The following is a 64,328-nucleotide window of genomic DNA, read 5'->3' as shown; positions in this document are numbered from 1 at the left end:
AGAAAGTAAACAAAGAGAAACTGTCACTTGCTTATACGCCCTATTGAAAAATAAACCGAGATATATGGTTGAAGTTTTAATTCGCCAAGTTGCAATTACTGAGCATAAAATTTTATCACAGATAACAGATATAAAGGTTCGAACAAAAATTTTCAAAAACCTGTGTAAATTTTAAATTTTCTATACGTTGGAAACAAGGAGCTCAGTATTGCTACCTATTCGACTATTCGCCTCGATCTTTCAAGATGTTTCTTTATAGGCCTTTTTATGGTTTCCAGCAAATTTCAATAGTTTATGCTGGAAATCTAGGAAGAAATGGTTTATATATTCCAAAAACTTGAAGGTTTAGATCCAAAAACGTGAAAAGGTATGTGAATATTTTCCACTCTACTGTCCATGTGGTTTTAATAGACTTGTATTTAGTAGCCTTTCAATGCGCAATCCCGTAATATTTACGTATTTCATAAATTTAATGACGTAGCTGTTCATATTACATTTACCTTCTAGTAAAGACATCGTATTGACAAGATATCCAGATTTCACATTCCCCGAACATATCATTGACAACATCCTTTTTTGCAAGCATGGCGCCCTCAGACGAGTCCGCATCGAATCTCGTACATATAAACAGGGGAGAGAAGTCTCAAATTCGTGCGCGCCAAAATAGTAACACTGCGCACGTGCGATGGCGTTGCAGAACTGAAGATTGGTTTCGCTCTGTTAAGCTGACTGGGTCTGTTTCTAGATAGACAATTGTTATTTTAAATATGAATAGATGCACATGTAATTGAAATTTATTTCACTTAATATTGCGGTAAAATTTATCTCGTCATGTTACCTTCTTTGATATTTTGTAGAAATTGGCACGAAAGCTTCTTTCAAGGGGGGTAAGGGGAGTTTTTCTCACATTTTCGTTCGATAATAAACTTTTTCCCATGACAAAAAATTTATTTCAAAATCTGAAAAAAAAAAACATCAACACGCATAAATTTGTATCGAATCCATGTCGAATCGTCGAATGTCGAATCCTGACAAACATCAATAGCAGTCGATAAGATCGTGGAAGTTGGTTTCCCTGGCTATCAACTGCTGGATCCTGCAAAGTTGAAAAATTAGGTTAGAACAAAATCACAATTCTTCGCTCTGTTGCCTTTGACTTGATCATGATTTTAGTAAAGATTTTTAAAAAAATGCTTGAGCTGCTTACTCTCTAAGGACTCACAATTCGTCATTTTCGAAACCGAATTTTTCACACTGGAAATTGACGAGATTTTTCACACTGGAAATTGATGAGATTTGCATGAGTGCTCGGTACGCGTCTCCGCAAAATTAATAATTACTCAATTCTAAATTTATTAAATGTCAAATATAGCCGAACTTGTCAGCAGAAATTTTACTGTAAATTCGGCAGAAGCGAGAAGGATTGAATCAAGCAATGGATTTTTCTTTATTATTGTATGTAAAGTATTTCCATAGTTATAGTCACAAAAGCAAAGGCTGGAGAAAGATGGTGTTTTATTATGCTTATTTCAATATAGCATACAAAAAAAGAAACATCACGTCTAAAGTCATTTTTTTCTAGTGCTCCTCAATGCTCCTACCTGGAAATAAGTAGATATTATGAATTATATTTGCGAAGCAGACAATTTTCATATTTCACTCATCTTGTCACGAAATATAAAAAAAATCTGTTTTCTTTTTTCCAATGTTTTTCAGCTCCACAAGCAATGGCGACGTGTTGCTTTGCAAAATCGAAAAGAAACATTAGATGACAAGAGTCTCACCGAGTTTCAGAAAAAAACTATCTTACTGTTCGAAATCTCGGCAAACGGATTTTCTGATTTCGGTATATTTGTTGTTTACTGACAAGTTCAGCATAATAATTTGCCAAATTTCGGCAAAAGTACGCGCTTTACTGAGATATCAGCATATTACTTTAACGAATTTCGGAAAAGAGCCTATGGATTACTGAACCGACGACACGACCAGGCACTTCGAAGAAAAATTGACAATGAAATTGTCCGTTAACGATTCTCCGCCAGTTACCGTAAATATAGCGACCTCTTGATAATGATAAAAATAATCTTCTTGAGCAACACTGTTTATGTTGCTACGAACTAGTTACCAAGGAGGTCCAGAGTAAATAAACAAACAATTTTAAAACGTAAGATATGCGAAAGGTACACATTTTGTACAGATTTTATTCAATATAGTAGAAAATATGGATCTGTTAGCGCTTCGAGCATGGAACCAGTTACTTCTACTATGAAATCCGAAGAAGGTATCAAATCTTTCCATTTTACGCAATTGAATTACTAACCAGTCAACATGTTCTAGCTGCATGCGGTGGTGGACTCTCAAAGACAGGAGTTGCAAAACGTTTCGTAAAAAAATCGAATTCATGATCGAGAAATAAAAACAGTTTATTGGTCGAGCGTTTTTTAATCTTCTAGCAGTAATGATGTAGAATACGGATACAAAAATCAAACAAAAGATTGTTAATGTAGGTAGTAGCTCACAGTCTTATTCAAGATCGCGACCAACATCACATTTCGTCGCTCTAGAATCAAATGAGCTCCGTCGTAAAATTTGTTCCCGACGGTCTGGATAGAATTCTAGAATGTAAATAGGCCAGTCCGTGCCCTGATTCAAACATAGGCGCCCCCATTCTCGTTCGGTAGAATGGCGCACCATTCGTAGATCACATAAAGATGAGAGATAATGGTTCTTGATAGATACAAACAGGATTATTACGCTCGGCTGTGTACTCCAATTTCAGTAATACAATTTTCGGAAGGTCCCGGTACGATGGTTATTCACGGTAGAACGTGTACGATCGCTATTTTTTCCGCATACGAATTTTCTTCGCTTTTCTCGGCGAGCGAGATAAGACCAACGGATTTATTCATACCGAAGTATTTGATCTGCAATGGAGGGTAAAATAGAGTTAAGGTCCATGGTAAAACGATGATTCATAACTAGTACAAGCGAATATGCCCTGCTACTGTTTTCTAATCAATCAGTGCCCGATGGCAATCCGATCGAATGTAATATTTTCTGCCACCCGTTCACCTTGCGCTATGAACATCTAGACAAATAACTGCTATATGTCTGCCTTTTCGGGGTGTTCTGGGCGAAGGTAAATGCTAAGCTGATCCTATTTATTTCAGTTCACAGAAATCCATATTTCTTTTGGTTTACAGATATAACATTTTTTGTTTGTTTTGTGGTTATTTATATATGTTAGTACTTTCCATTAAAAAAACAAACGTAGCCATGGTTCTGTTAACTGTTATCTAAAATCAACAGTTTTCGACTTTTGTTGCCAGTTTCAATAGATTTTCAAGCAACCTGACATTACCAGTTACTGAGGGGTTGTTAGATCTTCGATACAGTTTATATAGACGAGTGGCAGGTCTTGTCGTCGACTGAACAATCAGCAAAATGTCGTGTTGCCGATCTACTTCAGCATTTCAATATGCCGACCTTGAGAATCGGTTTTAAGTGTGTAGATTTTTTATATGTTTGGTTAATTCACGGAAATAGTATGTGATAGTAATGCTCATTTTAAAAGGATGTTCGAATAATATTTGTATTCATCACGTAAAATATTCAATTTGACGTTTAAAACTATTTTACGTGATGTTTCAAGTAACTCGAAAGTGAATATTCATTTGAGATAGACTCATATATACTGTTACAGGAAATTTTTGTTTTCAATTTGAAATACAAATCAGTACGAAATCGTAAAAAATCGGAAAAGAATAGGAGGAAGAAAACGATTTGACGATTCAGTTCGCTCATTATAACTCAATTCCGAAAGATTTCCGAACTAATCGGTTGGACGCAAAATTCATTAGGAATCGGTTGTTGCACTGGAGTCCGCATTGATTCGGAATCCATACTGAAATCCACATGGAATTCTGAATGAAAATTTGTTGCTTACTGGGATCGGCTTCGGATTTCACTCCGAATTGAAAATGTGGGTGGTTGTTGTAGAATTTACAATTCTGTATAAAATGTTCAAAACGTTGTATGTAACAATGAGAGATTCTCTTTGTTTACTTTTTCTTTTGATTATTACGGCACTCTTAGTAATCCTTCTCTCCAATCATTTACCGATAATAATAACTAAAGCTATCATCTTTTAATCTACTCTGGAGAAATTACCGAAAAAAGCAGGAATATTTCGCAATAATCGAAAGAGAAAGTAAACAAAGAGAATCTCTCATTGTTACATACGTCGTTTTGAACATTCTATACATAATTTTGAAATCTCTCCTTTGGATTTCTTACTGGGAAATTTTATTTTAGATCGCTTTCGTAATGTCATTTATAATGACAACTGAATGAAAAATTTCAACAAGAAGAATCGGAAAATCGTTTTCCTTCGATTCGACAGTCAGCCATCACATCAGCTAAGCTAGAGAAGTGGTGTTCTATAAGCGTCGTTAAGTAGGCACAGCAGCAGCAGCAACAACACCTTTATTGGAATTAAAAGTTGTGTAGAGGAAAAAGTGGAAGTGTCGGAAGGAATTTATTTTCATTGCTTAGCCAGAAGCGCTTTCCAAGTTTTGTCCTTTCTGCGTTGAGTGTTGACTGTGAATCACAAGTGTAAGTGAGTGAGATTTGGCGAGGAAAATAGTTGCCGTCAAGCGCTGAAAAAATAAGCGTAAAAAAGTTTCTGCGGTGGAAAGAAGCAGCATTAGCGGAGAAAAGTGCTCTGGTGTGAAATATATTTTTCTCTGCTGCCGAAATTCGAGCTGAGTTGCCAACGAGCGTGAAAGGTCTGCAGAGCGAAGGAAAAACGAAATAAGGAAACAAGTCAACCGGGTAGGAATACAAAAAAAAAACGGAACAGTTTGCCCATCAGTACTAGCGGAAAAGTTCCTCGAAATGGTTATCAAAGTGTATATCAGTGGAATGTCGGGAAGCAAAGAGGTAAGTTATTGCAAACACACACCCCGATTACAGTTATTTGGTCCGTTTACTAAATATGGCAATGAATCTTCCCGAACAACATTGCCGCAATTTGACTTTGATGATTCAACACGTTGTTAACAATATGTTTCATACCTGGAAAAGTTCGTCGACGGCGAACTGAACGGTTCGAGAGTAATGATAGATGATTTTAATTCAATCGAGCTCCGTTGATTAGGAGGGATGGTCCGGATGATGTCATTGATGTGTCAAAAAATTTGTGTTTGGTCGAAGGAAGTGGTTTATGAACGATGGGAAAAAAGAGACGAAATCAAATCAATTTGGCTGTGGGAATGTAAAACGAGAAACGAGGTTCTATTTTTGAGATACTTTGTATCGAAAACGAAGTACATACATAAATAGAAAGATAAAACTTTGTCGTTGCCTGGCGATAACCACCAGCCAATGTTTGCGATAAGCAAGTTGTAGAGATTGATCAAAATGTCGAATCGACAAACAACTGAACATCGAACGTTCAGCCTGGTGGATTGTCAGAGCAGCCGCCTGCAGAATGATTCACTAGAAACGACACCGAAGCTTTTTTCAAGGTCCTTCTTTTTCTTTTAATTACTTTCAATAATCAAATTGATCTTATGCTGTTTCAGGTAGACACAATTATTTCGTTGAGCTTGATTAAGAAGATTCGAACGATATTTTTTAATCAGAAAATCATTCATTCGAGACAACGAAACTGCGCTGCAGTATCTTCAAATAAATATTAATAATCGTCATGCCACAGTTGTGTTGAGATGATTGGAACACCTATATATTGCGGCGTATCGTGCTGCTGAGTGGTAATCATTTCAAAATGCAGAATTGATTAGCATCATAATAACAGTTCCCTTCTGACAGTGGCCTGAGTCAACCATCCGAACCATGCAATTCAATCAATATATAGGTATGGCAGAAAATTGATGATTGCAATTAAACTAACAATTAGATGTGGACTTTCCAGTGATTGTTCATTGAAAAGCGTTGTTTGATGGAAGTAAGGGAGTTACTGAACGTGTTTGCGTTCTTTGAAATTTAGTTCTTCCAGTAATTGTGTTAAAGCTAAACAGAGCCGTTTATTTTTAAATATTATAAGAACAAATATAAACCGAGGCCAGAAAAATAGACATGTAAAAAGTATAAATAAAATCAATGCAATATTTTTGTGCTGAATCTCTTTGATACCCCTTTCCTTGGGGTAAACGCAGTCCGACGACGACAGTTTCTATATCATCCAGCGCGGGCTGCGGTCTATTGGTTCATCTATCGCGCCTTTGTCCATTAACTTGTTGTCACTGTTGTGACAGATGAATCTTGTTGTAACATTTTATTGTTGTCAATCTTTGTTCCAGAATTACTGAAATCGGTACAAAAATCTTTCAATGGTTATCCAAATTTTGTGCTAGGGCACATAACCGTTTTCAATATGTTTACGTTTCGTCTTTGACTCATCAGTGCATAGAAGTTCAAGTTGAAAAACTGTGCATAAACTTCTCGTCTCCTTAGCGGCTCAAAATAAATTGCGGAGCTTTCCATTAAGCAGTTCAATTTGAATTTGAGAGTTGCTTTCGCGTTTTTCACGGATAATTTTCCTGGAATTGGTAGTGGAAACGTAAGATAATGGGTACATTAGTGCGCATGATGTTGTTGCGAATGACAGTTCGCAGGAGCTTTTATTGAAGATTTTAGGTTTTTATTTAAATGCATTTGAATGAACACTGAACACTAAGAAATATATAACAGACACGAAATGGAATATAGATAAGAATACTTACTTATCTATAGCACTTACTACTTTAACCCAACCAACAGAAAATTTAAAAAGAATATCAGTAAAATTGGACCCTGATATTGCACATCCGCTCAAAACCATACTAAAAAGGTTTGGTCTGGATTGGCTATTCAGCAGTAAGAGCTATCAATCAAACACTGTATTAGGATCTATAAAAGACCACTTGAGTTTAAAATTTGAAATTTCAAAAAAATCCGGAATATACGAAATTTCGTGTTCACCTTGTGATAAAAAATACTTTGTGTGTCAACTAAGCAGCATTTGCGGGAAGTTTTAGTTTTCTGTTTTAATTGGAAGCAAAGTGCAGCTGAAGCACATCAAATGTATGTGGATGTTGATGATCCAACTGATAAATCATGTAACGAATGGTTTCGACGTTTCAAGAATAGAAATTTCTGCGTTGAAGACAGTCCTCGCTCTGGACAACAACAAAAAAAAAATCGAAGACTAGCAGTTGGTGGCATTACTCGATGAAGATCCGAGTCAAACGCAAGAAGAGATTGCAGAATCATTGGAAGTTCAAGCAAGCAGTTTCTGTACGATTTAAATTCATGGAAATGACTCAAAACAAATCGGGTAGTCGGGTGCCTCATGAACTAAAACCCAGAAACATTGAAAGATTTTTCACTTGTAGCTGTTTCAAAGAAAAGGGGTTTTCCTATCGTGTTATTACTTGGGATGAAAAATGGATATCCCAAGAAGAAAAAATACTACGCTATGCCGGGTCAATTGCCGCCATCTACCTCAACATCAACACCAAAGCCGAATATTCATGATTCGAAGGTCATGTTGTGCATCTGGTGCGACCAAAAGGAAGGTATATGCATCTGACGAGCTGATGGCAAAGATATGACTAAGTTATTCTCCTGCATGACAACGCTTGGTCTCATGTCGCAAAAGTAGTGATAATATATTTCGAAACGTTCAAGTGGGACATTTTGCTGTACCCGTCGTCTTCTCCTGACATTGCTCCTTATGATTACTGGGTGTTTTGACTGATGCAGCACGATCTGGCATTGTTTTATTTTCTATTCTTATACAGGGTCCGGCACTCGAAGTGTAACCAACTTCAGACCGCTCGCGCAGCTGACGTACGGGCATCAGCTCTCTAGAAATTTGCTAAATGACAGTTCGGAGTTGTATTGTTTACAAGCGCAAGAAAGCATTTTGCCAAAAGTGAACGCGAAAAAAAATCAGTGATGGATTTAAAACGTAATAGTGTGATTGCTTTATATTTAGATGGAAAATCACAACCAGCGATTGTTCGTGAGCTCAAACACCTTAAAGTGAATAAAGTTTTTGTTTATCGCACCATAACTCGTTACAATAATACTGGTAGCATCGCAAAACGTCATGGAGGTGGTCATCATCATAGTTCAATAACTCTTCTAAAGACTGGTCATCAAGACTGCAACGTCACGTGAGATGGTTCAAAAAGTGAAGAAGCGACTTGAACGAAATCCTCGACGAAGTGCCAATCAAATGGCAAAAGAACTGAAAATATCCGACCGTAGCATCCGCCGCATACTGAAAAATGATCTGAAGGCCTTACAAGATCCAAAAGGCGCATGATCTCACACCGAAGCAGCAACAAGTTAGACTTGAGAGAGCGAAGGAGTTGCTTCGTTTGGCCGAAAGCGGTCAATTTCCGAACATTGTATTTTCTGACGAGAAAATTTTTCCAATTGAGCAATTCGTAAACTCTCAAAACGATAGGGTTTACTTGACCGACCGATTATACGAGAATTTGAGTCATCGATTGGCCACCAGGAGGCAGCACCCGCAACAGATAATGGTTTGGGCCGCTGTAACCGCAGATGGGCGCTATCCAATCGTTTTCATCGAGCCTGGCGTCAAGGTAAATTCGACATATTATCGGGAAAGTATTCTGGAGGTTGCTTTGAAGCCGTGGGCAGACAAACATTTCGGTGGCAGACCATGGACGTTTCAGCAGGACTCGGCACCGTCTCACAAAGCTCGAGTGAACCAAGAATGGCTGAAAAACAACGTTCCGAACTTCATCACGTCCACACAATGGCTCTCGAATTCACCAGATGCGAATCCAATGGATTATTCTCTTTGGGCCATTTTGGAGAGCAAAGTCCGAACTAAAAGATACACCAGTCTCGAGGCGCTGAAAAAAGTTATTGTCCGCGAGTGGGCCTAAATACCTGCAAGTCACATTCGGCAGCTTGCGATTCGTTTTTTGACCGTCTCAAGGCCATAGTCAAGGCAAAAGGTGGTCATATCGAGCAAAAGTGAATTGATTCTGAATTTTTACACATTTTGTACTTTGAATTAAGTAAAAGTAATTTTCCAAACTGAATTTATGGCCTTTTTAATTGGTTACACTTCGAGTGCCGGACCCTGTAAAAAAGTACGGGTGCTACTTGGATAACGGGGATCTTGTATCCCACGTTATCATGTTGACATTGTGTAGGGGAGACCGGGGCTGGTTGACTGATTTTCACTTTCGAAATTTCTGTACTCTTTCTGGTTACACTTTTTGAAAAACGGTTTGCCTTTTCGGGCAAATGTGTGATTTTTTTCATTCCTGAATAAAAGTCAGGAAAATAGTTATTGACAATCAAATGCGAAAAAAAATCGGCCAACCAATCCCAGAGCCGGTGTAGGTTGGTCGAGTTTGAAAAAATATGTGAAACACATCAAATGAAGCGATAAAAATTTTCATTAGTAAAAAACGTTAGTATGTATCAGTTTTTATTATGTAGGTACGTGAAAAAGCTCCCTTTTTTGGTTTTTGAGTTCGCACTTACGTTTGGTTTCATTTTTCTACTCCTCCAAAGTTGCTTTTATTGGAGAATTGGTAAAATTTGAAACGATTCACGATTCACAACCTTGACGCTCCTCCGAATCAGTTCGCATACTCGCCTTGGAAAGAGGTCTGACATTTTCAGGATGGCTTACATCTGCAGCATATTCTACACTGACGGACGAGTTTTGTTCGGGGTTTAGTCAATCTGCGACTAATTCCGTCAGGAACTCTAAGTGCTAAAAGTTTTCATGTCATTTGATTTATAAAATATTGAAATCATTTTTTCTTTCGTAAATTTTCAACATTTTATGAGTCCAATCTCTAATTTTTATTTGTCAATAATTTTAATTATTTTCTATTACTTATTTTTCATGTATGTTTTACCTTATAATCATCGATATAAGCATAATATCCAATTCCGTCCGAAAGAAGGGAGATGATTTGATCGATTTCCGAAAAAGGCTCAAATAAAAGTTCCTACAGTCTCATAGTTTGCTGTTTAATTTCATCCAGAACTATAGGGTAAAGTGTGTTTAATCATTTAGTGCGACGATGCAAAATAAAGAAAAATTCTTATCAATTTGACATAACTGTTTACAATTTGAAAAGGTTATGTTAGTTTATACCCAAATAAAAGTTCTCATTTTATTCAAGATTGAAAAAAAAACATTTCTTCACAAAATCTTCTGGTGATATTTTTGAAAATTTAAGTAATATGAGAAAGGTATCATACACCACTAGGTGAATTAAAACAGGTTTCATGTGTTGACAACAGAAAAAAAGTGAAAAAGCACCTACCTACCTACCACGAAAACAAATTTATTTGGTCTGAATAGATAACGATTTCCTATTTCGTGGATAGCAAATGCTGAACCGATAACTTCTACCATATTAACAACAAACATGGTATCAAGTTTTTCTGTAGTTTCATATGCTAAAAAATTGTCGTCATATTCTCTTTATTTCCTATTTCTACATATTGCGTACACTGCGTACATTTTTTTGAAATTGTTCCAGTTCCAAAGGATATATTTGAGTCCTGTGAAAACGAGCAGAATATTTTGAAGCCAACAAATTTTCTTCATCTCCACAGGCTCTATCAATTGTAATTTTGAAAAACAGTGTTTTGCTCGTTTCAGATGGTGCGCTTTCCACAAAGTTTTGAAGCAAAATGTGCTCATTAAAAAGAACGGTGTCTTCGTTTTCCATTTTTGTGGTTTGACTGTTTTTATAAGGAATATTTATGACATTTCCACAAGGTAGACTGTTATAAAAATCATAAGTTGTGTTTTAAGGGCTGCATATGGCATTGATAAGAATTTCATAAGTCATGCTTATGAAATTCATATGTGTGCTTACTGAATGTATAAGTCTTCAGTGAAATAAAAATTGTGCTGGTTCATAAGTCACAACTTATAAAATTATTGAGTTATATATTTTATTTCTGTTAGTAAAACTTCAATTGCATTCACTGTCGGCCTAACACGGGTACGCTTAAAATTATGTGGGCCGCTAGTTATATTTCCAGAACTGGCGACACTAATGTTAATAGCTAAAATCTAGCAACACCAAAATAAAGTAATTATTTAACATAAACGTACTCACTGCGCTTTGTGTTGTTCACAGTGACTTGAAAAAATCAATTTGACTAAAACATGGAAATTTCAAGACAAGCATTTCGTTGAATTATTTTTCACAACTTTCGACGTGGATTATCTCAACAAGAGTATGTCTTTACGACTATGACTTAGTTCTTTGTATGGCGATGAAGCACCATCAAAAACCACTGTATATCGCTGGTATAGTGAATTCAATCATGGTCGTAGTTCGGTCGCCGACGAATTTCGTGAAGGTCGTCCAAAATCAGTTGTTTCGTCAGAAACCATCGATGCTGTGCTTGAACTGATAATGCAAGATCATGCAAGTCATCGTCGTGTCACCGTGAGATAGAGGCATTCTTGGTCATTAGTTCCACACGCGTGCATTTAATATTGCATGACTACCTGGTCGTAAAAAAGGTTTGTTCTCGTTGGAATCCACACAATTTACCAATCACTCAAAAAGAGGCTCGTGTCGAGTGGTGCAAGGAAATGTTAAAAAAATACGATCGCGGTACATCACCCGACGTATATAAGATCGTAACTGGTGACGAATCATGGAAATATACGTATGAGCCGAAAACAAAACAGTAATCGACTGTGTGGGTGTTCCAAGACGAGCCAAATCCAACAAAAGTTGTTCGCGCATGAAGCACTTCGAAGAAAATGGTCGTCTGTTTTTGCCTTTCTCGTACATAAAGGCTATACAATCACTGCATAAACCGACTTTTAAACCGAGGCCCGGAGGGCCGAATGTCATATACCATTCGTATCAGCTCGACGAACTGAACAAATGTCTGTCTGTGTGTGTGTGATCAGATCAGATCAGAACAAATTGACTCAAATGGCACGTTTCCCTTGATATTTGAAGATTTGTGCCTTGCCATCAATTTGTTTTTAGCATCATTTTCCCCGATATATAAGAGGGAAGGATTGAAGGGAAATTGTAAGGTTTGGACTAGGAGGATGGGGAAAATTGACGACACAAAAACACAAAAAAGCAGAAGTAAATTTTGCATCCCTAAGGGATGCTGAACAATCTGCTGGGGATCACATTTAGTAGAAGCAGAAGTAAATTCTGAACATCTACGAGGTCCCGAACAGTCTACTATAAAACCTATTTAGGTTTGTTACTATGTGCGTTCTTTCTGATGAACGATGCACAGTTAATAAAACCTCCAACCCCCGAGAGGATTTAGAGATTTTACAAAAGCGACACCATTCTGCACTCCCGGAAGAATGCAGAACGATTCACAGTATGTACGAGCAGAAGTAAATTCGGTACCCCACAAAGGATGCCAAACAATCTGCTAAACCCTATTTAAAGGGAATACAGAAAGGATTCATTCACTCCAGGAAGAACGATGAACCCTTCTGAGTATAGCTCCTTATCACATTGGGTGAGAAACGAGAGAATATCCTTTTACTGGCATGTTTGGATGCAGCCCAAGAACGAATCTTGTGCTTTATCCAACTAGTTAAAAGTGGTGAAGCTGGTTCCGGACCAACGAAATCATTCGTTGCACCAGCTCTAGCTAACTCATCAGCCCATTCATTTCCAGTAATACCAGAATGACCGGCTACTCATAAGAAGTAAACAGCATTTGAGATGCTAAGGTCTTCAATTTGAGTTCGACATACGATCACCAGATTCGTCCGTGAATCATTCGAACTGAGTGCTTTTAAGGCTGCCTGAATGTCGGAACAAAGATAAATTCGTTACCACACATCCTCTGCTGAAGTGCCGATTGTATTCCACACAGAATCGCGTAGATGTCTGCTTCGAGCACAGTACAGTATCTACCAAGTGAATGAGACTGCTCTAGCCTCATTTCACGGCAGTAGACACCAGCACCAGCACGACCATTCAACAGAGAACCGTCCGTATTACAAACTATGTGTTCATCAAGTTGTCGTTCCTAATAACCAGTCAACCATTCCTTACGAAGAGGATAGCTCACATTGAATGTTTTGAAAGGAAAACTGCATGTGAGAGAGTCCTTTGGAGATGATTTAGCTTTGACTAAACTGTCGCATCTCCTTTCTGCCACAATACAAGACATCCGTATGCTAAAATTGGTCTAACGATAGTTGTGTAGATCCAATGAATGTATCTGGGTTTGAGTCTCCATGACTTTCCAAAAGCTCGTATGCATTGGCCGAAAGCCGTGCAAGCTCTTTTAATCCTGTAGTCAATGTGAGCAGACCAATTCAGTTTTGAATCAAGAATAACCCCGACGTATTTAACTTGATCAACCACAGTGACCTCTGAACCGAAGAACTGTAACGGACGAGCTCTTGTGATTATCCTACGACGAGTGGAAAGCACCATTGACGTTTTGCCCGGATTTACAGATAATCCCACCTGACAACACCATTTCTCAACAGATCGCAGCGCTTTAATCAAAGAGAGTGGTAATGCTTATATCGGTCATCAATATATGATAATCGTCGGAAAAAATCATAAGTCGGAAATCCAAGGTTATTAAGTTTCCTTAACAAACCATTAGCGACTGGGTTCCATAAAAGTGGGAATAGTACACCACCTTGAGGACACCCACAGACGCTTAGCTTTCTAATCTCTGCTTGCGGAAGCGATGAACAAAGAAGTCGATTGCTAAGCATTGCGTGTATTCAGTAAGGGAAAACTCAAGATATTCCGTTCACGACTGCATTGTTTAACCTTCTGCAGCCATTCAGTCCTCGGCACGGAAATACACCTTGACTTAGGCGTTCCATGGAACAGGAAACCAGTGGATCAATTCTTTGTAGAAAATAATTCCGCCGGATGCCACACGGCTTACCTGTTTGGTGGACTTATACCACCGGTACAGGTGGACCGTAGCATTATTCTCAGTCAGTTGGGAAACCGCTACCGACACTACACGGCTATCTAGGCTGCTCAGAAAGGGAAGTTTACATTGATGGACAATTTCCATGGATGGTCTGTGTGTGTGTTTTTTTTTCCTCCCAACCTCCCTCAGCAGAGAAAACCGATTGGAAAAACTCTGCTACACCTATATGCCTCGATCCCCCTGGTACCACTGATGCGACTGCTTCAGGGGGGGGGGGGGCAATGTGCTCCTGCACTCTTCTATTGCTGTGCTCATGCAGTTTTGGTCGCTTCTAATCCGTGCTCATGCACTTATCGTATTGCTCAAACTCTTCAAGCGATCCCAGCTTGCTGGTCGCTCCTCCACTTTCTCTGTAACTCCGTCAGCATTTTTGTAACTGCCCTGCTGATCGCGTTCTACGTCTCCTCAGTGCGGTACATCTCGTCGACAACGTTTTCTACAATTAATGCCGGCATCGATCTTCTTATCGCCTCGAATCTGGGGCAAATGAACACTACGTGCTTCGGTGTCTCCTCCACATTCACGCACTCCGGGCACAAGGGCGAAGCGGCATGGCCAAACCGATGTAGGTACTGCCTGAAGCAGCCATGACCAGACAAAAACTGTGTTAGGTGGAAGTTCACTTCTCCATGCTTCCGGTTCACCCAGGTCGACACATTAGGGATGAGCCGATGAGTCCATCTCCCTTTCTCCGTGGAATCCCATTCCTGTTTCCACTTTGCCATTGAGGCCGTTCGCACTAACGTTCTCACTTGCCTGGTCGTCCTCCGCACGTAGCACTCGATATCCTCCTCCAATGTGATGCAGATTGGGATCATCCCTGCAATCACACAAACTGCCTCCGACGATATCGTTCTATATGCGCTCGCTACTCGCATGGCCATGAGCCGGAACGCACTGTTTAGCTTCGCCCGATTTCGCTTGGTTTTTAGCGCCGCACGCCAGGTTGGAACTTCGTACCGCAGTATCGAAGATGACACACTCGCCAGCAGCCGCCTCTTGCTGCTTCTTTGACCACCGCAGGCGTAGTCGACGTGGCTGTTAAAGTTTAGTCGATCGTCGATCATCACACCCAGATGCTTTAGTTGTCGCTTCGATGCTATTGCGTGTTCTCCGACAGAGATTTCCACTCGCTGCACTGCCTTGCAGTTGCTCACCAATAGCACCTCCGTTTTGTGGTGGGCTATCTTTAGCTTGACTCCATTCATTCAGTTTTCGATGATGCCGATCGATTCTACCTCCTCCGGCGTCTCGCCTGTTACTGATAAAACGATATCGTCCGCGAAACCCACGAGCACGACGCCTGTGGGTAGCTGCAGCGTAAGCACTCCATTGTACATAGCGTTCCACAGCGTTGGTCCGAGGATGGAGCCTTGTGGAACTCCCGCCGACACATTCATCCTCCTCTGTCCAGTTTCAGTGTCGTACACCAAGACTCTGTTCTGCCTCCCAGCTGGCGCTATTGAACGCGTTCTTGACGTCAATTGTGATTACGGCGCAGTGCCGGTTTCCTCTCCTCTTCTGTTTGGACGCTTTCTCGGCCCTCTCTAGGACCGTCCGGATAGCATTCACCGTCGACTTTTCTTCCGAAATCCGAACTGCAACCGTGACAGTCCATTCTCTCCTTCTGTAAACGGCTCCACCCTGTTAAGGATGACCTTCTCCAGCAGCTTCCCAAGTGTGTCCAGCAGGCATATCGGTCTATACGATGCTGGATCCCCCGGCGGTTTTCCTGGCTTTGGCAGTAAAACCAGTTTCTGTACCTTCCAAATGTCTGGGAAGTGGCCTTCTTCCAAACATTTCTGCATCGCCGACCTGAACATATCGGGGTAGGCCAGGGCCGCCGATTTCAACGCCACGTTGGGAACCCGTCCGGACCCGGAGCTTTGTTCACTTTCAGTTTTTTCGCCACTGCTTCTAACTCGGCATTGGAGACCTGCTGAGCTTCCGCACTATCTTCGTCTTCCTCACCATATGGTGTTGGTGGCCACGTCGTTGGGTCGTGCTTCGGAAAGAGACCCTCTACGATTATCTTCAGCTTATCTGGGCACATTTCGGCTGGCGAAGAGGTCCTTGTCGAAGGCCTTCGTCTTCCACTTTCGCTCGCATGTTCTGCTTCCCTGTATGGCCGTGGGGTTCCGTTGGCCAACGCTGTAGCAGACCGCCTGGTGATCACTATGGGTGTACTCTTCGCTTACTCTCCAGTTCATGTTGCGCGCCAGCGATGGGCTGCAGAAGGTAATGTCGATGATCGACTCCCGCCCGTCTTTCCTGAATGTGCTAACGGTGCCAGCGTTGCAGTTGTACCTCGAACTTCGCTAGCGCTTTCAGCAGGCTGTAACCTCTAGCGTTGGTTAGCCTGCTACCCCACTCCACGGCCCACGCATTGAAGTCTCCGCCGATCAGTACCTGACCTGCGTCCAACCAGATGGTCGGTTAACTCCTCCAGCATTCGATCGAATTTCTCCGCTGTCCACCTGTGTGTGTGTGTGTGTGTGTGTGTGTGTGTGTGTGTGTGTGTGTGTGTGTGTGTGTGTGTGTGTGTGTGTGTGTGTGTGTGTGTGTGTGACAAATATTGTCACTCACTTTTCTCAAAAACGGTGTGACCGATTGTGAAAACAAACTTATATTCAAATGAGAGGTCTGATGGTCCCATATAAAGTTCCTGAATTTCATTTGAATCCGACTTCCGGTTGCGGATATACAGGATGGTGTGCAACAAGAATGTGAAAATAATGCTTTAAAATGTGAAAATAATGCATTAAAACGTGAAAATAATATCACTCACTTTTCTCGGAGATGGCTTAACCGATTTTATCAAACTTAGATTCAAATGAAGGTCTCATACAAAGTTCCTGACTATTCTTTAGATCCGAATTCTAATTCCAGAATTACAGGACGATATGCACCAAAAGTGTGAAATTAATGTCACCTAATTTCCTCGAGGATGGTTGAACCGAGTTTCACAAACTTTGATTCAAATTAAAGGCCTCATGGTTCCAAACAAAGTTCCGGAATTTCATTTGTATCCAACTTCCGGTTCCGGAATTACAAGATGATATGCACCAAAAATATGGAAATAGTGCTCGGAGGTGCAAATTCTTAAGATGCCATAAGAATATCCCAATTCCGGAGATAGAGTGCTCAGTAAGAAAATGTCAATTTCAGGAATAGTTTGTTCATAAGCTACCTCTTTATATTGTCTAGTGATTTTCTCTAGTTTGCAGACCATGAGACTTTGTAACTAAATAAACTATTGATAGTCCTATAAATGATTTGCTGAATTTTATCCAAATCCGACTATCGGTACATTTTTTTTCAAAATTCAAATCGTAATAGAGAATCGTAAAAAAACGTGTAGTTCATATTAGTGCCGAAAGTACCGGCAATAATAATCAAATATGATAAAATTTAGCTCACTTCACTTTCTCACATATGATTGAATAGATTTTCACTAATTTAAATTCAAATGTAGTGTATCAATGTAGTAGTACTATGCAACAGAAATCTTCGAAACTATTTTCTGAACTTGTTTAAATTGTAGTATTTTGGAAAATTCCTGCTGTAATATACAGAAGAAAATGAGCATGAGAAAGGCATCATTACACCACTAGGTGGATTAAAACAGTATTTTTTGTTGAAGAACGGGTCATGTGACAACTGTTCCGATGAAGCAACGTAAGCCAATCAATTCGGAATGGTACACAACCATTCGTTTGCTTGAAGTCTTTGGAGAAATTCGCAAAACGAACAAGACAAGACGAATCATCCTCCATCAAGACAATGCGAGATCTCACACATCAGATTAAATCAGCGTCTTTTTGGCCGGCCAAAACGTCTAATCCACCGTACAGCCCTGACTTGGCACCCAATGATTTCTTATTATTTCCGCATATCAAGAAAAAATTACGTTGTCAACGATTTTCGACGCCAGAAGATGTTTTTAAGATATCATCTTCACAGTAACAAAAATGCTTTTCTGATTGGTTCGAACGCATGCAAAAGTGTACCGATGACCATGGAGAATACTTTGAAAAACAATAAAATCATTTTCACTTAAAAATATCTTATTCGCTATTCCCGAAATATAAATAGTGGCCCTCGTAATATTGCCGAAACAGCAACGCCCACGTGTTTTGCTACAGGTACATGACTAAGGCTTACCCACACCAACAGGTAGTTTTATAGAGGTTTTCAAATGTACACCTCAACGGGAATGCAGCCCCGTTTTAATTTTTATCATCGCTGCTTTCTATATCAACTTCAATCGGGCGATGGCAAGCGGTAGTCAATAAATATTCTCGAGAACAACCAATCCGGAAAGCACTGAACAACAGATTGCGGGGCATTGGAAATTTGGCACCATTTGCTCCAATTCCCTTGTTTTCGTGTGCAAATAAGTTTCACTGTTTATGGGCGGCTTCGTTGATTTTCATGAGATATTCTGTCTGTTGGCAAACCCAATTTTGATCAGAGATTTGTCATCTGTGGCACCGTTGTTTTGAACAAAAAACAGAGATTGACTTAGTCTAATCACATGATTGACCAAGAGTCTCAGTCGATTAGATACCAACCAATCAGATTAACTCTTTCGGAAAGGTTAAAATCATTGCCATATACCATATAGCTGCCAGCACTTTGCAATGATTATAAATTTAGATTTATTTTTCCTCATTTTTCGTTCGCTTCTAGCGTTTGGTCAAGCTTAGGCCGTTTAGCCCAAGCAAGCTCAAGTTTACGCAAGTTTATCTCAGTAAATCAGTGGATTTTATTATGTTTTGTTTTTTTTTTGTTTCCTGCAATGATAGACAACCCCAGACTAACGGAAGAGAAGTTGGTCGATCAATGCGATTGGTTTCTTCGCTAATCGGAGTCGTGCGAAGTTTTAAACAAATTGCCATTGGATGTAGGACCTGTCTACTTAAAAACATATGGCCTAACACAAATTCTTTTTTGGCACAATTTCGAGAACATAGTTACTGTTCATTGATGCATGGAATTCTCTCGTTTAGATAGACTGATTCTACCATCCATCATATGCCATCATCATCACCATCATTATCATCATTCATTCGCAATATTACCGAGAAAGATGTACTCGTCTTGATCGTGACCTTCGTCCTTCCTCTCACAAACAAGGGTATGATCGTGGGAGGTGCAATTTGAATTAACTGCTCGCTCTCGTCTCAGAGAACGAACGAGAAGAACTCGGTCGGTCGGGGCGAGGTCGATGGGAATAAAAACTGTTCTCTTTGTTGTCCCGCTTTTTTTCCCGCTTGCGAACCAAGATCTTTGTCAAGGTCACGATAGAATCTGCCATTCATCCGTCCGCTGTTGGGACCGAACCTGCTGTCGTTTGTTTGGCTGTTGGTGCTTGGACAAGACGCTGGTGGGATGAATTATGTTTATTTACACACCTGTTAGTAGGTTTTTTCGGTGGGCTCAGTTTTTGGCGAACATAGCTTCAGACGTGGTTGTACTCATTATCGCGGATTCATTCAAATATTCTGCTCACCTCTTTGAGGTCATTAACTTTAGATCGAACACGACAAACAGACACTCACACTGTTATCTCTGTTTTAATTTCAGTTTCAATTGTGTTTTTTATTGTTATAAAAAAAACGCTAAGATATGCGAACTTTGGCCTTTTTCGTTGTGAAGTAGTTTATTTTATCTTAGAGATGTATAACCGAAAATCAAGACAATCATTCTGTTTTATGCTTTTGCGACAAAACGTTCATTATGGCAAACGAATAAGTACGTTTACTTTTGCTTTTTCCCCCCGAGAATCTGCCCTGTCGGCGATGACAAGATGGTTTAAAGATCATTACGAAAGACAAATTGTGAATTACAATGAATTGTCGGATTGTATAAAAATAAATTTCACTCGTGTTGTCTATGCGCGGGTCGCCGCTCCTGTTCGGTTCATGAACGCCTGTAGTATCTTACCATTTGATTCGGTCTGGTGTAGCAATTCATTTGGGATTCATACCCGTGGAATGGAAGAGTACTGTAATGGTCGAGCTATTTCCGAGAATATTTATTGCCTTCAATCTGATGATTTGTTGTTGTAAAGAAAATAGTAAAGCTGTCATGCGCACGGGTGTTTTCGTTTTCAATTTTACTATCATTTGTTGATGCGGTGCTATCTAAAGGATGATATAAATTGATTCTTGTTACGGGGACGTGTATTGCGTTATGGATAAGCGGATAAGTCTTCCACGCAGCCCGCCTGGGTTCGATTCTCAACCCTGCACATAGGGTCTGAAAGCTTTTCTGGTCCGAAGAGGTTAAAACCTACATCTATAATTGGAACAAAAAAATCTTACTATCAAGCTCGAGAACGTCGTATAAAAAGCTTATATATTCTTAAAAGTTCTATTATATTCAATCGAACGAATTTTACCTCCTCCTCGATTTTAGACACATCCTACGAGGTCTATTTCTAAGCCATCATCAACCACTCCAAAACTCACAATCGTTACTGTCGGTCTTTCTCTCTGGCTTTTGCCCATCATGCACTTAACAACTGTAGTCCGCTGTAATGAGTTGTATTTCTCACCAAGAGTCAAAGGTGGAGAAATGTAAAACCTGATAGTTATCATGAAGTCATGATAAAGCTTGCTTCATCTAGAATTGGAACAAACTTTTGCTCATATTGTGGCGCTCCTGGTGGACGAATTTGTAAGTTCTTGGCGCCCACGTGTCGGGAATTTTGTCAGCTTCACGTATGATTTTTGACATTCGGCAAATCGATTGTACTTTGTGAACAATCAACATGGAAGCAGAAAGAAGGGAAAAAATTGTGCACAGTTATTTTAAAAATCCATTGTGGTCTGCATCTAGGCTAGCTGAATATTGAAGACGATTCGGAAGCCTCAAGCCAATCGTCGGAGTGGAACTGTCGACCGGAAACTGCGTGGTAAGATTTTGAAGACGATTAAGATGAATCCTAATCTGTCGGACCGTGATTTGGCCAGAAAATTCGGTGCTGCCGTGACCGTGAGGAGAACTCGACTCCGGGAAGGAATCAAGTCGTATCGAGCTGGAAAACAGCCAAGTCGGACCATAAAACAGAATAGTGTGGTCAAAATTCGTGTTCGGAAACTATATGACCAGGTGCTGACCAAGTTCGACGGGTGTCCTCTGATGGACGATGAAACCTATGTCAAGGCTGACTTCGGGCAAATCCCAGGTCAAAAATTTTACTTGGCAACGGCTCGGGGGGATGTTCCAGCCAAATTAAAAATGGTTTTTGCGGACAAATTTGCAAGAAAATTTATGATTTGGCAGGGCATTTACAGCTGTGGCAAAAAATACGAAAGTTTTCGTTACAAATAAGACAATGATATCGGAACTACACCAAAAAGAGTGTCTCCAAAAACGAATTTTGCCGTTCATTCGATCCCACGACCATCCCGTAATGTTTTTGGCCAGATTTGGCAAGCTGTCATTACAGCAAAGTCGTTCAAGAATGGTATGCAGAGAAAGGGGTCCAGTTTGTTCCGAAAAACCTTAACCCAACCAACTGCCCCCAGTTTCGCCCTATTGAGAAATACTGGGCAATCATGGAGAAAAGACTCAAGGCAAAGGGAAAGGTTGTCAAAGACATCAATCAGATGACGACCTGGTTGAATAAGATGGCTAAAACGATGGACGAAGAAGGTGTGCGCCGTCTAATGAGCCGTGTTACAGGAAAAATTTGAAAATTCCTTCGAAACCGTGACGAATAGTTTTATCCGTATTTTTTCTTAAAAGTATGAAGAAAACGCTGCATTTGTATAAGAAAAGATCTTGAATTCAATAATAAATAACTGAAATACAGGCAATTGTCTTTGTTCCAATTCTATCTGAAGCAAGCTTTAATTGTTCATCATTTTATAATCAAAATGAGTAATAAGTCTTGTTGCATGAACATTAATTTTGGTCCAAAAATGCGTTACTTGAGTTACTCGTAACTCCAATTTTCTATCCGGATATCACTTTGAACCTTCTGCCTCAAGTGATGTGTTGGATTGCTTCATATGTGGTTAATAGTAAGGCAAAAAGCAGACGTTTCAAATCAAGAACTAATGAGGCATATTCATGTCATAATTTTGTTTTTTTTTTTTTTTTTTTTTTTAAATAACTATTTATTGGAATATGAGTTAAAATTAAATTATTAAGATTTAAATTGGGTGTTCAGCCACAAGTGGTGACTTTTCAGCCCTGTTATATATATATATGATTTGGTTATTACCATGAAGACATCATTTGCTTCCGCAGTTCTGAGATTTTTGTGTAGGGAAAATTCTAAACCTACTTGTATTGTGTAATGGGGAAAAGGAACTTATATACTAACTTACTAACTAATACAGAGAGCGAATCGATTCAATTGAAGATTGCATCGATTTTTGTCGGAATTTGCTTATAATATTATGTGACATTACATCTAATGGTTCTATATTTGTGAGTCTGTGTAACTCATTTGTACTAAACCAGGGAGGACGCTTCAGAATCATTTTCAGAATTTTATTCTGAATCCTTTGAAGCGTTTTCTTCCTGGTGGAACAACAGCTTGACCAAATTGGTACCGCATAAAGCATGGCTGGTCTGAAAATTTGTTTATAAATTAACAATTTGTTTTTTAGACAGAGCTTAGAATTTCTGTTTATAAGAGGATATAAACATTTAATATATTTATTACACTTTGCCTGGATTCCTTCAATGTGATCCTTGAAAGTGAGTTTTTTGTCATACGTTAAACCTAAGTATTTAGCTTGATCAGACCATGTCAATTCCAAGCCATTCAATTTGAGAATGTGATTATTGTTTGGTTTAAGAAAAGAAGCTCTTGGCTTGTGAGGAAAGATAATTAATTGCGTTTTTGCTGCATTTGGTTTAATTTTCCATTTTGACAGATAATCACTGAAAATATTTAAACTTCTTTGTAGGCGACTGCAGATCACTCTTAGATTTCTACCTGTGGCTAACAGACTTGTGTCGTCACAGAATAGCGATTTCTGACAACCACCGGGTAGATTTGGAAGATCAGAAGTGAAAATATTATACAAGATTGGAGCTACACTCGAACCCTGCGGAACACCGGCTCGTACGGGTAGCAATTCAGATTTACAATTCTGATAGCTAACCTGAAGAGTACGATCAGTTAAATAATTTTGAATCATTTTGATCAAATAAATAGGAAACTGGAAATCAGACATTTTTGCTATTAAACCTTTGTGCCAAACACTGTCGAATGCTTTTTCTATGTCTAGAAGAGCAACTCCAGTGGATAACCCAGAAGATTTATTTGATTTTATCATGTTCGTTACTCTGACAAGTTGATGAGTAGTTGAATGTTCATGACGAAATCCAAACTGCTCTGGTAAATAAATTGAATTCTCATTTATATGAGTCATCATTCTTAACAAGATAATTTTTTCAAAAAGTTTACTGATAGAAGAAAGTAAGCTAATTGGGCGATAACTTGATGTTTCTGCTGGGTTTTTATCAGGTTTTAGGATAGGAATTACTTTAGCGTTTTTCCATCTTTTTGGGAAGTAAGCTAATGAAAAACACTTGTTGAAAATTTTAACCAGGAGTCTCAAGGCAACATCGGGAAGATTTTTAATAAGAATATTAAAAATTTCATCATTACCAGGAGCCTTCATGTTTTTAAGTTTTCTAATAATTGATTTAATTTCATCAAAATTCGTCTCAATAATGTCATCGTGTGATAACACTTGGGTTGAAATATGATCATATTTCAGTGAGACTTCATTTTCAATAGGACTCACAACGTTCAAATTAAAATTGTGGACACTCTCGAACTGCTGAGCAAGTTTTTGAGCTTTTTCGCCATTTGTAAGAAGTATTTGATTTCCTTCCTTGAGAGCAGGAATAGGTTTCTGAGGTTTCTTAAGAACCTTAGAAAGTTTCCAGAAAGGTTTAGAATATGGTTTAATTTGTTCAACTTCTTTAGCGAAATTTTCATTTCGCAAAAGAGTAAATCTATGTTTAATTTCTTTTTGTAAATCCTTAACTATGTTTTTCATAGCAGGATCACGAGAACGTTGATATTGTCGTCGACGAACATTCTTCAACCGAATGAGCAGTTGAAGATTGTCATCGATGATAGGAGAATTTAATTTAGTTTGAGCTTTGGGAACTGAAAGATTTCTAGCTTCGATAATATAATGATTCAAATTATCAATTGCTGTGTCGATATCCGCAGAATTTTCTAAAATAGTTTCATGATCCACATGATTTTCAATGTGAGATCTGTAATCCAACCAATTAGCTCTATGATAGTTGAAAATAGAACTAATTGGATTAATTATAGCTTCGTTGGAAAGTCTGAATGTTACAGGAAGATGATCTGAGTCAAAATCAGCATGAGTAATCGGTTCACTACAAATGTGACTTTGATCTGTTAGAATCAGATCAATTGTAGACGGGTTTTTCACGGAAGAGAAACAAGTAGGATTACTGGGATGAAGAACTGTAAAGTAACCAGCTGAGAGTTGATTATGAAGTATTTTACCATTACTGTTATTTTGCCTACAATTCCACTGGACATGCTTAGCATTTAAGTCCCCTATTACGAAAAATTTCGATCGATATCTTGTAAGTTTTTGCAAATCGCCTTTAAAGAAATTTAATTGTTCGCCGGTGCATTGGAATGGCAAATATGCTCCAGCGATGAAATAAATTCCATGAATGGTTTCAACTTCGATTCCCAAGCTTTCAATAACTTTAGTATTGAAAGAAGGTAAAATTCGATGTTTAATTTGCCGTTGGACAAAAATGGCAACTCCACCACCAATTCCAGTAAACCTGTCAAATCGATGAACCACATAATGTGGATTACTTTTCAATTTTACATTTGGTTTAAGAAAAGTTTCTGTCACAATGGCAATATGAATTTTGTGAACTTTGAGAAAATTATAAAATTCATCTTCACTCGATTTCAAAGATCGAGCATTCCAATTTAAAATATTCAAATAATTATTTAACATCACTGTTAAATTTTAAATTCATTATAATATTATTTGCAAATTTCCATCCGATTTGAAATGCTTCAAAAAGTGATGAAGTCGAATTCATTTGGATGATCATTTGAAAAAGTTGATCTTGTAGGTAGATCATTTTATTTTCAGTTATATCGCCTAAATCGACTTCATTTAAAGAAGCGAATGGCATTGAAGGAATATTTGTAGGTAGACTGCCATTAGAAGAAGATAATTTGGCCGGTCTACCTATTAATAAATTGTTTTCGTTAGAAGAAGAACTGCAAGGCGGTCCTGTGTTTTGATTATTTACATTAGAAGAAATAGGAGATAGATTTCTACCTAATATACCAGCATAACTGACATTAGAAGAAGATGATGACGAGGTCGATCTACCTGTCAATAAATTGTTTTCGTTAGAAGACGAATTGGCAGGTGCCTTAGAAGAATTTTCAGGTATGTTCTGTAAATTTAAGGTCGTTGATTTGACTTGTTGTCTAAGCGAACGAGCGTTTAAAATTTTTTCCCTGACAGGACATTTCAAATAATTGGATTTATGATTTCCATTGCAATTTGAACATGAAAATTTATCAGTGGTTTCATTCATTGGACAAACGTCTTTCGAATGCGATTTACCACAATTCAAACACCGTATATCCATATGACAATTTTTGGTTCCATGACCGAAGCCTTGGCAACGACGACATTGCGTTAAGTTTGCAATACGATTATGCCGTTTATAATGTTCCCAATGAATTTTAATGTGGGAAATGAAACGTACTTTTTCTAAAGTTTTCAAATTGTTTACATCACTTCGATTGAAGTGTATTAGGTAAAGTTCATGGGAAATTCCAGAGCGTGGTTTAGAAGTACCATTCGCTCTTTTTTTCATAAGTATTACTTGGGAAGGGGCAAAACCAAGCAATTCTTTTAGTTCATTTTTAATTTCATCAATACTTTGATCATTTGATAATCCTTTCAAGACAGCCTTGAAGGGTCTGTCTGATTTTATATCATATGAATAAAATTTATGAAGTTTTTCGGACAAATATCGAATAAGACGTTCGTAATCTTCCAATCCATCCACCAAGACTCGACATTCTCCTCTTCGTCCGATTTGAAATGAGACTTTTACTTCCGGGAGAAAAGTAGAAAGCTCAGTACGGAATGCTTTGAAGTCGGAAATCATCACCGTCACTGGTGGCATAGATTGATGTTTCTTCCCAGAACGACAAGCGTCCATTTTGGGAATTTTTGAAGAATTTTCTTCTATGTCGCTACAATCGGATTCAGGAAGAATCTCGTAAATATTGTTAGACGGCATAGGATCAACGGAAGGGAAATCCGTCCGTTGTCTTTTATTTTTACATTCAGATTCTATAAGATCGTGAATGTTATTAGAAAAATGTTGAATAACGGATTGTGATTTATTCCGTATTGAATTATTTTTAGCCTTAGGCTTGTTGCCTTTCCGGTTGGACGCAGGCATTTTTGAAATTAATGAAATTTTAAATTAAATTAACTAGGCTAAATTAGTCTTCGATTAGACTCCTAGCTAGCCTTAAAAAAGGCTGATTAATTTCTTAGTCACTCTAATATCACTCTTTGTATCACTTAGTCACTCTAATATCACTCTTTGTATCACTTAGTCACTTAGTTAGTGATTCAGGTAGCCTTGAAAAAGACTGAAGCCTTGAATCAATGAAACTCTAGGTAGCCAGAAAAAAAATTCCAGGAGCCAAGAGCTATACGCGTGCGGTGCGAACGACTGTTCAACACCGACTGGTCATAATTTTGTTGTTTTACCCAACGGCTGACAGAGAATTAACAACGTAAGGATAATGAACAGAAAATTTACATCATAAAAAAAACTAAGCACGACTAGACTTCTCATTTGGCAAACATCAACGTTACGTTTTGTATGAATATATCTGAATGTATTTTTACATATTTGATATGACTTACTGTTGTTCAAATATTATTCCGAGAGCTCAAAACCGGAGCCATGAACGCAAGTGAACACGTTATTTTAGGTGTCGTCGATCTTAAAAAATATAATATTTTAATTTTTAATGATTCAGATTAAAAGAAACTCGCCGTGATTTTCACTGTTTTGCTTTTCAAATGCATATTATTTGAGACAATAGTAAAAGAAATGCATCAAAATTCGTTCATCACACCATTTCATTTAATTCATATCTGAAATCTTCATATTTCAAAACATAACGCCTGAATCTATGCTGCAAAGATCACCATCGTCGCAGAAGCGCGCCTGAAGTTATACCCATCGACGTCTAGTGCGTTACGCCTAAATTTCAGCAAAATCAGTTCAAATGGATCATGATCCGAGAACTTTTAATCATGGTGTATTATCATAACATGAAAATATACTATTTTCCGCAAATCATGACTCGTTTTGCTCATTTCTAGAATCGGAATTTGACTCGTGGAGAGGTAAACTTGGCATAATCCTTTGGAAATGTTTTAATGGTTCTAAAAAGAACCTATTTGCAGAATTTATCAAATGTTTACAACATTCAAGCGCTGCAAAGTTAAACCAGCAGCAACCGAAATTGAAATTTTGCTTAAGGAACAAATGCATTTAAACGTTATTGATGTAAATGGGACTCAATTCAACAAGGCGTCTAACTGTGTGTACATTTAACGTGAAAGAGATGCAGTTGCATTTGCTTCGGTTAATAACGGGGTGCACAGTGTTGATCATGACAATGGTAAATATAAAATCCCTTCTCCCGCAGCCAGCGATGGGTTCGTTCGGGAAAGTATGTCGCAGTACGGTGAAGTTCTTTCCGTCGAAAGGGGAGTATGGCGAAATTTTTTTCCGGGTATCCGGAATGGCGTGCGAGTAGTACGTATGCAACTACGTAAAGCAATTCCATCTTACATCATTTGTGATCAAGACGGGGTACATCCGTGTAAAACGCTGATTACGTATGAAAATCAACTGGTTACATGTCAGTTGTGTGAACAACCTGCACACTACGGCAAACCTTGCACTGAAACTGTGAAAAGGACATCTTCAAACAAAAACAAGGACAACCGCTCAACAACGGAAACTAGTGAGCGCAGTACTCCTGTTTCACCATCAAACCAACCAGAAACTGCAACTAATGTACAACAAGGCGCGTCTACAGCAACTAACAACGAGCCCAAGGCGGCGAATTACAAGGGAAACGAAGAAAAAACGGGAACCAATAAAGATACCACCGATGCGGCAATGGATGACGAGACGAGCCTCGAACAAAGTGCCCCTCAATCATCGTAAGATAAAAATGGAAGCTCCTCTCCCCCTAGAAAAAGGGTGACAACGAGATCCAATGGTAGAAAAATTATTTTATCTAATAAAAACATGGCTCAGTCGGCCACGTAAAGCTTGTACGCAAAATGGCCTGAATAAAAAAAAAATTTTATAAAAAAAATGTTTGCAACTGTTCGCTCTTTTTTGTCATCATTTAATTTAATTTTGGAATACTGGAACTGGATTCAAGAACTAAATTCGAAATCTGTGACAAGTTCAGAATCGAATTGCAAAATCCAGGCTCGGAATCCAAATCAATAGACCAGATCATCAAGTTAGTTGTAGAATTATGGAACTGAATCCATTTGCAGAATCCAGGTTCCGAACCTAGTTCTAGAACTGCATTCTAAACTTGAACACCGAACCGTAATAAACGGATTGAATTCAGTTCCAAACTCCATAATTCATGTTCCAAGTGTAGTTCTAGTATGAAGGTTCTGAATGCTGGGAATGAATTCTGAAACTGAAGTTAGGAATTAAATTCTGAAACTGGATTCAGAAAAAAAAATCTTGGTTGAACATTCCATTCAAAAATTCAGGTTCGGAGTTCAGATCTAACATTTAGTTCCAGAATCCAAATCGAAAATTTGTATCCTCAATTTTGTTCATGAACTCTGAGGTTGAAATCCTAAATCAGCATTCTGGATTCGAATCCGGAACATAAATCAAGGAACTAAAACCTGGTCAAGAAACCAGTTCCTGAATCATAGTTTTTAAACCTAGTAAACCTGTTAATCTGGAACTAAATTCTGAAACTGAAGTGTGAAACTAAAGTCTGAGCTTGAAATTAAGGTCTGAAATCAGGTGTACAAGAATCCGGGTTCAAGTTTCAGAGTTTGAACCAAAATTCAGTTCCCTGCAGCCGCCGTTTGCTGACGGCTGCTCATCTCGACGTCCAAAATACAGGGTGGAAAGTGATCGAGAAAATCGGCAAAAAGTCGGGTATTTCAGTGAAAAACCGGGAGAAATATTACTAGCCCAAATATGAGTAACAATTGCTAACATCATGATTTGTTTATTCAACAAGTAGGAGACAATACCCAATTTCACGTTTGCGCGGAATCTCAGTTAAAGTGTTGAAACAACTTATTGTCACATACAGGTTCTATGTTGAACAATCCATTGGAAATTGGGCCAACACCCTACGTCGCTCGTTCAACGATTTTAAAGATTTTAACAGCAGCTTTAAATAAATCAGAAAGTATCAGAACTTTCTTAGCTGTTAACAAGAACAGCACAACAAAAGTTATTTTGAAAAATAAGCATAAATTGGATGCTTCTGTTGGATTTATTGAGTTGTAGAGTAAGTATTCATCACACTTGGCAAAGTCTCAAGGTAACATTGGAAAATTTTTAATAAAATTATTCAAAATTTTTGAGAGCCTTCATATTTTTCAGTTTGCTAATGATGGTCATCATAAGACAACACTGGTATTATGCTCATATTTGTGTGATATTTCAATCGGATTTACAATATTTGAAAAGTTTTCGACTTTGATCTTATCCACCGCTGGCAGGGAGTGTTAGATTTCCTTCTTTGGTTTCAGAGGACCAGTATAGAATCCTAAAAAGATTTATAACATGGTTTGCTTTGTTCAGTGTATATATGTTTAATTTTCTTTTAAAGGTCCTCAACTATTCCATAGTAGGATCACAAGAACGTTGATATTGATGTAGATGAAGGAGAATTAAATTTAGTTTGAACTTTTGAAACTGATAGACTCCTAACTTCAATAAGGGGACGGGTGCAGCGTAATGGGTAAGTCGATGCCTTTCACGCAGCCCACCTGGGTTCGATTCCCAACCCCGCACATAGGGTCAGAAAGTTTTTCTGGCCCGAAGAGGCGAATGCCCTTAAAGTTAAAACCTCTATAATCAAAACAAAAAAAAAAAAAAAACTTCAATAATGATTTAATGTATGGCCGTAATGATATTTCCAAAACAATTCCATGGTTCACATTCCTTTCGATATGAGATCTGTATCCTAGCCGATTAGTTCTAAGGTGGTAGAATACTAAACTAATCATTGCTAAATTTGAAACCCTGAATGTTATTGGTAGATGACCTGAATCAATGTCAGTTCACTACAAATATATCATTTATCTTCAATTGTAGCAGGATTTCTCATAGACGATAAATTAGTTGGGGCATTTGGAAATAAAACTGGCTAGAAACCTGCGGAGAGTTAGCATTTTGAATCCTATTAGGCAGTGGCGTCTCGTCCTCATGTGCACCTCGTGCACTGATCAACCGGTCGGAATGAAGGAATGAACTGCGTCCTACGTATCTGTATTATAACGTTTGATACACTTTTGTGAAAGTAGTGACTGTGAAAATAGTGACTTTGTGAGAGTGTAATGACGTGACATAGTAGAATTAAACGGTACAACAACAGTACTATTAGTGAGAAAGAATAATTCAGCTCAGCTCTGAGATTGGTTTATTAAAAAAAAATCCCATCCGAAAGTATATCGTTATCTCATTGTATTGAACAACCAAACGAATCTCCATTCCTCAATCTTTAGTTTTCACTTACAACGTACTGTTACAGCTGCTATCATACCCAGAGATGCCAGATATTTTCATAGAAAATCTGTATTCTTTGTATAAAAAATCTGTATTAATCTGTATTCACTAATAAAATGAAATTCTTACAACAAAATGATGCTAAGATATATTATTCCAATAGATTGTGGTTGTAGGATGGTAGATTAAATCAGTCATTGCCGCGCTCACAAGAATATTCAACGACGAAGTTTCATTTTTTTAACCACAACAATTAAATTTCAATCTCATATATTTATCTAGTTAGAAATTTGTGACTTTATTATTTAACATGGAATTTCAACACCCAATATGCAACGTCAAGTCGGTTCATACAACTCTCAGTTTGACAGTAAAGTTTCATGATGCCATTACTTCCTTGAATAAAGTACTGTCTCTGAGGAAAATCTGTACTCTGTATTAAATCTGTATGAGCATATAAAAATCTGTATAATACAGATAAATCTGTAGAAATGGCATCTTTGATCATACCACATAAATAGTGCACAACTAGTCAATTTTGTCACGAGACGACACTGTTATTAGGGCAAAATAGATCGATATCTTGTGCGTTTTGCAGCTATCATTCGATTTATTTGATCATCAACGCATTGGAATCGTATACATGCTGCATTCCAAAAATGTGAGGACATGATGGAAGTACCTATTGTTTATTGACTAACAGACACAAGTTGGTGTTTTAGAAGAGCTAGTCGTGGCAACCGAACTGGCCTCTTATAATGTTTTTGAGCATTTGACATCTGTTCAAAGCTTGAATTGAAGGAATATTGAAAAAATAAACATAGGCGGTTCTAGCGGGAATTTTCATCTCGAAAACCGCGACAATGGGGGAAACCTCGGAAAATTGAAATCGGCAAATCACTTGCCACCCTAGGGTATGCATGCTCGAGGCATTTCACGTGGATTAGTCATACCGTTCTTGTTGAAGGCAACGAAGACTGCGCTTAATTTCTTCACAACGTAGAAGTTTCTCTTTTGGAAATATGGTTCTTGAATCAAAGCTACACAGAAAGAAATAATGAAATTCACACGAGATGTAAATCAATAGTAACATGGAATAGACATGAGTTGAATCGAAATTTTGATTGAAAACCTTCATCAGTGCAAAACTAAATTGGATTGCATTTAGTTTTCAATTAATAACTGTATCTTTCAATTAATGCTTATTTTGCGATTAAATTATATTGAAACGTACAGAATTGTAAAGTAATTTTATGTTTAATTACCTGCTCCAAATATGTGCATGAAAATAGATGTAAATTCACAAAATATTTTTATCTGTGTACCTTCTTGCAGAATCCGGATAGTTGCTGTGCGTTTAGGATTTGTGCTACTCTAACCATTACCAATCAGAGTAATGTACACTCCGACTCCAGCACCTATCATACAGCAACTAGAAGAAACCAAATTTACTGGTTTATATTCGCCTATAGCGAACCATGGAAAGTTTTCGTTGGGATAGTTAAAACATTTAAATCCATTCTTAAGCTGCTGTAGCCGTTCAGTCATCGGCATGAAAAAAAAATCTTGACTTGGGAGCTCCTATGTTTGTGGCCTTTTACGATATGGAACAGGAAAACAAATGAAAATCTTTTGTGATGGGAAATGCCTTTCATTTGTCAAACAAACATTTGCCTATAGTTGAATACAAATACAAAAGATTATTTGGTCTTCCAAATTTAATTTCTTAATTTCCGGTTCCATTAGAAATTTCTTTATTACTACTTTTACTGAATTCACTAATCTTTCAGTCTGCCTATTACTCGATGCATTGTACGGTAGACTATTAAGTTGCTCTTTTTTTCAAGTGTAACACAAAAGATGTACACTGAAAATCTTATAAAACTATAAACTCAACTCAGTGCTGTCATGCGGTACATTGATCTTGTTTGCATTGTTTTTCCTTAATGTGCCGAAAAAATTCAAACGTTCAAGTTAGCAATAAATATAGCATTTTTTATACGAAAGTAAATACATCACATCAGATGGTTATGTCATTATCACCAATAACAGCCCACCCACAGTTCAAAACAATGTCATGTGGTATATATGAAGCACATTTTTTCCAAGTCGTTACTTTCAGGTTCAAAGACGCACTTTGTGAGGTCATTCTGACAAAGAAAACTTCTCTTATATCTTGTTAGAAGTGAGATAATAGAATATCCAAACAATGAAAAGGACGTATTTTGAATGTTTTCCGTGAGACTACTTCCGAGTCTCGCTGAGGAGCAATAATTCACATGTGACAGATCAATGGTGAAATCACACAAGGAAAAAGAAAATTTATCGCGAGTGTAACCCAACGATCGGTATTCAAAGCGTTTGCTACATCGGTGCTCTGTTGCTACGTTGATTACTTGCTATTAGCTATTTTCTAATGAATACAGAAAGAAAGATCATAAAACAACCAGAGATCTTGAATCAACTTCTTTTTCTTTGTCTTTTTCAGGTGAAAAAGCGCCAGCAGCGGGTAACCATGATCCTCGACAGTAAACACATTACGTACAACGTGATCGACATCACCGAACCCGGACAAGAGGCCGAGAAGGACTTTATGCAGAAAAATTCGGAACACAGTGGAGCGACGATCAGTGATCAAACTCCGAGGCATCCCTTACCCCCGCAGCTGTTCAACGAAACCGAATACTGCGGTGACTATGACGATTTCGATTTGGCCAACGAGGTGGACAATTTGGAAGTGTTCCTGAAGCTGGAAGCACCTAAACCGGCCGTCAACAGTACCAGCGAGGAGGTGAGCGTAGACCAACAGCAGACCAATGGCACCGGCGACGCGCAGGACCAGAGCCAGGTGACGGCGACGGAGGCCGCGGCGGACGACGACGAGGACAAAGAAAATAAGACTGAAGGGGGAGCGAATGAGGTTTGAGTTGTTTGATGCTAGCGATCAAGTTCTGTTTCTGGTTCGATTCGATTTTTTTGTCGTTTTGAGTTGTTTGAAATTTAATTCAGTTAACTGTCCTCACTCGCGTGGCCTAAAATCGCTCCCGTGGAAAAGAAAACTACCGATCGCGGCCCGTCGCCAAGTAGTAATCGAGAAATTATAGGATAAAATTGCATTTTTTCTGTATTTCTCTTGTTAGTATTGAAAATGCTGTTTTGTTCCGCTGCGAAATACTAATGACAAACGAACACTTCACACAAAGGATAAAGAAAAGATAATCGCTAAGCGCATGTGTTTTGTTTAAAATGCTTTCTTTAAACGTACGCTACAAATAACATATAACTATTATTATCATTATTATTGCTATTATCAACGTCATAACAAATTTGATAATGAATCAAAAAACATTTGATTCGTATTGGCCTTAAAAGTTTACTAACAAACATTTAGTATCTATTATGGATGTGAATTACAACAGAAAATAAAATATAGTTGAGAGTTTATTCTATGTTCTTTGAAACAAAATGCTTAATCAAGTTTAATCCCTATATTAATCAAATTTCTAATAGATTTCTTCCATGAGACTATACAAACATTTATCGCTTTCATAATTGATTATGTAACGGCTAAAAGAGTAACGAATAATTATTTTTTTGATTAGGTTCCAGTCAGTGCAGTAAAATTTCGTAATACGTAGAACAATTTGCAATCACAATTGCTTCACATTTGACGCATATGTCGCTTGTTGCACTTTCAAACGAAATACAGTTCTTTTGTTAACTTGTCGTTTGACTCTTTCAAATGGTTACTTGAGAGACCACTTTCGAATTGAGTCTTGACTAACAATTTCGCAAATTATTTTAGGTTACTATCTTTTAATATTTTGATAGTTATTTTCAGGAAGTTTTGCAAGTCACTTCTGTAAAATTTACTTAAATATTCTACCGTAAAAAACTGCAACAAAAAGTAAGAACAGAATGCCAATTAAAGAAAAAAAATTCTCGAAGTTTTTGTAAGACTTATTTTACTGTGCGAAACGAAACCAAATGTGCGTCAGTTGTTGGAGCAGATAGAAATCTGACGGCGTATCATTTGGGCTGTGTGGCGGGTAGAGTAGTATTTCATATTTCAGCGGTTCAGAGGTCAGTTTTGACAACACTGGCCATTTACGGTCGAGCGTTGTTGTGGAGTTAATTCACTTTACCGTGCTTCTGGGTAGTTTCCGGCGCTTTTGGTGTAATGGCAGCCTTTTTCAACGATAGAGTTCCTCTGAGAGTTTTTCGGAGGGTCTCAGCAACTCATAATAAATGATACCACGATGATCTCACAAAATGCATAATAATAAAACCGTGAATTTCTTGATTCGATGTTTATGGTGCTGCGTATCCTCAAATTTTCGGCATTTGCAACTATCTTACGAGACTCATTTATCATACTCAGTCACAATACGGTTTTTAAACAGGAATAACGTCATTGTAAAAAAGTATCTTCTCTTAATTCGAACGTCCAATATCTTCACTTTTGAACCATTTTCATGGTTTTAGGATGCAACCCACCAGTTTGCTGAATCACTCATTAAGATTGCGCAAGCTTCACTGGCGATTGCAACTGTATTTGATCAATAAATCGAGGTTTCGACGTTTACCTATGTTAAAAGTAAATAACATATTCTCGTTCAGTTCAGTTACCATTCCTACTACTCTGAGCTGTGGTAGACACAGTTCTACAACTGACTTTTCTTTTATTTATTTCACGCGTTTTTTTGATAACGGCCAATAAGCCATCCATCAACATTCACTTTGAAGAGTAATTTCGAATGACTCGGCACTCGCTGAGAGTAAGTCATAATAGTAAACGGCAGAGAAAAGTTTTCTCTTTCGTCTGGTGTTAAATTTAATACTCTATCTTTCATAGCTCGCTTGCAATTTCTTTCGAAAGTTAAAGTTGACAGGTGGCTTATAGGCCGTTCGCAAAAAAAAACGCGTGAAATGTTCTTTAACTATCTGATAGGAGAAAGTGGGGAATTCCTCTCTTTGGTAATTGATAACACACTCGTAAGTTTTCAAAGTTGCTAAATGGAGGTTTAACTAAAAGCAAAATTCCACTTTTTAGAAGTATTTAAAAATTCGAATTTATTTCAAAGTTATAAGTATCATGAAAAATATACAATTTTGTCATTTTGAAACATCGAGGGCAATTACAAACTACTTTGCAAATTGAGTCAATTAGAACAGAAATTTATGTAAATCGTATCATTTGAATCGTACTTGAAACTGTTTGATGGTTGGTGTTTCATGATGAAAACGAATACATTTCAAAATGACTACTTAGCTCAGCTTATTGGTATTTTAGACTGATTTGAAACAAACAAGTTTTTAGTTTGACATCTCATCTTTCTACAGGCGAATTCAATTGTTGTTTCAAACAATCTGCAAATAAACTGACACAGAATGAATTTGTAAATAAACCACTGACAGCTGTTAAACGACGTTCATCCTGCTCATTTTGTGAGGTTGTGTCAAGTTAAGGTTAATTGAATGGGAAGAAATTGTGTTGATAGTGACTGCCGACGATTTCCTTTTCATTGGATCTTTTTTATTGTAATATGGAATTTCACTGCACTGATTCTAGGAAAGATGCCCTTTTAGGGAAGCGTAAAAGTTTTTTCCGCCTGCGATATGAAGTATTAGATTCTTTAAGTTTGCTACGGATCAACGATTTTCCATTATTTTATACAGATCTTCCACATCGTTCTGATTCCGATATGATCTTACACCATGTTTTCTATCAGCTTCTCGTTTGGGTTACTTATTTCAGACTCAAATCTTTTTATTGCAATTTTTTTATTTTTTTCTACCTATTATATTTTATTTTGGATTAAAGTAACTTCAGTAAAAATGTACCCGTTCTTAATACTGAAAGGTGTAAAATCGACCAAGATCTGATGGTTAAAGTTATCAAGGTTCAACATCTAATCGAGCGTTTTTTTTCTAAGTACTTCAAATAACAAGCTATTATAAAAACAAATCATTCATTGTAAAGTTTGATTCGCACAAGTGAAATGCGCCGGAATATAGTGCATTTAATATTGTATTCAAGATTATTGTTCCATTAGCCGTTAAGAAAATTCTTCCATACAAAATATGTGAATAATTGTTCCTGTTGTGAGCTGATCATCCGATCAATAGTGAGTTCAAAAAGGAATAATCAACACACAGAAGGCATAGTTTCGTAATAAAAGCTAGCTTTGTTGCAAATTAAAACCTAAATAACCATAATGCTGTGTTTATTTGTGTTCTCATTTTATTAACCCGACTGCCTTACTAGCCCTAAAACACCATTTGCTGTAGAATAGAATTAATCGTTCTGTTGTTGTTTTTTTAACATTCCATTCCCCGAAAAATCACATCGACCATCATCAAAAATTGAAACTTTCCAAATGTCACAAACATTTGTCATTCGGCAAACATTCACACACATTGACATTAAAAAAACAACCAAATATAATCCATTGAAAGGCTTTGGTCGAGCATATGAAAACGAACGGTGAACTGCAACGGACCGATAATGAAGCTACCAATGATGAGGATGTAAAAACTATTGGAACACGGGACGACAAGGATGAATGCTCTAAATTAGAAGAATGCGAAGGTTCGAAGGAAATTGAAAAAACTAGTAAAGAATCGCCTGAAGACACTAGTGGGTGCATCAAATCTGAGAAAAGCGAACAAACTGATAAAAACGCGGTGGATGTTGTGTCAGAAGATGCAGAAAGTGAAATGTCAAGCAAAACAAAGAACGAATCATCTGAACACACGAATGAAGAAATTGACACCAATGAGGAAGTTTCAGCTAATAACCGAGAGGAAGTGCATGAAGTAATCCATCCCCACGAAACATCTCCGTCTATTGAAGTAAGTGCAGAAACACAAAAGAGCGTTCCAATAGATGAACAAGATGAGAATGACACCGAACAAAAACCAATTGAACGAATCGACACAGATGAAGAGAAAAATGTTGCTGAAACGGAAGTAACGAATGATACCGAAGCTGACACAGTCGTCGATGTCAAAGAGGTAGATGACACGAAAAATCACTCAACGGAAGATCTGCAAAGCGCTAAGGATCCCCCAGGGACTGTGCTCGGCGAACAGGATCACACAGAAAGCGATGGAAATGAGCACGATATAGAAAGTGAGAAATCATACAGCGAAGAAATTGATTCAGTGAAGGAAGTGACCACCCCGGAAGACAGTAGGCAAACCGACGAACCACAAGTAGATAGATTACCATACGATACAAATGGCACTAAGGTTTGATGGTATATTGCTGGATGTTTCGCCTCTCTGTCGTATTTATGTGCTTATTCTATGAGCATGAATCTGTGCAATTTATCTCTGATCCTAATTAGGTACAAGACTTGACGTATTTTTGTGTAACCCAACAGTATACCAATACTTTAATTAACAGTATATAATATTTACAATCTGTACTAGTTTGTATGTATTCGGAGAAGATTAGTAATATGGGTATTTGAAAAGTTTTACATACTACATTAGTTATATTTTAACGATGAATAATTAACAAATTTCGTAATCAGTCCGCTTCCGCCTTGTTTCAGATCATTTGCTGAAGCGGTCTGAAGCGGATAAATGAACAATGAATAAAGCCAGTAGCTTTTCGATAGCTTCTTACGCTTGGCCCCAAGTGCCAGAAGTCACTAGGTGCCAAATTTGATGAATACAGTGAATGGGGCAGCATTTCGACCACTTTGGCTCTGGCAACGATGAAGATAGGGCGCGAAACGGTGCCGTAGTTTCTCCAATTCGGTTCGATAAAAAATAGTTCGGAATAAGAGAGCCTCATAATTATGTAATGTATCTGGCCGATGTAGAAAACATCCTTCGCCTTCTTCGGAGCACGTTCGCCGGGTAAAGTCAATTTTTTGGTACTTTTATGAAGGTCACGAAGCGACGTAAGAACACAGGTTCAGTTCGTCCTTTTGAATATGGTGCGCTGTTTTTTCTGCGATGGATCATGTCTCTGCTATCTTGCGAATCTCCAATCGGCAGTCTGTCGAAATTAAAACGTGGATTTTATGACCGTTTTTCTTCGGAAGCATCTAGGCGTGGCGACGTGCCTCCACGAACATACCCGTGGAACCAATTTTTGTCGGTTACTACCGAAGAAGAAGAGTCACCTTACATAGCATCCAAGTGAGCCATGATTTTACTGCGCTTTTTCCCTTCAAAAATATGAATTTGTAAATCCGACCGATGTGCTCATTTCCAAAGGCTGTCACGAATGAAATCAACCTTCAGTTTAGCATCGCCATCGCATGGTATCACCAAAGATAAATAATAAAGACATGTATGTGCTTATAAATATTTTTGAAAAATGTGGTTCGTTCCCGGTACCTTCTGAAATGACCGCACTCACCGCTTGGTGCAGCGCGAGATTAATTGCATTGTTATCATTTCAACCAAAGTGTGCCATAAAATCTCAAATACACAAATAAGCTACCGAATCGAAAGGGTTCTCACGGTTTGACAATTGCATTATGAATGTATGATGGGAACTCAGCAGTGCAACCAATTTATCACCATTGGTGCCAGTTTCACGGAGGACCGTAGATGTGCGCCAAAAAAAAATCGTGACTGTCATGTCTGGAAATTCGTTTGTGGTATCACGTTTAACATATCAGCTGTTTTTCAAATAAGGACGAATCTTACAAAAGTAAACAAATCGAATGTCTGTCTCCTACCAATAAATGTTTCAAAATCCTACAATTTTGCCTAAAAATTCGGATTCTACAAAAATCTCAATCGTAGTAATACAAAGAACTATAAAGGGCGAAACTGTCATTCCATTTGTTTACGTAAGTTTCGCCCTCCGTGTTCCATGCAAACAAACAGGGCGATACTTCAATTCCTAGTAAGGAAGGGCAAAACTATTTGTTTTCTTTATTTTTTATGGTTTCCGATCCTTTTACTACTGGAAATAGTAAATGAGACGATAAAATAACACGTAGATTTGTTATAGTCGCCAAAACCAGCCAATTTCACAAAAAATGCGCAAGGGCGTATCTTTATAATTCACACAGGAAGTTAACAAATCGAAAAAGGGCGAAACTCTTTTTATGTTGATTTATTCAGTGCATATAGAAGGAAAATGGTAAATTTTGCATGCCTTTTGAAGATTAACTAACAATTCATCGACTAATCATAAATTGATCTGAGAATATACGATAATTTCTAAATACGATTTGGAACCAAAGTCGAAAAATTCATCGATGTTTTTCTCCATTTGCTGTCATTGTTAGATTCGCCGTTCTTTGAAAAACAGCTGATATCATGTTAAATGTATCACACACATGTAACAGTGCAGCGCTGCTACTCTCGCGCGTGTTAATTTGACCTTATTTTCTATTTGATGGTGCAAATTTCTTTGTAAAATCGGAGAGCTGAATATCTTGGCAGTATGATGTCTTTGACAGTAACCTACTAAATTGTACTAAGCGATGGCATCATTCTTTTGTTACATCAGTGCCATCTAGTGGTGTAGCTAAATACTTGTTGAGTGACTTCCGGTTCTGGAGTTTCGAGGTAGTCACCCTCATTCTTGTTTACGTCCGCATTGACCATACGATGAACGGATACTTTCGAACGAATACGAATAAGCCATTCTCGTTTTCACTCGAATGAATTCGAACGACGACGTTTGCCACAAAATATTCAAATATCAGTCAACTTCTTCCAAAAATGCTAAGTCTTGATGAAATCAGTTCAATTCTTGTGATTAACCATATACGAAACACTAGAATGTATGCCAGTTTAGCTTCAAACGATACGTGTATTCGTATATCATTCGTACGAACGAAAAGTCCCATTCTCGTTTACGGACGAATAGACGAAATGCCGTGGTTTCGATTCGTCAGTTTAATGTTGCGAATCAACCGTTCGAACACATTGAAAAAAGTTTAACCGATTTCCAACAAATTTATTTTTGAATCTAAAGGTGATTTGTAATCAAATCATAAATTTGTGTTTTCCATAGAACATTTAGAAAGCATAGCAGTATAGTAAAATGCTCTTTTTCTCTGGCGAGCCTTCGAATATATGCTTGGTTCCAAGTTTTAACGCATCAAATTTTACATCTATTAGGTACTTTATGGAAATTTCGCCATGGGTAAACATGCTTTATGTTATATTAAATGCATGATTTTACCAATGTAATAAATATGGAGACTATCGAAAACATGACAAAATTGCAAGAAAAATGCAACATATTTTTCGCCGATACTACTGATCGGACTGCTATTTTAAAAGCTTATTCTACTTTGCATGAAGTTTAATTTGAAAATTTCATTTACCGACATGAATGAAATTGGTCCTGAGTACGATATTTATTTCTTATGTAGCATTCGTCACTTCCTAGATGCTTGGAATTTTCCTAAAAAAACTACCTGCGCTACCGATCCTTCTTTTGCACAGGAGTCGCGTACGTATACGTTCGAGTGAAAACAAGAATGGCTTGTTCGCATTCGTTCGAAATCATGTGTTCGTCGTATGAACGATACGGACGTAAGCAAGCATTATGATACAAAATCAGTGAAAAAAAAACAAGTCAAATAACAAATGATAGCAAAGATTTTTAATTACAACTGTTACAAATCTGTTACAGAACTGATAGTTTAAAGTTGGATGGGCGTTGTTTTTATGCATGTACGATGTTTAAAAAAGTGATTGATTCGAACGTAAACGGGAATACGAATTTGATATACTTTCGAACGTATCGCATACGGCCGTAAACAAGAATGAGGGTGAATATATGCATAATGAACTAAAAAACATTTCGACGATCGGATTTCTAGTTGTTGAAATACTTACTTTTTGTTGCAAAAGAGAAGTTCACTGGTTTTACAGACCGGTTGTCGTATGTTCGAGCCCTAACCTAAAAGGATTCTTAGCATCAATAGGACCGTAGCGTGCAATTAGAGTGACTATAACCAGAGTGACGACAACTGTTCGTTTGGAATGACAGCTTTGTTCCAAACGAGCAAAGGACCTGACAAATACAATAGAATGCTAACGATCCTGCCAAAATTGCGGATTGAACGTTTTGGTTTGTTGCCAACATTATGGATGAGACGTCGTCACTCTGGTTAAAGGCACTGTACGTGTATTCTTAGAATCGGCTTCGGAGTTTGTTGAACAGAATGGACAATTTCTATACAAAGTTCTCTCGAATGTGATCATGCATTTGAGAAAGCGTTTAATTTCAAAACGTTTGAGTGAACATAATACTTCAACAACGATGAGTTTGTAGTGTATTTCCAGCAATTAAAATAGTATATATACCAGTTAACTCGTCTAGATGTTGATTCGGAATTCTGTATGATTTCCAAATGGATTCCGAATCAGATGCAACAACCGATTCCGAACCGATTGAATTGAAAAAAGATGCAGAGATCTCAAATTTTGACGATTTTTTTGTTCGAGTATGACTTAGCTTTGACAACTTAGGCTGTGAACCATGTTAATTTTAACTTTTGGTTGAAATCTGACACTTGAGCGGTTATTTTGTGTCGAGTAGTCAAATTTAAGTAAAACTGCGGCCCATTTAAAAGTTTGACGGATGGAAAGTTATTTGGGTTTATTTCGTACTGAAAATAATTTTAACTAAAGAATTGATATTAGAATTTTCTTTGCAAGATTTTTTTCAGCGTCGGAAAATAACCCTCGATCTGTCAAAAATAACCATGATTTCGAGCAGGGTGATTTTTGACAACATCAAAATAACCGCTCAAATGTCAGGACTAAATCAAAAGTTAAAATTAACCGCTAAACTTTTTTTATCATATTCTACAAGGGCATTCGAGAATCTTCTGTATCGTTCTCAATCGTGGTGATTTAATAGCCCTCGATTATCAACAAATTTTCGGGAATAAACTCTCAATTTTTTTTATCAATGTAAAGTTTAAAGAAGATAAACCCCAAAATTTTCAGGTTAACGCATATCATTTATTTTTACATGATAGAAAACATTCTGCTGATGAACAAATATCTAACAATATTTGCTTAGCTGAAATAATAGTTATCATAGGTAGTATGCCAATAATTTAATTTTTCATCCAGATACCGTGCAAGTAGTTCAATCAGAGGGTTTCTAGAAGTCTGAACAGTTGGTATGAGTTTAAATCAATCTGTACGACCTTTTTATCTCTCAAAACAAATCGCTCAATCGCTCTTCGGCTTAACGTGGCCGTATAACAAAAAAAAGGAAATTATTTTGTTTATTGCTGGATCTCGTTGTCATCTTCTTTCTTGGCGGAGAGGCGTTTTCATTGCTATCCAGCGAATGAGAGGGAAACAGTGGTTCGCTATTCACGCTCTCGTCCATTGGTTCGGTGTTTTCTGTTTTCCAGTCTATGAACTTGAGTAATCGCAACTAAAATTACCAGTTATGTGCATATTCTCTAAACCACCAGTTTGGAGCTTATCCTTAACAGACCCTGTCAGCTAAGAGCGAAATCGGATTAGATAGAGTGATATCTGCTATCTCTGTTCAATACATTTTCTCGAAGCATCAGATGGAAATTGGTGTATTCGCATCGAATTTCCGTGTCGCTTTAACAGAAATATTTCACATTTCTGTAATATTGCTTTTGCGGCCAAAGCGAAGCTATCTGTTTCAGTTATTACACAATCAGCAAAATGATAAAAATTAAAATGTTCCGACAAATGAGAAGACTATTGGTACAATTATTCTATATAGACATAACATTTCCTAGCTAACACGCTAATTGTTCTCGATGGTAAATTCATGTGCTCAATACATTCATTCTCAATAATCTGTTAGTTATCATTACCTTAACTTTTGAAGTAAGCTCCACCTATTCGATAGCTATGCTAGCTCGATAATAATGCCTTAATTTCAAAGAACATGTCTGCTAGGGTAATTCCTTTATTCTTTTCATTAATCAACATAAGTGCAAAATATATTTTAACATAGTGTTATTGGTATTATTGCTTCGCATTTTACACTTCACTGAAATTTTGTTGCTCGTTAGTTAGATTTATATAAAAAGAAAATAGCCAAAAAAAAAAAACATGATAAAAAACTTGTCTACATAATTTCACACATTTAAAGACAAATTTTAGCGAAAAACCAACCACGGAAGTAGATGAAGATGTCGAACAAGAAGAATTGTTGAAAGTGGTAGCCGCAATGGGTAAACGGGAGGACGAAGAGGACAGACAACCAGAAACCGAAGACGTGGAACTTGGAGAAGAGGTTCGGTACAATTTTTTGGAGTAGCTGAGTATGCAGCAGTGTGCCAGAAATGCGTCTGCGGACATTGAATACATAACATACAGAAACTTGCGCTCACACTGCCCCATAGGGATTGCTTTTAACCATCCTTAGTTGTACACCTACCCCAACGCTAAAGCGAATTCTATGCTATCCGCTGTGTTATTTGAATTGTTGGACCGAGTTGAAAGGGTCCTAATAGTTGTAAATTGCTTTTATCTGCTTCCAGGAAGAGATATCCGACAAACTCGCAGACACCGATGAACCCATGCTAGCGACTGAAGAGTCAGAGGAATAATCTGTCAATCCATCCTTATTCATCCTGTTTTTTTTTAAATCCATCATCATCTCGTCTAATTGACATCGAAGAGCTTCCGGATCCTACAAATGAACATCAAGTGTAAAATTCGTCACCTTGGGATTAAAAACAGAGCTACCATAAAACCAAATAACGATCTGTGCTTAAGGCATCATTCGTTCATCAAAAAGGAACCCATGTTCATGAAGATAAGTTTGAGCTGAACTCATGCTACGCTCCGAAACTAATATAAGACTAAACCCAAGTAAGCAAAATAAAACTAGATTCAAATAACCAAATTGTTTGGCTAGAGAGAGAACTACTAAACTGGTTTTGAAGGGCTGACATTTACTTTCTTAGAACCACTTGAGAGCCTCGAATGTGCTTTTAATTTTAATTTTCCGAGGAAAAGCTCTAGATCTGCACAGGCAGGATTCGATGGTTGAAGACAAGTGAACATAAAGATCGCAATTTAATAATATACTTAGAAGAGTTACTTATTAACACCAGCTTCAGAAGAGTAGCAAGCCAAGTTGCTATATTCTTTTGAAACGATATTCATCAAGTTCCACGAACGAATAAATGCTGTAAACAAATGAAGAGAAGTTTTGTTCATTCGGCGAGCAGAATTTGCTTAGAGTAATAAATAACATGTTAACTATTTAGAGTTTGGATCGCGCTGGATGACATGTCCTTAGTTTTCTGATCTGCTGGTTTGCATATCAGTTTAACAAAAACTGTTATGCTCTGATGTGTTGAAGACGAAACCTAAAGTAGATAAAATTGTTCACAAGAGTTGGCTAATCACCAAATAACGTAGGTATAGCTAAACGTTGCATGTTTCACCATATTTTACTGCTTTACATCCGTTAAATGGGATCCACCATTGCAGATGATCTTATAAATCTTATGATAAAGTTTTGAAATCATCTGAAATTTCCTCTTTTAACGGGTATTTTTTAGAGTGTCACAACTTTTTTTAAATAACTTATTGAATTTCATTTTATTAGTGAATACAGATAAATACAGATTTTTTTATACAAAGCAATATAGATTTTCTATAAAGATATCTGGCATCTCTGGACTGAATGTTTTTGATAGGGTAACGTGGTGCGATCATGATATATGCGAGTATTGTCCCAACTGAAGGAATATTCGAAATGATCGTTAAAATAATTAAATAATCTAATTTGAGTGCCCTGTCTGTCAGTCTGTGATATGTTGATGATATATTTTGCATCATCAAACGTAAATATGTAACAAAATTCCTAAACCAGTAATAATTTACATAAAAAACATTAAATTCACCTGTGCGAAGGAGAAAAACAATACAGGGTCCGCCATGTAACTTTTTTTCTAAACATGCAATAAAACAAAAACGGTTCACCCGTTTTTTTCATATTAAAGTACAATCCTTCCGGTTAATTATAGAATATAATTTCATTCAAATGGCTTCCTCGGTTGGCCTTGCAGTACGCCATTCGGTCGGTCCAGTTTTTTAGTACATTTTCGATTGTATGCAGCTTTATTTCAGCTATGGCTGCACGAATGTTGTCTTTCAAGGCTTGAAGGTTGTCTCTAGCTTGTCCACATAACACTTATCATTGACAGCCCCCAAAGATAATAGTCTCACGGCGTCAAATCACAGCTCCGAGGCTGCCAAACTACATCCGAATTTCGACTGATAATTCGATCTTTAAAGACTGAGCGCAGAAGATCGATCGTAGCGTTGGCTGTGTGGCACGGAGTGCCGTCTTGTTGGAACCAAATGGTGTCCAAGTCTTCCTCTTCAAGTAACGGGAAAAACCAATCGCTAATTATGGCGCGGTAGCGCTCGCCATTGAACGTGGCGGCGGCTCCTGCCTCATTTTCAAAGAAAAATGATCCAATGATGCCGCCAACCCAAAATCCGCACCAAACCGTCACTCTCTGAGGATGCATCGGTTTCTACATGATAACATGCGGGTTTTCTGTCCCCCAGATGCGAAAATATTGCTTATTAACATACCCGCCGAGATGAAAATGTGCCTCATTCGAAAAGATGAATTGACAATTGACATTATATGTTGAAAGTGACGCCATGCGATGGCCCTAGGCTTTGGATGATGAGCTACAGGGCGCGTAAGCCCGCTTGGCGGATGGGAGTGGGAGTCAATTTATACTTCGTATTGACCAGGTCGGTCCATACCGAGATCGATCGTTTACTTATAAATGTAAGAAATGAAAATTATTATGTTATCTGGATCAATCACGGAGTGAACAGGACTAATAATTAGAGTGCCTATAACCAGAGTGACTAATGTTGGCAACAATTCAAAACATTCCAATAGCTTTACATTGAATTGACAGGTCGTTTGCTCGTTTGGAATTGGTAGCTGTCATTCCAAACGAACAGCTGTCGTCACTCTGATTATAGTCATTAAGTGGTTTCGAGCATTCTTATGCCTGGAATTGGTCACCAATGTGAATTATCTTGATCCAGTGAGGATCAATATTAATGTATCCACTACTGAGCTAAATAGACTCCAGAACTATCCGAAACAGGTCCACTCCTAAGTATATCCGAGAACTAATAAAACTTTGACGAATTGGAGCGAAAGGGTATTCTTCTTAATAAACAACACTAGATTTAAATCGTTCACAGTCAGCTGTCAGAAAGAGAACGGTCTTCTCTGCACGCTGATCATTTATTTAGAATTCTGCAAAACAGACTTAATTCAGATTAACTACTTTTTAGGGTAAAAGTTACCCTGTTGTACTAACTTCTTGTATACAACAAGTCCTTCCCATTTAGGAAGAGAATTAACCTAATTCGAGAATTCATAAAAATTATATTACATTATTTCATAAAATTCTTCGACAACAAATCGACAAAATTATCATTTATACAATACATAATCATCAAAACTTAAATTTTTCCGACGTCTTTTAGATCTTCTGAGGGGTGCTTCGAAAGCATCCTTTGTAGCTTTGCGTTTCCTAGTCTTAGAATTCGTATCTAAGTTTTCTTCTGGGAATCCACGAAAACAAACTTCATCATCAATTGATTTTCTGTCCACCGGCCAACCAAGCCGCGGAATTCGGTTGTTTTGTTCATAGTTTGGCTCCTGTCGTTTCTCTTTTTCTTCTTCATCTTGCAATGTCGTTTCATGTTGTCCCTCCAATCTTCTTCGTGGTCTGACAGTTATCAGCGCGTTTGGCCGAACCACCGAATCCGGATCTTTCGAAACTCTAAGTTGAGTACGATGGGCGAGAATTTGCGCGTTTCCAATTTGAACCTGGAAAGTATTAATTGAAAACCTTTTTAGAAATGTTGCCCGGACCCATCTTGCTTGATTGTGTGAATGATTATTCTTGTACCATAATTCATCTCCCGCGTTCAGATCATCTAAAGGCGTTACAGAACTTGCTGGGCCTAATTGCGTTAAATCATCATGTTGCGGGATTTCAGGAGAAGATAGATTATTTTGGTATTTGTTTTTGGGGTTGATTAAGTCAATCAACATCTTAGGTCGATAAACGAAGATTTTTTCAGATGGAAATTTACCATCCTTCGTCATACAATTTCTGAAATTTAACAGAAACAAATTTATCTGGTCCTCCAAATGCAATACTGCTATTTCTGGGTCCAATAAGTATTTTTTTAATTGAGAAAATATTACTGGACCACCCATAGTTATGAAGTAGGCCCGTTTGTCGTTATCATCTTCAATTTTATTCACGATGAAAAAATATTTCAATCGTGTAGCCCAATCTCCGAAGGACGTGCCGTTCCGGAATGGTTCAATCGTGGCTGCAACTGTGGGCGCCATTTGAAGATTAAAACTATTCAAAATTTCACTCTGAGGATCCTAACAAACGTTAGGGATATTCGCCAATTATTTATAAAATACCAAAAACAAGTATAAAATTGCACTCACCGCAATAATTAACGCTTACGTGTAATCGATCCTATGGATTTCCCGTCAAATTAAACGAAATTATCGCTGCGTCTTCGTCCAACAAATTAGCCGGAAACGTCCAGATAGAAACTCCTTATGAGACAGCGACAGTTTTATCAATCCAGATGGTTTCTTAATTTTTAAAGATTTCCTTACTGCCTCAGATAAAAGTCCGAACCGTGAAATCCTTTTCCTTCGGGTGCAATCTGCCGGGATCAAATAGCGGCCACCTTGTCGTCGACGTCGTTTTCCTCGTCGCCAGTTAATGTATCCACTACTGAGCTAAATAGACTCCAGAACTATCCGAAACAGGTCCACTCCGAAGTATATCCGAGAACTAATAAAACTTTGACGAATTGGAGCGAAAGGGTATTCTTCTTAATAAACAACACTAGATTTAAATCGTTCACAGTCAGCTGTCAGAAAGAGAACGGTCTTCTCTGCACGCTGATCATTTATTTAGAATTCTGCAAAACAGACTTAATTCAGATTAACTACTTTTTAGGGTAAAAGTTACCCTGTTGTACTAACTTCTTGTATACAACAAATATTTAAATGTATTCGTCCTGAATTGGTGAATTTAACAAAAAAAGAGGATTCTATTACCAGGAATAAGAATAAATTGACATCTTATGAACCGTTAAGGAACTTTCAAACCATTCCGATCCGGTTCGCTATCGGTACTAATGATTACAAACTGCAATGACGGTGAAACTGATTGATCAGGTGTGGATACACTCTCAAATCAGGAAAGATTTGAATGTACCTAAATTTCTGCAACTTTGACACAGATGTCATCTTCAAACTGAAAGTGTGAGATGTGTGTTTCTGGAAGAGAACGGTTCACGGGGACCATTTCATACAATCACACCTAGTATTTCTTTACGAAATACATGTAGTTCTTGTTCCCTTGATGCGTGGTCAACATTAGAGAGCCCAAAACTTAATATAGACCTAAATTGCTCAAAAGCAGTCAAAATGTTTGGATTCTCTCTTAAAAAAAAAGAATGTCACAAGAAAATGAAGAAAAAGAGGTATGTTATATAATAACCTAACTTTTGGTAAGTTACGATATGGTAAAAGAAAAAGCAAAATGCACTACTATTTTTACTATCACTTTTCTTATTACTATTGTTATTTTTATTATTATTATTATTTTTGTTATTATTATTATTATTATTATTATTATTATGATTATTATTGTTATTATTATTATTATTATTATTATTATTATTATTATTATTCCTTTATTTTTGATAATCTATCAGCTTGAGATATTAACAGGTTTCTCCGGCATAGTAAAAAAAGGCAATGCAATGGTGGAAAAGGAAACGTAACGTAACATCTACAAAGATAGAATCAATCAGAGTAGATTAGAATGGATAGTGTAAATAGACCAAACATATCTACATTGATTTAGGAACTTCAAAGTATTAATCGTAAGTACCGCTGCAGACATAAAAAAAATATATATAAAAAAGCAGGGCCAAGACCGAACCGGATACAATGCGAAATTTTCCAAAGTTCCATCGATGAGGACATTTAAGACAAAGAAGCAGTTGGTAGGATGACAAAATACCAATACGATACAGACGCACGACTCAATGATTGAATGGTTACCGGGTGAAGCACACACTTCCTGCCCAAGCGACAAGCTTTCTGGCGAACTTACAGTAGAAGATAAAGGTAAAGGAATCTGTCGCTTGGGTTACATGCTGGAGGAAACCTATCAACGATAGACCGGTTTCCTCCTTCGTTACCGTGTTCATTTGGGCACCATAGCCTAGTTCGTCCAGTATGGAAAATGCGGAGCGTTGTAACCAACTGAACTGAAGATTGATTTCTGGGTCTGCCTTGCCCCTCCGAGAATGCGGCAATCAAAGAGAAAAAATTTATCTTCGAAATTGGAAAGCTCAATGATTATCCGGAGGGCTCAATCCAAACAATCCTCGATCAAAAATTACGATCGTTGAAAAAATAATCACTTACAACTTTGATCCTTCTATCAGAAAATTTTAAAAGAATATCATCGGTTGATTTCAATTCAAACTTGGCACATCCACTTAAATCGAAATTAAACTCCTTTAGGTTACATTTGGTATTCAGTAGTACTAATTACTAATTGAAAACTTTACTAGGATCTACAGAAGATCCTACTGATAAATTGAAAACATACAAAATATACAAAATAAAAAATTTCGTGTTCTCATTGCGATAAAATAAACAAACAAAGAGAACATTAGATACTCGGTTCAAGGAGCACATAGCAGAAATAGGGAAAGCATCCATAGAATTGGAAAAGGGATTACCGCACCATTTCAAGTCAAAAGTACTCTTACTTTTCCGAAAACCATGAATTCACTACCAATTACATAGAAATCTTAAAACAAATTTTCAACTTAGAATTGTTTGGTTTCTGAAAATACACTTACGGAAAATTTTAATAATAGAAATTCGATAATTGGAAGATAATTTTACCATACGGAAGGCCCGTACCCAGGATTTCGTTTCGGGAGGGGCCCTCAGATAAAAAAATGATGTTACTGAAGATTGCTTATGTACCCAATTCTTGGTGTGCCTTTTACCGGCGACACTTTAACCTTTTCCACTGGAACTGTCATTATGGAGTATTGAAATAAAATTTGTGACTGTGCCCGAGAGACCGTTATTGCATAACATTTCTTTACGTTTACTGTCATGTTATTTCTATATTACATGTCAAGACCTTCTAAATATTTATATAGCACAAGGACTTGTGATGATGCCATATAATCTGAGATCATTTCCATTCCTATTTTAAATGACGACAATTCACTGCATAGAGTAGCACAACCGATTCGTGGAGAACGGAAAACATCTTCTAAATTTATAGGTCATATTAGTAGATGAACATACAAATTTACTTTGGCTATACTGATTTCGGATTCAGGTTCCGAAAGTAGTGGTCTGAAATTCCAAAACGAAACTCACACAAATTTCTCGGAGATAAACTAACGATTGTTCACAGATAATAGTACGATGAAGCCAAATTAGGTGAACGAGGGTGATGTCCAAGTAATTGAAACCTAAACTGTTTAACTGTCATTTGCTTCATGTAAGGCCATTTCACAGCGAAACACTCGTGCTGACTTTAGCCTATTGTCGGGTAATAATTCGGATCTCTGCCTTATAATAATGGATTCAGCCAAACATGTACTCGAAGTGCGCTTGCGTTCGGCTTTCTAGCCCTAAATAAGTATGTGAGGGATCCAGCGGTAGGATATCTTTCTCATCTGCAGAATCTTGCTTAACTAAGGCATGCTGGTGAATTTTCTCTTTCTGGTCGTTCAGTACAATTTTATGTATTATTATTATTGTCTTTGTTTACGACGGTTTCATCCTCCATTTTATGTGAATTTGTCTCTGTTCTGCTTCGTAGGACCTGCCGCTGCGTGCTTCATAGGATCAATCAACAGCCCCATAATATTTCTCAAACTTTTTTTTCGTTTCTGTGTCTGATTTCGGGAACGCCTATAACTTACCAAAGAGTAACGCATATAATGCTTCGTAATATCTAAAACTTATTTAAAGTAACGAATGTAATGCTTCGTAATGCCTTTAACTTTCAAAACAGCAACGCATGTAACACTTCATAACACCTGTAAATCACAAAAGAGTAACGCACGTAACGTCTACAATTCACAAAAAATTAACGCATTTGTCGTTTCGTAATGCCAAGAACTTATACAGAATAACACATATCACGTTTCGTAGTGCCTGTAACTTACAAAAAGTAACGCTTCGTAACGTTTGAACCAGAATTGGAAATAAGCCCATTTTGCGCACGAAAATGTGAATCAAGATTTCCGATCGTGAATCAATAAACCGAACACCGTGAATTGAAAAATTCGGTAACAAAAATTAAATTGTTACCGTCACACAAAATCGGTAGTGATTTTGAGCTACTATTATCACCGATTTCTATAATATCAAATAGACGATTCGATCAACTGGTTAATATTACCCTATTTAGCTTGAATATTATACACAGAAGTAACAGGAGCGCTGCAGTAGGCGCTGTGGTTGAATTGGCGTAGCACAATCCTGCGCTCCTGTTACTTCTGTGTATAATAGTCAAGCTAAATAGGGTAATATTAACCAGCTGCGTAGCACGCTATGTGATTGAACATGTTTTTCTTATCATTATAATTATTATTCATCGCAGCATGTATGTTAATATTAGTAGCTGTACTCCACCACGACGGTATTGCTGAATAAATTTCAAATACGCCACGAAGCATGGAATTTCGATGCGACCGATGAAATAAACTCACCTAACGAGCCTAAAATTATTGATATCGGATAATCCATATTCGAGAAAATTGAGCGGTAGTCAGTTTTGATGATTACGTCACTTATACCATTATATCACCGGAACCGTAAGTGGTAGCCATTTAAACTTCAAACCTGGTTAGTGAACAGAGAGTAGCATTAAAACGAACCAAAATTTGTTGAAATGTTGATTCCGAATCAGACAGTGATACTAATTACGATGAAGACATTTTTAAATTCTTAGTTAAACCAAAATTTATCTTATCAAAAATCATTCGTTTTAAAATTATGATAAGATAATACTGACTATTTTTATTTGTTGTGAATCAAAAAATTTTCTTATTTTCACCCCTGGTTTGAACCTTACAAAAGGCAACACTGAGTAACACATGAAACTTACTGAAAAGTAACGCTTGTAACTTACAAACTAGTAACGCTTGCTACGCTTCGTAACGTATATAACTCATAAAAAGTAACACATGTAACGCCTAAACTTATAAAAAGTAACGCATATAACGCTTGTAACAAACCAGTAACGCTCTATAACGTCATAACTCACAAAAAAATTAACGCGTGTGACGCTCCGTTACTCCTATAACTTACCAAAATGTAACGAATGTAATTTACTAAAAAGTAACGCATGTAACGTTTCGTAATGTCTATAACTAACAAAACTAACGTTTATACCGCCTCGTAACGTCTGTAACTTACTAATAAGTAACGCATGTAACGCTTCGTAACTCCTATAACTTTCGAAAAAGTAACGCATATAATGCTTAATAACGTCTATAGCTTATAAAAAAGTAACGTATGTAACGCTTCGTAAATTACAAAAAACAGCGCATGTAATGCTTCGTAACGTTTATAACTTACCTAAAAGTAACGCATCGGTCCCCCCTTCCCTTCTGGGTACGAGACTGCTATACGGACAGTATGATTTTTACCGTACTCGGCAACTATTCAGATTTACTGTATGAATTGTAAAATTGTTTACAGAATTTTGTAATGAAAATTAACGTAACTGACGGTACGGTGAAAGTTTTCATAATTTTTGTAAAATAAAATTTAGGTACCGAAACATCGGTTATTTCCAATGATTACCGAACAACGGAATCAAGTGTGTATTTCAACAATAAAATTATCCGGAACAAATAATATTTTCGTTAGCCTAGTTCAGAATTTTCAAACATATACCTATTGTCAGGCGCGTAAACAAGAGGGCATTCCGTGGGCTCAAACCCCCTCCGAAAATAAAAAAAAGCATGTTATGAAAACTCTTGTCTTCAACCATTTAAGTGAATTAAAAAAACAAACGACTGTATAACCAAACAATTTTCAAGTAATTTTATACATTTCTATACGTATAAAAAATTGATCAACATGTTCTGAAACACCCTCTGAAAAATATTTCTTGGTACGCGCCTGCCTATTGTTGGTGTTCAAGGGAGAAATAGGTCCAAAACAATCATATTCTTTAAATTAATATAAAACAAATTTAATAATCAACTGAATGTTTTGTTATTTTAAACTACAGCTTATTTTTTCTGTCTGTAAAAGTTGCAATTAACGGATATTTTAGCTACGGTTCTGAGACACAATAACGCCGAAGAAATTCGCAGGATAAGATGTTCATTGTAATCTAAGAGCCATTACAATAAACAGAGAATGTAAATCTCTCTTCGATAATAATTATGATTATAACAAAGAACCAAAATCTAGAATCTGGGTTTAATTTGTGTATGATTACAGAAATATTCATAATCTTATCATTTGATTAGGCACTTATCAAACAGAGAAAATTATTTCAAGTTACACTAGCCAGCATAGAGAACGAATTATGCGGAAGAATATCTCACATCTATGATACGTTGCAGCACCAAAGGCTATAATGAATAAGTGCCTTTGTGTAGGCAACTATTTGAACTTTAGACTGTATCGGTCGCTTCTTAGTATAATTGCTACGATCAATAATTTTGTAAGCAGCTTACCTGGGGTCGATTCTCATCCCGCTCATGAGATCAGTTATTCTACAAAGTGACACCAATAAACAATAATCAAATCTGTTATAGTTGAATTTGATGGATTAAATATTGTGCTAAGCTAAATATTGTGAGTAAATAAACTACATTAAAAGACACAACACAAAGTAATCGTTTAGTATCCGGAAATCTAAAAATAAATCTTGTATGCAAGTATTTTGTATTCAATTAGCATGGCGTGTTTTATCCAATGTTATTCATCGCTAGAACTGTTCTGTCCATTGCTAACTATATATACAAAGTTTGTACAGCTTCGAGACGCCCAGCTGAACCTCGGTGGTCCGGGGTGCAGGCTTCAAACCTGTAGTCGATTAGCGTCGAAGTGGTCCGATTCCACCTGCTGGGCGGGGGAGAGAGAGAGAGGAAGAGGTATCCGAATGTTTTTTTAAAACATTTTTGCAGATTAAACTTTGAAATTCTAGAGTGGTATACAAACAGTTACGTGAACACAAATTTGTACTGAAAAAGAATTTAAACGTTTGGTTTTTTGAAATACTTTGTTCTTATCGGAATGTTTCGGATTGCATGAACCAAGGTTCTCACTTTCTTTTCATTTACTATGGTTTATAGAATTCTTTCTGTGATTGTGTATGTGTGAACTTGTGAAAATTGTACACTAAATAACTACCTTTCTTTAAATTAGGTTTTCTTTCAACTGTTTTTTTTTCTCTAAACGTTCATACGTTTCACAATAGTCTCTGTATACGTTGCCGTTCGTGTAATTGAAGAAGTTTGAATAGAAAAATTGTGTCTCTTGTCCTGTTTTGTTAGCTATCAGTCACATCTACCGTAACATAGTTCGGTTCTAAAGACCCGAAAAACAAATCAAAAACTCTTATACTCTCACATCCACCAGCAGCATATACCACACGTACGAAGAAGGAAAAAAATATGTTGCATCTTTAGTTGTCGTCATTTTCCGCATCGGAAGAGTCCGTGGTGAATTCGCTCTCATTTGCCTGTTGCTCGTTAGCGTCCGATTCAGACTCGCTTACGTCCCACTGTGGGTGCTCGGTGGGTATAGCAGCTGCCTCCTTGACGTCCAATTTCAGGTCCACTTGTTGGTCCATTCCTAGGTAAGAATCGGACCGTAAGCATACGGTGAAATTGTACACGCCAGGCCATTTGGGTGCTGTGAACTTGAGATGCACTTCCTCATGCTGCACCAGACTGGTCACCTGATAGGGCGCCGTCAGCAGTGTTCGGGACTTCCGATCGCAAATGTAGGTCCACCAGTATTCGAACTTTTCCTGAAATGATGGTAGTGCTAGGTAAACAGCATCAGACCAGAAGTGTATCTCAAATGTTTATGCAAACCTCGGGAAACAGTGGACAGTGCACCGGATGGGACACTTTTGATTTGCCTTCAAGCTTCTCGCGTTTGTTAATCTTTTGTTGGAATCTATAAATAAAATGCTAGATAAGATGTGCTTTTAGAGAAAAATATCTTGCATTTCGTTACTTCTCCCATTCAACGTCATCATCTTCCATGGATGATTTCTTATCTTCATCTGTACTGCCGTCGTTGTCACTTTCTGCACCGCTGTCAGCGTCCGAATCATCCTTACGAGCTTTTTCATTTGTTTTAGTCTAGAGCGAAAAATGAAATACATTGCTAATGTGAATTTTACTAAGCAGTTTCAAACACTACCTTATCGGATTTGGTGGCTTGATTCTGAGCTTGTGCGGCTGCAGCCGCCGCGGCAGCCTGTCGCTGTTGCTTGGATTTGTTGGCGCCACCTTTACTTTTACTCTTGTGACCTCCTTTGCTGGGTTTCGGTTGCCAAACGAGCTTTTTGGTTTTGGCATTTTCCTCCTTGACCGTTGCTCCTTCGGCACCATCCTCGGCTCCTTCAGCACCCTCTTCGTTTTCCTCACTGAAACAAACTCGAATGTTACCAATTCGTCGTCCCGATACGATTCAGTGTTTTCTATACTCACGTAATGCCCTGCTTCTCCTTGGCGGAAGCATCGCCGAACAATTCACTCATGCTACGCCTCACCAACTCCACCGTAACGGTCACAATTGCTCCCGCTGTCACAACGTTGGAGTTTTCGTCGTCAACGACCTCGCACTTGACACTGAAATCAATCAGAGGCATTTTGCCCAGCACTTTCACTACATTCTCGTACTCGAAATCACTTAAACTACGCAGCACGGCTCGACTTTCTTCTGGAGGTAGTTGAGCAAATTGTTGTAAATTCCGGATAGGACGTTTCTTAGAAACAAAGTATCGCAAATGATCATCGGTTACATGAGGAAGTTGTAACAGTGGGTTTTTGAATTCCCACAGCCCCTGGATAATCATCGGTGATAGCTTCATGCAGTTTTCTATTGTTTCTATAGTCGGTAGTTTGGAGACTGAAAAAAATATATTTGTTGGAATTAGCTATTAGTACAAAATATTAAAGCCATACTTCTCCTCGCGTACGCAAGCATGATTAATTGATTGACACAGCTGACCATTTCCTGAATTAGGTGGGGACATTTTTTAACAATAAACTGACGGTCCTTATCAAGAGTGTTTGGATTCAGTGGCATACGACTAAGATGGGCATGCAGGATAGCACGAGCTTTAATTGAATACATTCGGCAGAGGGGAAGTTCTTTACATTTTTCGTTCAAGTTTGGTAACTGTTTAATGAGCTGTAACAAAGTAAAATAACGGTTGTTAACAAACAATAAAAAACCTTTTGTTTCTTAAATCCCTTACCATTGGAACCTCCTCGTTATCCGATTGACGTTCGACGACTTGTGTGTTGTGCCGTTTGTCAAATTCCAAACTAGCGGCCAGAATCATCACCACGCGTTTCAGTGCCATATGCGGCGTTTTGTGGAAGAAGTAGAAGTACATCTGGGTTGTATCGAGCAGTACCTTATCGCCACTGTAACGAATCGATCGGTACCACCAGGTACCGACAACGGTTGGCAGTGCTACCATGAATACCAGCGCGTACAATCCGAGCACCCAAACGGAATTCTCCTTTTCGACGATCCACGAGGGTAGCGCGATACCGAACGATGTCGCCCCAGGACCGTCCGGATTGCCGTATTTCTCCCAATTCTTTCGCGCTTCTTCATCCGTCAGAGCCTGATAGGCTTTGGTAAGCTTCATAAATGCCTTCTCGTCACCGGTTTCCTTATCTGGATGCAGTATTACTGACAGGGTGCGGTAAGCTTTCTTAATATCCTTTTGGGAGGAGCCAAGCGGCACACCCAAAATTTCGTATGGATCGAAGTTGGACATTTCATAATCAAACTGGGACACTTTGTATGTGAGAAATGCGAGCAGTGCCCAGCCTCCAATAATGGCTACTTTGGTGATGAACGCTTTCACACCCTTGTACGGGTCGGAATGTGAGATTAGTATACGTTTTTGTATGCATGATTCGCACTGACATTCCGCTTTGAAACGCTCAGGATCTGGAATATATTGATATTGAATGAGATGTTTAAATTAAATGCAACGTTAGACACACTAAACGCAAATAAAATATGTATTAGTAATCGTTCCACGCGGTTTGTTCACTCGAGTTGAAACATAGATCTAATTTTCAACCATTCACAAAAGCCCACGACAAACGTCGTTTGCGAATAGAAGCAGACGGCAATAAGGAAAATAAGAAAAGTGAAAACATAACTGTTAATTTCTCTTTGGTAGGTACCAGCAGATGAGTTTTTTTCTCTTCTATCGTAGTTCAAGAATCAACAGAGACTGATTGTTGATATTTTGGTTAGATCCGAAACGTAACGTACCTTCTTTTTTCTTGCGGGGCCAGAAATAAAATGTAGCCGGGATTAGTATCAGTGCCAGAAACGAGAGGATGAAATAGAAAAACGTTGCACCGCTTTCATCGTACTGGAACTTCTGTCCACCCATTTTTTCTCAGTCACAAATTCTTTTTTAACCGGAAACTGCTCTACATCGATAGTTCCATAGATATGCTACCGTTGCAGTGAACAGAAGCTTAATTAGCAGAACACTAGAAATTAATAGAATTCTTATCGGCTCTCTTTTTATTCTTCCTTTTGCGTGATACCTGTACGAATCCGAAAGATTACCACTTGCTGACTGTTACTGAACACATCAAGAAAATAATTTGACACGTCCAACAAACCACCCTGCGGGAAAACCACACTTTTTGTGTGGCTGAAGTCGACGAAGCTTGATTAAGTAGGGATGTCAAGTTTCGTCGACTTTAGCCACACGAACCCAGTGAAATTTGTAGACCCGCATAAGTCCGATCATCGGTCCGATTATCGGACCGATTGAGCACGATATGGGGCCGATCGTAGCGCTTCGATCGGCCCGTCATCGGACAATTCTGCACCATTTGCATCAACCGCGTCGACTTGAAAAAGCTTTATGTTCACATTATGTATCGCTATAGCAACAGAGCGAGGGAACATCAAACAAGGCATTTTGGAGCCAACGTCTCCCCGATAGGGTGTGAAATATATTCTTTTGTTTCGATCATAGAGGCTTTAACCTTAAGGTCATTCGCCTCTTAGGGCCAGGAAAACTCTGGCCCTATGTTCGGTGTTGTAAATCCAACCCCGATATATCCCATCCCCTGAATATCAGACATTCTCTTTCTGCTTTGGTATTTCTTCACTCTTTTGTTCTAGCGATACACTCTGTAAGCTTGAAACGCAATCAAAAGCTTTCTTGCACGATGCGTCCGATGTTTGGATTTACTGGGAAAAAACAGTCTGAAGTTTATTAGTGTCATTATTCAAAGTCTAATTCGACAGATTGTAGAATGAAGCTGTGTGTTCAAATAAAAATGAATTCGATTTTTACGCTGATCGAATGAAACAGATTTTTTTTCCAAACATACAATATTTATCAAAGTAATCAATGAAGTTCATAGAAGCGATTTTCGGTTATAGCGTTTTTGTTTTCAACGGTGTCAATAATATGTCGTTCTTTCGGTTGGAACAAAGCTGTAATTCCAGTCGAACAGTTGTCGTCACTCTGGTCACTCATAACTAAAGCAAGTGTATAATATAATTGAAAAAATTGTCATATATATATATATATATATATATATATATATATATATATATATATATATATATATATATATATATATATATATATATATATATATATATATATATCGAAATTTGTTATTGGTGTACACCCTCATTCTTGTTTACGGCCGTATGCGATACGTTCGAAAGTATAGCAAATTCGTATTCCCGTTTACGTTCGAATCAATCACACTTTTAAACATCGTATATGCATAAAAACAACGCCCATCCAACTTTAAACTATCAGTTCTGGTACAGATTTGAGTTGTAAATAAAAATCTTTGATATCATTTGTTATTTGACTTGTTTTTTTCACTGATTTTGTATCATCATGTTTGCTTACGTCCGTATCGACCATACGACGAACACATGCTTTCGAACGAATGCGAACAAGCAATTCTTGTTTTCACTCGAACGTGTACGTACCCGATTCCTGTGCAAAAGAAGGATCGGTAGCGCAGGTAGTTTTTTAGGGAAGATTCCAAGCATCAAGGAAGTGACGAATGCTACATAATAAATAAATATCGTACTCAGGACCAATTTTATTCAAGTCGGTAAATGAAATTTTCAAATTAAACTTCGTGCAAAGTTAAAAAAGCATTTGAAATAGCAATCCGATCAGTAGTATCTGCGAAAAATATGTTGCATTTTTCTTGCAATTTTGTCATGTTTTCGATATCCTACATATTTATTTCATTGGTAAAATCATGCATTTAATATAAAATAAAGCATGTTTACCCATGGCGTATTTTCCATAAAGTACTTAATAGATGCAAAATTGATGCGTAAAAACTTTGAACCTCGCATATATTCAAAGGCTCCCCAGAAAAAAACAGCATTTTACTATACTGCTATGCTTTCTAAATGATTTATGCAAAACACAAATTTATGATTTGATTACAAATCACCTTTAGATTCGAAAATAATTTTGTTAGAGATCGGTTAAACTTTTTTCAATGTGTTCGAACGGTTGATTCGCAACATTAAACTGACGAATCGAAACCACGGCATTTCGTCTACTCGTCCGTAAACGGGAATTCGTTCGTACGAATGATGTTCGAATACACGTTTCGTTTGAAACTAAAATGGCATACATTCTAGCGTTTCGCATATGGTTAATCACATGAATTGGACTGATTACATCAAGCTTTGCATTTATTTTAAAAAAATTTACTGATATTTGAATATTTTGTGGCAAACGAGTCGCGTTCGAATTCATTCGAGTGAAAACAAGAATGGCTTATTCGTATTCGTTCGAAAGTACCCGTTCGTCGTATTGCGGATACGGACGTAAACAAGAATGAGGGTGATAATATTAAATCGTTTCACTGAGGTTGTTCTAATCTTTCAAGTAACTTTTAAATCATATCAAATGATTTCTAGTTAGATATATTTTAAAAACGTTAGACTATAAAATTTCAGACTAAAAATAATCAATAATGAGGAAATAATCTAATCGTCAATTTTCTTATTCGCAAACAATCTATGCGCTTTGACTAAAATAAGTTTGTAGCTAAGTGCATCCACCATCATCAACTATTTGTTTTTTATTAAGTGAACCTGAAAATTGCTTAATTTTCAATGTCATTGTACTCAGTCGTACCTGGTATGTAACACTGTAATTGTTTTTCCTACAGAAATAGTGTGAAAACGTGGTGCTTTCTCCATATGAAAAGTTTCTGTTGATGTTACTCCACACGAAGTAGGTATTCTATAGGTATGAAGTGGTTATTTAAAATGTATGGATATTCAGAAACTTCCAAAATTTTCCAGTAAAACAAGTCCAATAGAGCTCCAACTTCTAACACAGAGAATAGCTCAACAATTGACCTCTGTCTGCCGAGTTCGTTGAACGAAAAATGGCGCGCCGTTCAATGGTCCGTTTCAAAATCAAACGGCAAACGAAGGTCCAAAAATACCTTTCATTTGGAAGATCGATTAATTTACCCCTGGGAAAAGTGAGTGACATAATTTCAGCAGTTTTTGATCGCTGTTAGGCCGCTAGACCCAAAGTAGTTGCGAATGACCAGCAACGAATATACCCTACAAATGGGAACAGTTTTGAGCAGTGCTTGGAAAATGAATGAACTGAATAAAAGTAAGCATCATTCATTCGCTTCATGGTTCATGAATGCCATTCGTCAGACACTTCTAAGCAGACGGAGTTTGTTCACATTGGTATGTATTAGTGAATCAAAGCTCTTCTGTACTTGGAAGGTAAGCGTATTAGGTTTTTTATCGTGACGACACAAATGAACAAGTATTCATCCTTGACAGTTCAGCGGTACTGTTTACAAACAAGCTTAAACAAAAATCTAAGAGCACATCTAAAACAATGATCTTTACACTTTGCAACTAGTCTTTTTTATTTAATAAATAACAAAAACGAAACGTATTCAATCGTGAACAAATGTTTTAAAACTTTATTTAGGTGATACGGACCGTAAATGGACTGATCCAATTTGTCAATAAACAAACAAAAGAAATTTCTGTTTACAAACAGTACTGCTGAACTGTCAAAATGTGTTCATCCGATTGAGGTTAGCAGTGACGGTAAAAAACCTAATAGAAGTATTACTTGTTGCTCATTCTCTTTTACATTAGTGAGCGAAGCAACGAGAGAGTATTGTTGGTTCTTCATCGTCGGCTGTACATACATGAATCTCTTCATGTGGTTACTAGCCCAACGAGTGAGCAGTGAAATCGTTAAGCACAGATGAAGCTTACTTCTTCTTCTTCACTCTGTTTGGCCATTGCTTGCAGTTAAGATCTCATAAACATGAACATTAATCATAGCTACTGGTAGTAAAAAATGATGTGGAAAATCTACAGCAGCGTGAAACCTTCTAAATTTATTTTTTTTATGCTTGAATACATTAATGATTTAAATTATTTTTACATTCAAATTCAACAGTACTCTTTGATGATGAATGGTTCACCAAGTGTGCTTGAATCACTTATACTACCGAGGAATTGTTAGAACGAGTTGCCTATATTTGAGAGAAAAGAGAATACTTAATGCTGTTTTTCAGGAAGGTTCAATACTATTAAACGTAATAGAGCACGCTCGTCGGCAAGTATGTATGGAATGGTTCGTTCTCCACTCTGTTTGCTCGTGTATATTTTCAGCATCGAAGCCGGTAACTCAGTCTGTTGGTATGAGTGCTATAGCTGCGCTGAACGCTTTTTTTGCTCGTTCCTCGCATTGATGAATGAATGATGAAAGCACTGGTTTTGAGCCCAATTAAGATGAATTTTACATTCAGTAATAGCCGTTCAACCGAGAAGGTTGTGTATAGAAGCGTACAGTTTAATAACGCTGGTTAGTTTACACGCGTTAAATACGACAACGGTTGAACTACAGGTAGAGACCTGTTGGCAGCAGCCGTTAAAACGTAAAATCGTGCTGCATAAGAGAGCCCTAGTGCTGGGCCAAGCTGGTGAAGGAAACAACAAAGGGCGTTTCCCAAGCTCTACCCAGGCCACAATATACAGCCACAAGTGCTGAGCAGGAGAGTGCAAAGGCACATCGAAGAGGAAGAGTGCAAAGGCACATAGAAGCAGGAGAGTGCAAAGGCACACCGGTGCGAAGGCACTTCGGTGCAGAAGCATATCGGTGCGGAGCACAAGGGAGAAGGAGACAAGACAACTCGGTCTTTCCACTGCCATACAACACGCTGGTATACACCGGTGACCTGCGCTGGTTGCAGCTGGCGAAGACAAAAGTAAATCGGAAATCGAGTGGTGCTGGATGTCAGGTAGCAGTAGCATCACATCCAACAATCAGCATCCAACAAGAACATCTAGAGCAACGAGGATCTACACGGCAGTGCAACGGAGATAGACAACAATTTCAAGGTAGAAGTTTTTTCTTTTCCTTTTGATTGAGAACTGTGTAGTGTTGGTTTCATTTTTTACTTTAAAGTTTGATTAAAAATTTTAATGTGATGGATGAATCCATGAACGTAAATCCTAGCATGAATCTGATACCCCCACGAACGAAAAAATATCAGGAGAGCTCTTCTGGGCCTTGGATAGTCTTTTTTAGACGTATATCAAAGCCATTAAACATTGTACAAATTAATAAAGGTTTGACATCACGATTCTCTTCAATCAAAGAGATCATAAAAGTAAATGACGATAAAATTCGTGTTGTGGTAAATAATTTGAAACACGCGAATGATATTGTCTCTTCGGAACATTTCAATAAAGAGTATAAAGTTTACATACCCTCCAAAGATGTCGAAATTGACGGTGTTGTTACCGAAGCGAGTCTTTCGGTAGATGATTTACTCAAGCATGGTGTTGGTCGTTTCAAGAACTCTATGCTTGAGGGTGTGAAAATACTGGAGTGCAAACAACTGTACTCAGTAGTTTATGAAGAGGGAAAAAAAGTTTATCGCCCATCAGACTCGTTTCGAGTGACATTTGCCGGATCTGCGTTGCCGTCCCATGTCTATGTCGATAAAATTCGCCTCCCTGTTCGGCTTTTTGTTCCAAATGTAATGAATTGTACGAACTGCAAAAAATTCGGACACACAGCTACTTACTGTAGCAATAAACCAAAATGTATTAAGTGTGAAGGACCTCATAAAGATAATGATTGCAACAAGGAAAT

At 37.7% G+C, this 64,328-nt stretch overlaps 2 protein-coding genes and 1 non-coding gene across 3 annotated transcripts; 2 read left to right on the top strand and 1 right to left on the bottom strand.

The window, feature by feature from the left end:
- The first annotated feature begins 4,367 nt into the window (after positions 1-4,367).
- Positions 4,368-45,042, top strand: LOC131439609 (RNA polymerase-associated protein LEO1). Its single transcript, XM_058610847.1, has 5 exons — positions 4,368-4,941; positions 33,317-33,748; positions 37,288-38,082; positions 43,922-44,065; positions 44,313-45,042. The coding sequence occupies exons 1-5, from the start codon at positions 4,897-4,899 to the stop codon at positions 44,379-44,381; spliced, it is 1,485 nt and encodes a 494-aa protein (XP_058466830.1). The 5' UTR covers positions 4,368-4,896; the 3' UTR covers positions 44,382-45,042.
- Positions 45,043-54,932: 9,890 nt separating this feature from the next.
- Positions 54,933-55,019, top strand: Trnastop-uca (transfer RNA opal suppressor (anticodon UCA)). The gene has a single exon. It is a non-coding gene; the product is annotated as a tRNA-Sec (tRNA).
- Positions 55,020-55,215: 196 nt separating this feature from the next.
- LOC131436874 (translocation protein SEC63 homolog) lies at positions 55,216-58,794 on the bottom strand. Its single transcript, XM_058605835.1, has 9 exons — positions 58,714-58,794; positions 58,430-58,656; positions 57,387-58,096; positions 57,091-57,319; positions 56,614-57,034; positions 56,324-56,549; positions 56,135-56,262; positions 55,990-56,074; positions 55,216-55,922 (listed from the first exon to the last, which is right to left on the bottom strand). The coding sequence occupies exons 2-9, from the start codon at positions 58,551-58,553 to the stop codon at positions 55,575-55,577; spliced, it is 2,271 nt and encodes a 756-aa protein (XP_058461818.1). The 5' UTR covers positions 58,554-58,656; positions 58,714-58,794; the 3' UTR covers positions 55,216-55,574.
- Positions 58,795-64,328: the final 5,534 nt, after the last annotated feature.

Source organism: Malaya genurostris, chromosome 3 (genome assembly GCF_030247185.1).
Source record: "Malaya genurostris strain Urasoe2022 chromosome 3, Malgen_1.1, whole genome shotgun sequence".
In the NCBI taxonomy this organism is placed as follows: Eukaryota; Metazoa; Arthropoda; class Insecta; order Diptera; family Culicidae; genus Malaya; species Malaya genurostris.
The sequence above is the reverse complement of the archived record's forward strand: the minus strand, read 5'-3'. Positions and strand labels throughout refer to the sequence as shown.

Bases quoted from the DNA above. Each gene is read 5' to 3' on its own strand.
- LOC131439609 (XM_058610847.1), top strand. From the start codon at position 4,897: ATGGTTATCAAAGTGTATATCAGTGGAATGTCGGGAAGCAAAGAG. The intron at 4,942-33,316 runs GTAAGTTATTGC...TGTCTTTTTCAG, and splicing joins GAATGTCGGGAAGCAAAGAG to GTGAAAAAGCGCCAGCAGCG. The intron at 38,083-43,921 runs GTTTGATGGTAT...ACACATTTAAAG, and splicing joins ACGATACAAATGGCACTAAG to ACAAATTTTAGCGAAAAACC.
- LOC131436874 (XM_058605835.1), bottom strand. From the start codon at position 58,553: ATGGGTGGACAGAAGTTCCAGTACGATGAAAGCGGTGCAACGTTTTTC. The intron at 57,035-57,090 runs GTATGGCTTTAA...TATTTTTTTCAG, and splicing joins GCTTGCGTACGCGAGGAGAA to TCTCCAAACTACCGACTATA. The intron at 56,550-56,613 runs GTGAGTATAGAA...AGTTTGTTTCAG, and splicing joins AAGGAGAAGCAGGGCATTAC to TGAGGAAAACGAAGAGGGTG.